Raw genomic sequence first — 72089 nt, forward strand, 5'->3', positions numbered from 1 at the left:
TAGCAGTGTTGATGTTCGCCTCCTTTAGCTCCTTATCGAGGACATACTCTTTGTCCTCTTAAGGAGTGACCATTCGGATGTTACAGATCCAATCATTGAAATTGGATCCGTCAAAGATCACTCTCCCACACAAGTTCATGAGTGAGAACGAGCCGGATGAGGTTGAGCCTGAAGCGTTGTTGTTGTTTGAGTTCGACATCTGAAGAATAAAAGAACATTGTTTGATTAGAAATGAATCCCTAATTAAACACCCAAATGAAAAATTAGGGTTAGGAACCAACAACATTATTTACAAATTAGAAGAGGATGCCATAATCTAACATGCAAATAATCTGACACACAAATTCCGTAATCTAACATGCAAATAATTTGAAGGTAAGTGAATGATGATTCACTAATTCTCCACCATGAAAAACAAAAGAGATTAAGTTTTAAATATATTGAAAACTCCTAGATTCCTTTGAGATTCATAGAACTTTTCAATGGTATGTTTCAATCTCGATGTACCCCTCTAGTTTGTGACTGGGATGCCGAGGATCACAAAGCGGGTGTGAATAACCATGCAAATATAAATGGTGCCTTCATTGTAACAGTCACCTATTCGATGTGCCGGTTAGCCACACACACTCCATCGAACTATGACAAACAATGAGTCACCTTTTCCCACCTATGCTTAGAATCCAATTAGTGTGCCGGTTAACCACACACACTCCACTAATGTCTTAGCAAGGCGCAAAGTGTAATTTCATGGAATTGCACCAATTCACTTTTCCTAAAGTAACTAAGATTGGGAATTGTTGTAAAAATATTTAGTTACTTTTATAATTCATTATACTTTTAATGCGGAAGGGTTTGCCCTATCTTACCCGTTCGGCTAACGACCCTCTACCAATCAAGGAAACAGTGAGTGAGAGTGGACACCCATTAAATGGTCGTTTTATATGCCATAACCTTATACACCCCTTATAGATCAGCTTCGTGAATGAGAGCTACTAACGGTAAGACTAGCATTATATATATATATATATATATATATATATATATATATATATATATATGTTAATCTTGTAATAATATACTAGTATAGGTTGTATTTTAAACATTTCAAAATACTAAGGTTTTAATTTCAAATTAAAAATTTCGAAATTTTAAATTTTTAAATATTAAAACTCTTGATTTAATAATTATCCTTAAATTAAACAAATAATCTTAATTATCAAATCTAGAAGGATTATCTTTTAAATTAAACAATTAATTTAATTTATCCTAATCCCTTAAATCCCCTAAAATTCGAAAACATGGGATGTGATAATTCAAAATCTTTAATTACCATATTTAAACCATTAAAAGATAATTACAAGATATGGGATTATCCAAATCCCTAAAGTTTAGGATCTTCTCTTGCGGAGGAGGCAAATTTTGAAAACCCTAGATTTCGAAATCTTGGGGGCTAGGGAAAGGGTTTGAAAAACCCTTATCAAATTTCGAAAATCAGGGTTCAAGAACCGTAATTTCGAAATCCTTGCCTCCTAGGGTTTGTTGGCGATAAACCCTAAAGTGTCAAATTCATACAATTGTATAATTCTATTTGAAAACAAAAACCATAAGCTCTGATACCACTGATGGGTTTTATACAAACAATCATATGTGTGCATGAAACCCTAGAATTGGATCTATGTTTTCACTATTAGATACACAACATTATAAACACATGAAGAACCCTATCATGCTCCTAGGTATTTCGAAATTTATATAGTAGAAGGGATTACATACCTCTTGTTGTTATATTGTAATAACAACTCAAATCTTCAATCTTCTTGTCTTTGAAAGCAAGTACCACAAGTGTAGTACCTTTAATGGCTCACAAACACCAAGAGCAAATGGAGAGGCAAGAAAGAGAGAGAGAGAGCGAGAGAGAGAGAGAGAGAGGAGGCTACAAAATTCGGCCCTAGGGTTCTCTTGGAAGCATGTGGATGAATTCTTTAGGCTAGGGTCCTTATTTATACTGTGGGCAACTAGGGTTTCCTCCAAAACCCTAATGGACAGCTTAGACATTAAGCAGCCCATGGAACCTTCTCGAATAAGGCCATGGACGAAAATATGATGGGCTCCCATCATAATTTCGTTCATCCCTTTGTCCCATTGGGTTTCCCAACCCAAAATCCAGCTATCACACATTTGACAATTTAAGTCCCTTTATTCAATTAATTTCTTTTAGTCACCAAATTAATTCTTAATTAATTTATGACTAATGTTAATTAAATAATATGATTTCTCTTTTAATATATTATTCTTATAATATCATAATAACATCTTTCTTTATTATTTCTCCAGTCAAGTTACTTTGGTGAAGGTAACCCAAAAGGACCATGCAAAAACCGAGTCAAGTACTTACCAAATATGGTTACAGGCTCAGACACTAATCCAACAATTTATTATTTGGATAGTTCGAGATTTTTGGTGAGGCAACGATTCGGGAGTTTGACTCTTCAATTCAGATCGGCATTGCGGGGTGAGTTATCCTCACTATACTCAAGGGTCTAAGGCACCAAGGTCGGCCCTTTGTTTTCTTATTGGGATTATTATTGTTGTGATATGTTATATAACACCCTAAATTTTTTGTAACATCCAGATTCTTGGGTATGCTATATTATTTATATATTTTGATTTAATCGAAGGGACTCGACGAGTTGGTGGATTAACTTGTCGAGTAGGGGCGCAATCAGGTGACCTGTTTAAATAAATGGACTCGACGAGTCGAGCATTGGACTCGCTAAGTCGGCGCTATGGAGGAAAACCCTAATTTTCCGAGTTTAGGACCTATTTAAAGAACCTTAGGGTCTTCATTTGTGGCTATCCTTACCCTGGAGAAACCCTAAATCATCCTTGAGAGCTTAGAGAGTAAAGAAGAGCCATCTTGAGCATTTTGGTGTGTCATTTCTAAAGAGAAGATGAGATTCTAGCAAGAGGGACCAGAGGAGGTTGATGTAATGAGGTTATGAAGCCTGGAGCTTCACTTTGAGGTAAAAAATTGGACCATTTATCCTGTTTGATGTTGATTTCATGAATCTAGGGTTTCTTAACCATTCTCTTTAGAGGTTTATGGAATGTTTGAGGTCCCAATGTGGAATAAGCCTTAGATCTAGACCATGGGGGTCCAGAGAGTCCCTTATGATCAGCTTTATACAGTTACATAGAGAGTTTGAGCCTAGGTTTCCATTTAGATGGTTATTTCTTCATTTATGGCTCTAATCATGATGCATGGACGTAAAGTTTGGACCTTTATGTGATTTGTGGGTTCTAGAAGGATATATTTACAAGTTGGTGAAGTAGATCTGACCTCAGAAGGTTGGATGATTTTGGTCATGGAGGAGACTCGCCGAGTCCATAGGAGGACTCGACGAGTCGGATCGAGTTTACCCGAGTTTCGTGATCAGTGGAGACCCGACGAGTTGGGTAGGTGACTCAGTGAGTTGAGTGAAACCTTGTGAGGAATCTGATTACGCGTATGGACTCGCCGAGTCGTTGCCTGACTCGACGAGTCTGGTCAAAGTTGGACCGTTGACTTCTGTTGACTTTTAGGGTTTAGTCAACCAGTGGATATTGGGCTAGGGGAGGGGTAGAATGGTCTTTTACCCTTCTGGGAAGCATAGTACGAGATTTGTCTAGCCTTTGAGAGCCACTACTGATTTAGAGTTATTTATTCATGTGATTAGGCGGCGGCTAGATCGGTATTTTGAGTTCGAGACTTTTCGAGAATTACCCGAGGTGAGTCTTCTCACTATAGATTACCTTGAATGGTAGTTATGTGTGAACGGAGGGTCTTATGTACTTACATTGAGTATTATGTTATATGTGATATGCTATGCATCATGTCTTTGTGATTTGTGCTATGCGGAGTTTATAGACCGGACTGGAGGGTCCAACGATATACACCGGACCGGAGGGTCCAACGATACAGAGCGGATTGGAGGGTCCAACGATACAGAGCGGACCCGAGGGTCCAACGATACAGAACTGGAGGGTTTCGCTAAGACATATTGACCGGAGGGTCATATTGTAGCCTTGAGTGGCGTATGTGTTGTATGTGGTATTTTGGGGAATTCACCAAGCTTCGTGCTTACCGTGTTATGTGTTATGTGTTATGTGTTTCAAGTTCTTCAGAATCGCGGGAAGGTGGCGGCTCGATTGTACACACATAAGAGAAAAGAGTGATGAATACAGATCCTGGAATTTCATAATGTTCTGAAAACTTGTTGATGATTTTTAAATAAAAAGTGTTTATATAGAATAATGTGCATTTTTATGAAACAAAAATGAATAAAATAAATTTAAAATTTTTCCGTGTTATAAGTTGGTATCAGAGCCTTGGTTTGAGGGATTCGGATACACCTTCGGGTTTGTCCGGACTCAACCTGAGGATTGAGAAAAAGGTTTTCAAAAGAAATGGGTTTTCTAAAAATGAGTAAGAGAATTTATAAGAGAAAGAGACAACGAGCAGTGTGTACAATCAGTCAGCACCAGAACGGTGATTTCCCAAAAATACCCTTACAGTGTGTGTTATGAGTAATATGTGAAATGTTATATATGCTAGAGAGTAGGCTAGGTATTTCATATTTTAGCGCTAGAGTGGCCTGATTTGTGATGCCTTAGCCTAGGAGTTACTGTTATTTGTGAATTGCTTTTGTGTATGTACGGATTATGAGTATCCAGCAGGAATCCTATTTATAAAAGGATTTGAGCATAGGAGTAACCTAGGAGAGATACCTAGATAATCATTTGAGGAGCCTTCTGAGAATGTAGTCAGATACCTGCGAGGGATGGAGTTGCTTGAGCTCGGTGACATCTTTGATTACGATTGTAGCAAGCGGAGTTGTAACCTAGAGTGGTGATACGTGTTGATAAGGGAATATTCAATGCCCAAATGCTGCTTGCTTCGTGCTTTGTGGAATTCTCGGTGATGGGAGTCGTCTATTAAGTGAATATGACGATATTCAGGAGGTAGACGGCTGGCATCTCTAGGAGTTCTTCAACAGTTGATGGCAGGAAGGTGTAGGAACCTAGGAAGAGCCTGGGAAGTGATCTTTGTTATATGAGTAGGTGGATAATGGAGAGTATTTGCAGTAAGAGCGGCCAGCAGGGTGAAATTTGTAAGTGAGGAGGTTGAGCAACTACTTAGGAGATCTGGGATGATTTATGTGGAATGTATGGGTAGATGTGGCAGGTAGTATGGGCCTGTACTACTGAAAGCAGGGGACCCATACTCGATACATGGAAAGTTCATGGGATTCTAAGTAGCAGATGAGAGGGATCGTATGGTTGGAGTACCATGATCAATAGAAGATGAGAGGGATCGTATGGTTTGAGTACCATGATTAGTGGCAGATGAGAAGGGATTGTATGATTTAGGTACCATGCTTGGAAGCAGGTTGGAAAGTGATGTCATGGTTCGAGTACCATGATTTGTAGCGGATTGGGAGAAGATATCATGGTTCGATAACCATGATTTATATCAGGCAGAGAGATAGCAACATGGTTCGAGTACCATGGTTGCGATGATTAGTGTGACTGGTCCTACTAGTTATGCCATTATGTTGATTATACCGAGATCAGGTATGAGAGAGTATGCGGCTTGAGGGCCAATTTGAATGAGTTCGAGGGAGTATGCTTAAAAGAGAAATGGGATTCATTTTAAGAAATTTTATTTGTGAGGTGCCAGTGGAAACTGCACGGCTTAAGGATAAGTGGGGTGATGTTGTTGAAGAAGCGGGGTTCAAGTCAAGCCGTCGACTGATGGATGAGCCATTACCTTCTATGGCGAGGGTTACGCGGTTTCCGTTCTTGAGAAGGGGAATGAGCTATCGAGTTTCTGGTTCCAAAAATTAGAGGCCGTGGAGTAGTACTGGTGGTGATCTTTTCAGGGTGTTCGAGCAGTTTGTCCGTGGTGAAATATTTCTTGTACCATAGAGCCAATGGTGTAAACGGAGCGTCTTGGGTGAATCGGGGCAGTTGGGATGTCCAGTTATGGGGCAGTATGAGTTCCTGAATGATTAAAGGAAGTCATGAGGAGAAGTTATGAGGGGTCGTCTGTGATGCAGAGTATTTGGTATTTCTAGGTTTCTAATCGAGGAGATCATCAAGCGTTGCGTAGCTCAATTAGAGAATAGATGCGATGTTATTAATGGAAGCAGTCTGTGGATGGATTGAAAGTGCGCCAATTGGTGATGGTTCGAACCCTAAGTGGGGGAGAACTAGGTAATTGCTGAAGGGATTTAAGAATTGTGCAGAGGCAGTTAGAGGACTGGTTATAGTTATTATGTGGCAGATTCATGGGTTCAGGGCTAAATTGGTGGATAGGGCGAGGTGCAAGTGGGATGATGCCTGTTGTGCATGATCAAGAAGGAATGAGTGATTCTATGGCAGGTGGCCGTTGGTCAGAGAGGTTGTTCGGGTCAGAATTTCAGTGTGTAAAACAAGACGAGACAGTTAAGTCCTTGAGTTCAGAGAGCAGCAACAAAGGTTGACAGGTATATGTTCAGAATGTGATCTCCTCACCAGGAAAAGAAACAATTGGTCTGTTAGTTAATTTCGTAGACGGTATGAGTAAGATGGTATGAGTAGCGATCGACAATGGGTGAATTTCCGGGTCCTTGTAGTCGAGTTACGGGTTAATGGCGATGTCCTGTGTTCAATTTGGAAAGGGAATACTTCGAGGTTGCAAGTGTTGCAAAATGAAGATCGATTTCGAGATTCTAATGAAGGGAGGCAGTATCCATGTATGATGTTGTGGGTGTGAGATTAGTGATTGAGATAAGGCATCGTGGGACGTTGTGATGGTGTCCTGAAGTATCGGAATATGCTGTCATTAAGTTTGGATTATTTTGGAATTGTGAGTCGAAGGCAGATAGTGGGTATCAAGTGAGTACGGTTATAGTGAGAACCCTATGGCCAAATGACATCAGATGAGATTATTCAGGAATGTGGTTTGCAATAGGGAAAGGTGTGTTTGGATGCTGTCAAAAATAACAGTGCATAGCTTGAGTAGGTGTGTACACCTACGCATGGCCGGTCCACAGGGCATGAGTTCATGATATCGGTGTGGTGTCTACGTGGAAATGAGATTATGAAGAGGTAAGGGCTGGTGCGGTAAGACTGCGGGGAGCCGCAGTTCAATGGCTTAGAGAAGATGTTGTGGTGATGGTACGGGGAGTCGTAGTACTCACAGATCTGAGAGAGGTTGTAGTGATGCTACGGGGAGCCGTGTTACTCACGGATCGGAGATAGGTTGTAGTGATGCTACGGGGAGCCGTAGTATTTACGGATCAGAGAGGTTAGGGTGATGCTACGGGGAGCCGTAGTATTAACGGATCAAAGAGGTTGGGGTGATGCTACGGGGAGCTGTAGTACTCACGGATCAGAGAGAGATTGTAGTGATGCCATGGGGAGCCATAGCATGCACTAATCAGGGAAGGGTTGAGATACTGCGAGGGTGGTAGTACTCTCTAGTCAGTAAGAGAATGTTGGGATAAACTATTCTATGATCAGAGCATAACGCGGAAAAGGTTGTTTGGCTTGGGTAGCCCAAATATATGAGATATGGGAGCCTGATGGTTAAATCAGGGACGAGATTGTGGTTATCTCATTTGTATGGAGTGGTTATATTGGATGGAACCATGGTTATTGTAGATGGGCGAGTTAAGTGTGGGTTGCGAGTCATCAGTCTCGAAATGAGTGGTTCTTGGGGCGAGTGATCCAACTCGGGGATTGATCAAACTCTTGAGATGAGTTTGATTTTAGTAGTGCGCCAGGAAGGCGATATGAGGTTTCAGATTCAGAGAATAAGTACTTTTTCTGAAAGGTTAGTTGTCATATGGAATTGAGACCAGAGGTTCAGTGTTTGGATGGGATAGTGCAGTGAGTTGCACGAAATTCTTGAGCCTTAGATGTCAAGTGTCAGGAGTGAGCTGTATTCGAGTGTGGATTTTAGTGTTCGCTGGGGATAGCGAGAATTGGTGACTAGTGTATCAACATGGGTTGAAACACTTGTTGTGAGAAGGAAGTGGTGGGTCATGCATGGATCTTCTTGGGAGGTTCAATAGTGAAAGTCGTGGGTAACCTGGTGCTCAGGGTTGGAAAGGGAGATCTGGCAGGAAGTTGAGGCTTGAGATTGCTATACGTCAGTAGATGATTCTGATTAAACATAAACGTTTCCCTGAGTTCGAAGCAAGATTTTTTAGAGTCTTTGTTCAGATGAGATTTCGAAGATAGTGCAGGGGATGGGTTCCCTGTGTAGCGTGATCCTTTCGCTCCATTGAGCGGGATGAGGAGCACGTGGTATGGATGATCGATAGCCGATCGATGGTGAAGAATCAGAGGAACAGTGAGTTTTCAGAGTTGATGATTCTGGTAGAAGGTGGCATGAGGATAATTCGTATGGGAGGTGTCCTCTTTAGTGATATTGGTGTGGTATAAGATCCTACAGTGGTATCATTCGGATTATCGGATGCTAATTATGTGGGGTCAAGGAGCAATTTTGAGGACGAAATCTAATTCAAGTGGGGGAGAATTGTAACATTCAGATTCTTGGGTATGCTATATTATTTATATATTTTGATTTAATTGAAGGGAATCGACGAGTTGGTAGATTAACTCGTCGAGTAAGCGCGCGATCAGGTGACGTGTTTAAATGAATGGACTCGACGAGTCGAGCATTGGACTCGCCGAGTCGGCGCTGTGGAGGAAAACCCTAATTGTCCGGGTTTGGGACCTATTTAAAGAGCCTTAGGGTCTTCATTTGCGGCTATCCATACCCTGGAGAAACCCTAAATCATCCTTGAGAGCTTAGAGAGTAAAGAAGAGCCATCTTGAGCATTTTGGTGTGTCATTTATAAAGAGAATATGAGATTCTAGAAAGAGGGACCATAGGGGGTTGATGTACTGAGGTTATGAAGCCTGGAGCTTCACTTTGAGGTAACAAATCGGACCATTTCTCCTGTTGATGTTGATTTCATGAATTTAGGGTTTCTTAACCATTCTCTTTAGAGGTTTATGGAATGTTTGAGGTCCCAATGTGGAATAAGCCTTAGATCTGGACCATGGGGGTCCAAAGAGTACCTTATGCTCAACTTTATACAGTCACATAGAGAGTTTGAGCCTTGGTTTCCGTTTAGATGGCTATTTCTTCATTTATGGCTCTGATCATGATGCATTGAGGTAAAGTTTGGACCTTTATGTGATTTGTGGGTGCTAGAAGGATATATTTACAAGTTGGTGAAGTTGATCTGACCTCAGAAGGTCGGATGAGTTTGGTCATGGAGGAGACTCGCCGAGTCCATAGGAGGACTCGACGAGTCGGATCGAGTTTACCCGAGTTTCGTGATCAGTGGAGACTCGACGAGTTGGGTGGGTGACTCAGTGAGTCGAGTGAAACCTTGTGAGGAATTTGATTACGTGTGTGGACTCGCCGAGTCGTTTCCTGACTCGACGAGTCTGGTCAAAGTTGGACCGTTGACTTCCGTTGACTTTTAGGGTTTAGTCAACCAGTGGACTATTGGGCCAGGGGAGAGGTAGAATGGTCTTTTACCCTTCTGGGAAGCATAGTATGATACTTGTCTAGCCTTTGAGAGCCACTACTGATTTAGAGTTATTTGTTCATGTGATTAGGCAGCGGCTAGATCGGTATTTTGAGTTCGAGACTTTTCGAGAATTACCCGAGGTGAGTCTTCTCACTATACGTTACCTTGAGTGGTAGTTATGTGTGACCGGAGGGTCTGATGTTCTTACATTGAGTATTATGTTATATGTGATATGCTATGCATCATGTCTTTGTGATTTATGCTATGCGGAGTTTATAGACCGGACCGGAGGGTCCAACGATATAGACCGGACCGGAGGGTCCAACGATATGGACCGGACCAGAGGGTCCAACGATACGGAACTGGATGGTTCCGCTGAGACACACCGACCGGAGGTTCATATTGTGGCCTTGAGGGCATATGTGTTGTATGTGGTATTTTGGTGAATTCACTAAGCTTCGTGCTTACCATGTTATGTGTTATGTGTTTCAGGTTCTTCAGAATCACGGGAAGGCGGCGACTTGATTGTACACACACAAGAGAAAAGAGTGATGAATACAGATCCTTGAATTTCATAATGTTCTGAAAACTTGTTGATGATTTTTAAATAAAAAGTGTTTATATAGAATAATGTGCATTTTTATGAAATAAAAATGAATAAAATAAATTTAAAATTTTTCGGTGTTACATTTTTCAAAACTTTAAAAACAAAAATTGCTGTGGTTATAAAAACATTTGGGTATTAACTCCCATTTAACATAAAACCGGTCCCATAAAAACAATTACAGTTAAAACCTTGGGTGTTACCATTAAGCATCATACAGCCATAGCCAACAAATACGAATTACATCAATAACAATATATAAAGAACTTAACAAGTTTCACTCCATTCTTTATCTCTTAATCTTCTAACTTCCATCTATCAATTTTCTCCTTAATTGCAACTTGGAATACATGGCATTAAAAGAGATACGTAAGACAAAAATGTCTTGTGAGCTACATGGGTTTGTGACCCAAAACATTTGTCACTTTTTCATTAAAAACGTTTCATCTTTGCAAACATAGTTTTAGACCCTAAATCAATTTCAAACATTTTCAAGGAAACTCGCTTCATACGCATCATAAATATCATTTCATTTCATTTCATTTCAAAAGACATGTTTCCATATTCCGTTTTATTTTATCATTAAGGGCTAATTCTGGTATTAGACCGTTTCTATTTTTATACTTAGGGTCTACGTCCAATAAAGGAACCACTTCCAAGTCTAGACCAAGGTGGAAAGAACAAATCAATCCACCAAGGCATCATTTTCATTAGGACATCTATCTCGCGAAGGGGAGGCACCACCCCGATAGATTCCTCTAGTGCCTCTTACGAGATATCATAGCCCGAGCAATTTTCATTTCATTACTTTCCAATTCCTTTCATTACTTTCCATTCATTTTCACTACTTTACATTTATTTTCATTACTGTCCATGCTTTACACATTTTATACATTAGTATCATAAAATAATTTCAAAAGTAAAGCTTCTATATTTCAAAACATTTCAATCATATTATCAAAACATTCGATCTTCCAAAACGTTCTTTTCTTTCAAAAACATTCTTGCCTTTAAGGCACTCTTTTAAAATACCCTTTCCAAAAACATTTGACGCTTTTGTTTCAAAACATTTCATACATCAAAGCATTGCATTTCATTATCATAAAATCATTTTGCCATGTACCCCAAAGTGGGAAAAATTCCAACACATACTTACCTCAATCACAAGAAGGCTAGCTAGTCATCTTCTACTTCCTTTCCTTAGAGCAACACTCTCAAATACCACCTATATAACATATAGACACAAGTCATTAAAATGACCAAAATACCCCTTAAATGTTCCATTACTAAATATTACTGCTTCATAGTATTACTCATTAAAAAATATGAATGTAGGCGAAAACCGCGTGCAAATCCAAGTCTGTAAGCAAAAGTTATGACTAAAATACTAAAATTCAGATTTTTGGTCGAGTTGGGAAAACTGTTGTATGTGCGCCGGTCACGTGCTTGGCCACGCGGGTCGCGTGCTGTAGCAGCCCAAACACCCCCAAAAACTCACTTTTTGAGTCCTAAACTTGCTTAGGTGGTTTTGGTATTTTAGGTAATCATTTGTAACACTTTTAAAGGTCTTCAAGCACTACTAGAGGATGTTTTATCATGTCAAGACATTCAACTTAATTCATTAAGTTCTCAATCAAAATGCTAAGTTCATAATGCTTACAAACACTCAAATGAAAGGTTTAAGAGCTCAATTTGCTCAAAAACACTCTTTAACCAATATGGCTTATTCCCAAATAGTTTAATACATCATTGGATGTTGTCAAGTACATAAAACTACAATTTATCTCATTGCAAGTACTTCATCCAACTATGGAATCCTCAATTCCATTCCATGTTCCCAAATTACCCTTGGGTCAAAATAATCATTATAGCTAGAACTTCACTATCCAACCTTCATGTTAATGTTCTAATAACATATCTAGAGTGTCAATTCATGTTCATGAATGTCATCCACTTCTTATATGTCAATCAACATAAAGTTATCCCCAGATTTCTCAAAATACCCTTGTTGCCAATTATTCCATAAATTCAACTATAGATCAATCAATCCTTCATGTTCTTGCATTCAAATCATGATGTTAGTATCAACTCATGATTACGAGTATCATATACTCATCAAGTGCTCATATTCAAAGGGTTACATTGTTTCATCATAATTTCCCCGAAATCATCTAAATTCCTTGATTATGCAAGATTCTCCCATCATAGATGTGTTTGAGCATTCCAATTGGATTTATTGCTTCTAAACATCATCTAGGTCATTGAACCCATTACAATCTAACATATAAACATGAAATACCCAATTTGAATTTCTAGGGTTCATGATAGTTTACACCCAAATCCTTAAATCCATCAATGGGATGTTTGGATTGAGATTAGGATCATCAAATCAACTCAAGGGAGGTTAGAAAACCAAACTCTAACCATTAAATGAGATGAAAATCGTATATAACATCCAATCCATAGATGAAACTCGAATCTCTAAATATTATTAAAAGAGAACCTTTAATTCACCAATGAAACAATCAGAGTCATTGATTGTGTTTTAATCCTATGTTTTTTCACTCTTAGATCAAATTCCTGACAATATCTTCTACAAATAAAATTCAAATACAAATACATTTAATTATAAAATCTATAATAATTATAGAATCTTTAAATTCAGTAATTATTTTATCAATTGAAACATATCATTCTATTTATATACATGATATTAGTTTCTCTAATTAATATTGTTCCTAATTTAACTCCCTTATTTATAGCTTTTGATTTTCAAATCCAAACCCGTTTACATTTTATTTTTTTATTTATTTATTTTTTAAAAATCTCATTAAACAAGCATATCAATAATTAAGTTATTAAGCTATAAAATCTAATTTAATCCCACTAAATCAACAAAATATTTAATAGTCAAAATTAAAGTCAATATCATTCGTAATTTATCTCCTAGTATATGTCACATAAAATGAATCAATTTGAGATAATTGTTTGAATTTAAAAACTGATTAAATAAGAAAGTCAATTAATTTGAAGTTTTGAATTAATATAGCCGATATCTTTTTTTTTTTTTTTTTTTTTTTTTTTTTTTCAGATGAATAGCCGAAAATCTCCAAAATGATATCTTAGGATCCCAAATTTTTTAGAAGATAATGATTTCCTTATTCAAAAACACCTTATATATACGATTACACTGAAGTGGTTATTCTTACGATTTTGGATTGAGTCCTATGATTTACAGTGTTCTTCTTAAGCAATCTTCTTCTCCAATTCTTTTTTCCAAGCTCTTACTTTACTCTCTTCTCCTTATTCTTCTTTAATTTCTTGCATTTACTATGTTCTTGTTATTTGTTATTACTGTGTTCTTGTTGAGAGATCATGAAAAAAAAATGAATCAATCTACTTTAAGCATATTAGTTTCATTCATTTAGTTACAGAAACAAAATTATACCCTTTATATCGACTTTTTAATGTGTTGACCTATGATTGTCAAGAAAAATCCATAAAAATCATTTTAATGCATGATGACAAAGCTAGTGGCACGGAACAAAAGCAAGATAAAGAAGTTTTTTATTGTTACATGAAGAAAGACGTATCTGTTGTTCCAAGGTTTTCAATAAGTTTTTTATACATATTATTATAATCTCTGATTAAAATTTTATAATTTTATATTATTGAATTTGTTTATATCAGTGGTTTTAGTTTCAAAATCACCATTATAGTACAAAACTTACCGGCGTGGTGTCACTTACGTTATTTGATCATGATGCAAAGAAACTTCTGGAAAAAAACACACAAGAGTTGCTTCAAAAGTTTAATGAGTTTATCGATATTAACTTCATTTACATAAAACTAATTATCTCAAATTCAAACAATTTGAGATAATTGTTTGAATTTTAAAACTGATTAAATAAGAAAGTTAATTAATTTGAAGTTTTGAATTAATATAGTTGATATCTTCTTTTTTTTTTTTTTTTTTTTTTTTTTTTTTTTTTTCAGATGAATAGCCGAAAATCTCCAAGATGATATCTTAGGATCCCAAATTTTTTAGAAGATAATGATTTCCTTATTCAAAAACACCTTATATATATACGATTACACTGAAGTGGTTATTCTTACGATTTTGAATTGAGTCCTATGATTTACAGTGTTCTTCTTGAGCAATCTTATTCTCCAATTCTTTTTTCCAAGCTCTTACTTTACTCTGTTCTCCTTATTTTTCTTCAATTTCTTGCATTTACTATGTTCTTCTATTTGTTATTACTGTGTTCTTGTTGAGAGATCATGAAAAAAATGAATCAATCTACTTTAAGCATATTAGTTTCATTCATTTAGTTACAGAAACAAAATTATACCCTTTATATCGACTTTTTAATGTGTTGACCTATGATTGTCAAGAAAAATCCATAAAAGTCGTTTTAATGTATGATGACAAAGCTAGTGGCACGGAACAAAAGCAAGATAAAGAAGTTTTTTATTGTTATACTTCAAATTGAATGAAGAAAGACGTATCTGTTGTTCCAAGGTTTTCAATAAGTTTTTTATACATATTATTATAATCTTTGATTAAAATTTTATAATTTTATATTATTGAATTTGTTTATATCAGTGGTTTTAGTTTCAAAATCACCATTATAGTACAAAACTTACCGGCGTGGTGTCACTTACGTTATTTGATCATGACGCAAAGAAACTTTTGGAAAAAAACACACAAGAGTTGCTTCAAAAGTTTAATGAATTTATCGATATCAACTTCATTTACATAAAACTAATTTTTACTTTTTGTTTGTCTATTTTCATAACCGTTAATTTTTTCATTTTTAGGAGGGTAACATGAAGATTTATCCGTTTGCTTTGAAATTATTTTTGGATAAAAAGTTGGCGTTTAAAATTCAAATTTCTCATTATAATTTGAAGAACAATGTTGATGGTTATGAATCTCAAACTTCAATGTTGATAATAAAGTTACTGTTGAATTGAAAAAAAAAATTAACATTGAACATGTAACATTTTTTTACGAAACATACTACAAAAACTACACTTATTAGATTCGTTTTTTATATTTTAGTTGATCAACTAACGTATTTTTATGTACTACAAATATAAGCGTCGTAATCTGATTCATTTAACGTTTTATCGGCGAAATTCAGATGTCAAGACACATTAAATTTAAAGGTTTTAAATAAAATATAACTAAATCTAATATTTTAAAAACTTTAAAATATTATTAACTTTTAGATTGACATATTAATTTATTTTTTATATTTAGGATGCAGTTTCGTTTACTAGTGAAAAGGTGACACCTGCTTCCAATCTTGATAAAAGTAATGCAACAAGTTCACTAACTAAGTGGACATCCTTTAAAAAAGTGTCTAGACATGAAGAATTAAAACACAACTTGATAAAGTATTGTTAGAACATGTAACAATTTATTGTTGCTTTTAGTTTTACAGGTTTAATATGAAAAGAGCCATATGAGCCTCCATGGGGGTTGGTACACTGAACAAAGTCAATTTATAAAGCTACTACACAACATGTTTTAATCAAGAAGCCGCATTATGTTGTGATAAAACAAAGATCACATAGATAATTTATGTTAAAAATTATTATATTAAAAAACCAAATTCCTCTAATATAAATATGAAATATATTTATCTAATAAGTTTGGTTAAAAAACTCTAAAAATGAATCTAACTAACATTTTTTTTATTAAAATTCAACCTAAGACAAAGCCATCTATTAATGTGATATGTATTTAATTTATGTTCCCCGCGTTTAACGTGGATCATTATGTAGTTATACACTAAGGGAGGAAGAAAATATACCTTAAATCACTTGATTTCTTCACAACTTGCACCAAATGAACCAACAAAGCTTGAGATTGAATCCTAGGGTTTTTCTTATGTTTGAATCGCCATTTCATAGTCTCCTTTCTTTTCTCTACGTTCTCCCTTGGTTTGAGAGAATTGGAGGAAAATTCGTGTGGATCCAGTATCAAACTAAGGAAAAAGATTTTTGAAATGATTTTTAAATGGTTTTGAAAATAAGTAAAAAAGGATGCAGAGTGTACGATCAGCCGGAGCCAGTAAGTAGAGCCCAAAATACCATACAGTTATTTGATATTGTGATATGTTAGAACAACATGTTAGTACTAGGCTAGGGATCTTCAGGAATTGCATGATAGAGTTTCCTGATTACATGATGCCTACTAGCCTAGGGTTTTCCTTATATGAGATTGACATCATTACTGTAGTCGCTTGTGTATGTATCACGACTGTACATAATTAAGATATTATAGCCTGAGAATGTTTGATATTGCCTTATGTTCTGTTCTAGTTGATTAGGGGGTTAGGGTAGTATCAGATATTCGAAAGTCTATAGGGTCCAGCGTTATGTATGGCTAGTATACCTTAGTGCTACAGGGTTGGTGGAAGTTTCATGGATGGGTGGGTTGTGTGAGGCCGGGAGGCCAATTATGAGATATTTAGCATTCCTCTAGGAGTGAGGATTGAGTGCTCGCTATGTTTATGCATATTTTTAGGGCGTTGTGATGATACTTGAGACAAATATGGGTAGGTGTGGAAGGTAGCATGGGCTCGTACTACTGAAAGCATAGGACCCATACGCGTAGCAAGGAAGTGACAACCCCTTGGGTTGGGTTGGGAGTTGGTCCCCTGTCATTATATGGATTATTAGAGATCTTTCTGGTGCCTTACCAGAATGGTGGTTACGAGACATCTTGAGACCGGATCTAGGTTACAATCGGGAGCTGGCGGCCAGGATAGGCCAACATTTTCAGAGGTTCTTGTCAATAAGATCATCTGGGAGGAGGTGATCAAGATTTTCCTGGGACAGTTGCCAGAGATGTTTGGGTCTATTAAGACTTCCATGGTTGAGTATTTCTACGAGTGTTATGCAGTCGCAGCAGCTGTAAAGACGGCATGGGGAGGAGGTGGTTGAGCTTTCCACTATCGGGACTTGTTTCTAGGATAGATTCTGATGAGTAGAGGATTGAAATTACTTGAGATCAGGGAGATATTCTGTACTTGTTGCATTCCACAGATTGAGCGGAAGGGGATGGCACATGAGTTTCTAAATTTGAGGCTCGGGAGTTTGCTCGAGGCTGGAATGTGAGTCGTTGGGACTTCGAAAAGGAGTGATGATTATATTCAACTGGGGTTTTAGAGTTGGAAGTGGAATGGTTAACTGATGGATTGGACTGTCATTTTATAGGGTAAGGATTGTGCCCTTTCGGTTTTCGAGCTTGAAGGAGTGAGCATGCTTGTGACCCAAGGATCAGGTTCTATTCCAGCTTGGGGTCAGTTGGTTGCAGGGATTGGCAACATTGTTTCAGCACTGGTGAACGCATTGTTGGATAAGGTGTCTAAGTCCATAACTATTTCTAGTATGTACTTGACCCGACCCGGCATGGTCCATTTGGGTTGCATGGCACCATGCAATTGGATAGACTAAATGAGAGAAATAACACTTGGAGATTATTAATATATTATAAGTTCTAATATATTAATAATATTATTTGATTAGTTTGATCAAGAATTAATTTAGAATTAATTAAGTGATCAAAAGATAACTAATTAAATATATGGGTTGATTATGTAAATCATCCATATCTTGTATAGTGGGCTAAAAGGCTGCATGGACTATCAAGTTGGGTTCCACCCATAGGATGCTCCATGGGAGTTACAAACCCATGGATCATGGAAATGAAGAGTCATGACACATTAGGGTTTAACCCTAGATGTGTCAACACTATATAAGTAACATGTTCTCCACCCAAAATCGGCTACACTAAGAAACAAGAGGGCTTGGCCGATTTTGAAGAAGTGTGTGTTCTCTCATAAGTTCTTCCAAGAGCATTTGGTGTTGTGTGAAGCATTTGAGGCATCACACTTTGGGTGCTAGGCTCACAAGGTTTCAAGGAACACAAACAACAACAAGGTAAGTTATTCTATCTATACTTTATGTTAAAATTGTTCCCCATGTATGCTAGATAGGAATATAACCTTGGAATTCAACTTTGCATGACAATTAGACAAACATAGATCCAAGGTTATTAGGGTTGCATGTACACTTAGGAAGTGTTAGAATACTCAAAACCCATCAGTGGTATCAGAGCCTAGGTTTGTTTGCTCTTATTTGTGCTTAAAAGTTGAAAACAGAATCGGAAATCTTGCTGTCTGCGAATGGACTCGTCGAGTCTATAGGGGGGACTCGTCGAGTTCATGAGTATCTTCAACCAACTCGGCGAGTCAGTTCATGCACTCGGCGAGTAGGGTCGACTGAGTGCAGAATTTCGATTTAGTTGCTGGAAATGAATTAGAAACATTACCCTAAACTGTTTTGGTAATTGAAAACTTGTTTTTGGTGGTGTAATGTCTTTGCTAATTCATTTACAACAACTAGTTATCAAAATTACAAAGTTTTAAATGTAATTTTTGATTGTGTTCATATCCATGTTCTTGTTCTTATGATGTTTTAGATGATCATAGGAATTATTTGTAACCTATGTGGTAGATTAATTCTTGATCATAAGTTGTTTTAATGGAGTCCATAACTTATCCTTAAGTTATGGAAAACCAAGAGTCACACTTGAGTTAAAACCATTAAAACAAATACAAGAGTTAGAAAAATGAAGAGTCTTCATTTTATTACTCTATTAAACTCATAAGTTACACGAAATGAAAAGTTTTGAAAGTTACAAAACTTGCCCTCAAGTTTTGGAACAAGTAAAGTTAAGTTAAAACTTTAAGTTCCAACCCCTAGAATTTTAAAAGTTAAAATTCAACCCTTATACTTATATTATGATGATTTAATAATTATATATATATGTATAAGAATAAAGTCGTCTTACCGCTAGTACGCCTCATTCACGAAGCCGGTCTATAAGGTGGGTATAAGGTTGTTGCCTATAAAATGGTGACTTAATGGGTGTATATTCTCACCCACCGCTTGCTTGACTGGTGGAGGGTCGTTAGCCGAACGGGTAAGACAAGGACTTATAAATTCTCATTCAAAGTATGATGAATATAATAAAGTAACTAAATGTTTATTAAATTCCCAATCTTAGTTACTTTAGGAAATGTGAATAAGGTGCTAATCCATGAAATTACACTTTACACTTTGTCTAAGTCGTTGGTGGAGCATGTGTGGTTAACCGGCACACTAACTTGGACTTAACAAGGTAGGTAAAGGGTGACTTAAGGTTTATTATAGTATCGGTGGAGCGTGTGTGGTTTACCGGCACATCGATTGAGTGATAAACTTCAAGGGTACCAAGTGATTTGCATGGTTACTTCACACCTCGTTTTGTGATCCTCGGCATCCCAGTCACAAAACATGGAGGGCACTCTCGAGATTGAAACATGCCTTTGAAAAGTTCATTGGATCTCAAAGAATCTAGGAATTTCTAAAACCAATAAAAACTAAATATCTAATATTTCGGTTTCCGTGGTGGAAATTGGTGAATCGTCATTCACCTACCTTTCAAATATGGTATAGCTTAGATTACGGCATACCTCTTCTAAGTTATATTATATTGTGATTGGATCCTAGCCTTAATATTACATTTGGGTGTTTTATTAAGGACTCCCTTAAATCTAAACTAAACTTGTTCTTCTCTTTCAGATGTCTTCAAATAATGCTTCTGGCTCGAATCCTAATGGCTCCTTTACTCTTATGAGTTTGTGTGGGAAAGTCACCTTTGATGGATCCAACTTCAATAAATGGATCAGAAACATCAGGATGATTACCCGCTACGAGGACAAAGAATATGTCCTTGACAAGGAGCTTAAGGAAATTGATGAGTCCACTGCAACTCCACAGGAGATCGCTGACTTTCATACTCATGAAAGAGATGCAACCAAGGTGGCTTGCATCATGTTGGCCACCATGACAGCTGAACTCCAAAAGTCTTATGAAGATTTCTACCCTTATGAAATGCACCAAGATTTGATGGAAAGATACCATCAAAGTGCACGTCAAGAGAGGTACGAAGTCATCTGCTCCATGATAACAACCATGATGAAGGACGGAGAGTCCGTCACGAGCCACATGCAGAAAATGCAAAGGTATGTGGATCGTTTGTTGAAGCTTAATGTGAAATTCCCTGAGGAGCTTGCAATAGATATCATTTTGCACTCCCTACCATCGTGCTATGATCAATTCCGCATGACATATCACATGAACAAGGAAGAGGTCACCCTCAGCAAACTTCAGGGACTTCTCAAGACCGCAGAAACAGGTCTTAAGGGGAAGTCGGTTGCTATCACTCCTACTCCAGACTCAACTCCGGTCTTGGCAATCGGGCAAAGTCGAGGGAGGAAGAGAAAGAGATCTTCGAAGGGTACAAAGGCTCGGACCCTTGATGGCTCTTCTTCAAGTGGAACCAAGAAAGGTTTCATTACTCCTTCTTCTGACCCAAAAGAGGCTGAATGCTTCTATTGCCATGAAAAAGCTCATTGGAAGCGAAACTGCCCAAAGTACCAGCAGGATGTGAAGGATGGGAAAGTCAAACCCAACCATGCAGGTATTTACACTATGATTTCTAATAACTCACCCCATTCGAAATCTTGGGTCCTTGATACCGGTTGCGGTATTCATATTTGTTGTGACTTGCAGGGACTAGGAAGAAGTGAGAATGTGGAGCAAGGAAGAATAAACTTAATCATGGGGAATAGGAAAATTACACCTGTCACCAAGATTGGAGTTTATACTTTATCGCTAAGTAGTGGGTTAAATTTAGATTTGAATAAATGTTGTTATTCGCCAGAAATGGCAAGAAATATTATTTCCTTTCATGCATTGTACAAACAAGGTTTCACCTTTTCGTTTGATAATGAAGTTGGTTCGATTAATGCTTTCTTTAATAATGTACTTTATTTTAAAGCATTACCTTGTGATGGTGTGTATGAAGCTGTATCTGTTGTAGATAACTTAGGAAATAATGTTTTGTGTATTGATTCTACTAATAATAATAACTTGGATAAAGCATCATTATGGCATTGTCGTCTTGGACATATAAGCAAGAAACGCATAGGCCAACTCCAAAAGGATGGAGTCTTGGAGTCGTTTGACCTAAAGTCAAATGATAGTTGGGAATCATGCTTACTTGGAAAAATGACAAAGTCACCCTTCACAGGCTCGTGTGAAAGGGGTGAAGGTTTGTTGGACCTTATACACACGGATGTGTGTGGACCATTCAAACATGCCACAAGGGATGCTAATCGTTATTATTTGACTTTTACTGATGATTACAGTAGATATGGATATGTCTACTTAATCAAGCATAAGTCAGAGACTTTCGAGAAGTTTAAGGAATTTAAACAGGAAGTCGAGAATCAATTGGGCAGGAACATTAAGATGCTTCGATCCGATCGGGGTGGTGAGTATCTTAGTTCAGAGTTCCTCGACTATCTAAGGGAATGTGGGATTGTCTCACAATTGACACCTCCCAGGACACCGCAGTTGAATGGTGTGGCTGAGAGGCGTAATCGAACCTTGTTGGACATGGTTCGTTCCATGATGAGTCGAGCTTCGCTACCAATCTCATTCTGGGGGTATGCCTTAGAGACTGCCGCCCATATCCTTAATCTAGTCCCTATAAAGAAAGTTGCCAAAACTCCTCACGAGATGTGGACTGGTAAAGTACCTAAACTAGACCACATCAAGATTTGGGGTTGCGAGGCTTTCGTGAGACGCGAGACTCATGATAAGCTCGAACCCCGAAGCGAGAGGTGTATTTTCATCGGCTACCCACAACAATCCTTTGGTTACCTCTTCTACAGACCTAGTGACAATGTGGTCTTTGTAGCAAGAAGAGGAGTCTTTCGAGAAAGAGAGTTTATAAGCCAAGGAGACAGTGGGAGGCAAGTTGATCTTGAAGAAATTCAAGAGTCAAGTGGTGAAGGAACTTCAAACTCTAGCCCTCAACCTGAGGAGGAAACTCCTGTTGAGCCAATTGACGAATCTGTACCTCTGAGGCGTTCCACGAGAGTTAGGAGTGCACCTGAGCATTACTATGGATTCCATATTACTGCAGAAGGTGAGACACTTATTAGTGATGAGACACTAGTAAGTCAAGATGACCCTAACAGCTACGAGGAAGCCATGGTAGGCCCCGAGTCTGCTAAATGGAAAGAGGCTATGGATAGCGAGATACAATCCATGTATGACAATCAAGTTTGGAACTTGGTTGAGAATGTACCAGGTCGAAAGACTGTAGGGTGCAAATGGGTCTTCAAGAAGAAGACCGACATGGATGGTAAAGTACACACTTATAAGGCTAGACTGGTTGCAAAGGGCTTCTCTCAAATTCCTGGAGTGGATTATGATGAGACATTTTCTCCGGTAGCCAAGGTTAAGTCTATTCGGGTTCTATTAGCCATAGCCGCATTTCATGACTATGAAATTTGGCAAATGGATGTCAAAACCGCTTTCCTTAATGGAAAGTTGGCTGAAGATGTTTACATGAGTCAGCCAGAGGGTTTTGTCAGCAACGAGTACCCTAATAGAGTGTGTAAGCTTGAGAAGTCCATTTATGGATTAAAGCAAGCACCTCGCAGATGGAATCTTTGCTTTGATGAAAAGGTCAAGGAATTTGGCTTTTCTAGGAGTGAAGATGAATCTTGTGTATATGTCAAGGCTAGTGGGAGTATAGTTAGCTTTTTGGTATTGTATGTGGATGACATACTACTCATAGGAAACGACATTCCAACTCTGCAGGAAGTAAAGTCCTGGCTTGGAAAGTGTTTCGCTATGAAGGACCTTGGTGAAGCTGCCTATATTTTGGGGATAAGGATTTTGAGAGATCGGAGTAAAAGACTAATTGGACTTAGTCAAAGTACCTACTTGGAGAAGGTTCTGAAGAGATTCAGAATGCAAGACTCCAAGAAAGGAGAGTTTCCCATCCAGAGTAGCGCCAAGTTGAGTAAGACACAAAGCCCTAGCACTGAGGCTGAGATAGCAGAAATGAGTCAAGTACCTTATGCTTCGGCTGTAGGTTCGATCATGTATGCTATGACGTGTACTCGACCTGATGTAGCCTTTGCTTTGAGCATGGTTAGCAGGTTTCAGGGGAGCCCTGGCAAGGCACACTGGACTGCGGTAAAGAATATTCTCAAGTACCTACGAAGGACTAAGGACTGGGTCCTTACCATCGGTGGGAGTGATGACTTGAGAGTTGTAGGGTATAGTGATGCTAGCTTCCAGACTGATAGGGATAACTTTCGCTCTCAGTCGGGCTGGATCTTTACCCTAAATGGAGGAGCAATTTCTTGGAAGAGTTCCAAGCAAGAGACAGTGGCAGATTCTACTTGTGAATCAGAGTATATTGCAGCTAGCGAGGCGGCAAAGGAGGCTTTATGGCTGAGGAACTTCATTGGAGACCTTGGAGTTATACCAGCTATTAAAGAGCCAATGGAAATTTTCTGTGATAGTGAAAGTGCTGTTGCCTTAGCCAAGGAACCAAGGGATCACGGGAGATCCAGACACATCGATAGAAAATACCATTTCATCAGACATCGGATCGAAGAAGGACTCCTCGTGGCAAAGAGGGTATCATCAGATGAGAATCCGGCAGATCCCCTCACGAAGGGACTGACTCGGGTTAAGCATCTCCAGCATGCTCGGAGCATAGGGCTGAAGGATGATATTAGATTTAGTAGTTAGATAACCTCGAAATTTGTAAAGTGTAATTGACATTTGATGATGAATAAAAGTGTTTTATTTATGAGTAAAGTGTTGCTATCTCTTGTCAATCGTTTACTATATTTCTTTTGCATGTTTTGACTTCTAGAATAATTTTGTTTGGTATAACATATTATTCAAACCTCCACAGTCGGTCATATGTCGGAAGTAGGTATGAATCAAGACTGTCATGTTTGGTTGTAGAGGTCTGGGACAAGGCTACAACAATCATGAGTGCTCATAAGTTCTGAGCATTGGACTCAACCCACGCTCACTGGAATCACTTCATGGAATTCTATCTCGAGTGATTGTGAGACGGTAATATCATATAAGTCTTTAAACCTAGAGATATGATTTGTTACTTACAAGTTGGTTATGCATTGATTGTACGAAAAACGCATTGGTAACTCGATGTTATAAAATCGCGCTCTTGTGTATAATTCAATGAGTAGTAGAACAAACATATGAGTCGAAGTTTATCTGTTCCTTCTTGGATTAGAAGCTGATATCTGGGCCCCTTGATGATTTTGTTTTGACCTATGTACCGGGCCCGGTCAGAACTAAATTGATGTGTTCAATGAAGTTCTTTGTCAAGCAAATCGGAAATCGGGAAACAAATTGTTGGACAATAAGTAAGACATTGTTCCATGTATTTGTCCGACTGATATCTAGAACAGAGGATTATATGATCACTTATCTTAAATGGCGTACCATCATCTTCTCAGTTTCGAGAAACCTTGAAAAGAGCTACGATTGCCGATCGGTTCCTGAAGTCATACTTGCAGTAATAGTTATTAGACTTATCCAAGTGGGAGACTGTTGGATAAGGTGTCTAAGTCCATAACTATTTCTGGTATGTACTTGACCCGACCCGGCATGGTCCATTTGGGTTGCATGGCACCATGCAATTGGATAGACTAAATGAGAGAAATAACACTTGGAGATTATTAATATATTATAAGTTCTAATATATTAATAATATTATTTGATTAGTTTGATCAAGAATTAATTTAGAATTAATTAAGTGATCAAAAGATAACTAATTAAATATATGGGTTGATTATGTAAATCATCCATATCTTGTATAGTGGGCTAAAAGGCTGCATGGACTATCAAGTTGGGTTCCACCCATAGGATGCTCCATGGATGCTCCATGGGAGTTACAAACCCATGGATCATGGAAATGAAGAGTCATGACACATTAGGGTTTAACCCTAGATGTGTCAACACTATATAAGTAACATGTTCTCCACCCAAAATCGGCTACACTAAGAAACAAGAGGGCTTGGCCGATTTTGAAGAAGTGTGTGTTCTCTCATAAGTTCTTCCAAGAGCATTTGGTGTTGTGTGAAGCATTTGAGGCATCACACTTGGGGTGCTAGGCTCACAAGGTTTCAAGGAACACAAACAACAACAAGGTAAGTTATTCTATCTATACTTTATGTTAAAATTGTTCCCCATGTATGCTAGATAGGAATATAACCTTGGAATTCAACTTTGCATGACAATTAGACAAACATAGATCCAAGGTTATTAGGGTTGCATGTACACTTAGGAAGTGTTAGAATGCTCAAAACCCATCACGCATGTGGGTCGATGTGGCATAAGTATTTTGTGCGGTTCAGTATGCCTTAGATAGCTTGTATCAGGATATACGGATTGATTGTGCAACCTATTTTCACTTTTGGGATTGTAGACTATCTTGGGAGTAGTTTGTAGCTCAGTTTAGGGCAGAGGTTGCTTCAGCTACTGCAGTTCAGCTGTGGAGGTTTAAGCGGGAGAGTGAGTTAGGGTGTGAACCCTGAATGAAATGATTTCTAGAGCCCGAGGCGGGAGACTTGTTTGGAGCACCTTTGGAAAAGGGGTATTATGTGGGAGGTCTGCAGATAGGGTTCCACGGGATGGTTATTCAGTATTGTCAGGAATCAGTGGTTTTAGTAACCATTATTGATTGGTGGATGAAGGCGCCAAAGGAAGTGGGTCGTTGCTGAGGTATTAGTTGGAGTATCTGTCTTTTGGTCCTCAAGATTTTAGTGTAGGATCATTCAAGAATTAGTGATTTTCGGGTTCACTGGGATTCAAGAAGTGTTCATCTGGTTCTTAGAAGTGTGTGATCTATTGGGATTGGCTAGTAATGGAGTGCTAGTTACAAAGAGTTGGTTGTCATCGGATTGATCGTTTGGAAGTGAGAAGGATTGGGAATCCTCCAATTTCCATGTATTGTGAAGGCATAGTCGAATCTAAGTAGGGGAGAGTTACCCCGAGATGCAGAAGTAGTAGAGGTTATGAAACGGGATAAGTTATACAACCCAATAGGGAGAACGGAGGCCCCATTGGCTGATTGGTTTGAGGGTTGTATTGGCGGGGGTTCGGTAAAACTCCCCAGCAGAAGAAAAACATCTTCTTGGTGCTTGATAGCAGAAGTTGGAGAACCAGGTTGGAGTTGTAGTCATGAATTGAGTTCAGTTCGAATATTCGGTCGAGGGTGTGCTCGACTCTGAGGCTTTTTGGATTGATAGATTAAGGGTTTTGTTAGCTGCCACGGCTCGACAGTACTTTCAGCACGGGTGTGTGGGTTATTTTGTGTATGTGGTAGATACGCGGGTCAGAGTACAGACCACATATTTTCGAGAGGGTGGACGATCGACATGAGGCCTAGGGTTAGGCCGGGGTTAGAGTCCACGGAATGGATCAGGAGTTCGGAACCCCAAGTGGGTTAGAACAGTCTGCATGGGAAAGATCACCAAGAGGGTTGGTCCAGGGAGATGCTCAACAATTTAGAACTGGATATGACTAATTTGTTTAAGCAATTGTCGAGGATAATCTAAGGTTTACCAAAAATTGGTTGCCCAGGGACAGTTGGAAGTATAATGTTAGATTTTGGAAGGACCATATGACATACTATGAAAAGAGGCAACTCTTGTTCAGGAGTGATAGTCAAAATGGGAATATGGAAATGTTTCCATAGGTGGAAGTTATTCATTAAATCTGTGTTATATTAGGAAACTTAATGCAAGGAGGACATTAAAAGCAATGTACTTTGAATATGAGACTCCGTTTCCATGGAGTTGATGTCCATTGGAATACTCTGTAATATTTGTTGACAAGTCTTGGTGACTATGTGTATAATCGTTACAAGAGGATCAATGCATATAAGTTTAGAATCTAATAGATTTAGGCAAATAGCAGGAATTTGGAATTCTTGCATTTGCGGTAAGGATTTGGGATTGTGAAATGAGAATCATTCGAATTATGTTCAATCGATCTATTTAACAAAGTAAAGATCATAGACAAACTTAGTGTGCATACTTGGTGTATGGCATAACTAATGTTTGGAAAAACATAGTATGCATACTTGGTGTATGGCATGACTAGTGTTTAGAAAACATAGTGTACATGCTCGGAGTATGGGACAACTATTGGTTTAATTCAAATATAAAGTTGATAGTTTGAAACTAGATGCAATGAATGATGGGTAATCAATATGGTGATAAATAAAAGGTGTTTTATTTATATTCATAAGTTATGAGACCATATTGGATTCTCTTATTCTTGTGTTTAACTTTGCATGTTTTAACTTCCAGAATAACTAGGTCGTTCTTCCCGAATGACTAAGTTATTCAAACCATCCACAGTCGGTCATATGTTGGAAGTAGATATGAATCAAGACTGTCATGAAGCTGGTTTGTAGATGTCCAAGGTAGTGGACATAGCAAGAGTTGCTGCAACATTCATGAGTGCTCATAAGTTCTGAGTATTGGATTAAACCCACGCTCATTTGAATCACTTCAAACCTAGAGATATGACTTGTTACCTATGAGTTGGTTATGCATTGATTGTATGAAAATGCATTGGTAACTCGATGTTATAAAACGTGACTTTGTGTATGATTCAACAAGTAGTAGAACAAGCATACGAGTCGAAGTTTATCCATTCCTTTTAACCATGAAGGGATAAAAGCGATATCTGTGGGCCACTCGATGATTTAGTGATGACACCCCGAAGTGCTTGGCCAAGCCAGGACTAATGTGATTTGTTCAATTAGTTGGTCGTCTTAAATCGGAAATCGGGAAACAACAAATGGATAGAGAAAATGATTTTAATCCATGTCTCAGTCTATATGATATCTAGAAAGGAGGAGTATATGATCCCTTATCTAATAGACGCGTCATTGATTTGTTCAGAGTTCGTAATCAGCTTTCAAGAGCTACGATTGCTAGTCGGGTTTCGAAGTCATATGCAATAATAGATTTAGACTTATCCACGTGGGAGACTGTTGGATTAGTGTCTAAGTCCATAACTATAATTGGTATGTACTTGACCCGATTCGCATGGTCCATTTGGGTTGCCTGGCATCGGAACAATTTGGATAGACTTTTGTGAGAAAAAGGATAATTATGATTTGTTAATATATTATAAGTTCTCATATATTAATATGAAATCATATTATTCAATTAGTATTTATCAAGAATTAATTTGGAATTAATTATGTAATCAAAAGGAGACTAATTAAATATATAGGGGATTGATTGTGTAAATCATTCATTCTTATATATGTGGGCTTATGATCCATAGTTCTTCATGTTGGGCTAAACCCATGGATACTCCATGGAGGTTTTAACCCATGGAGCATGAAGAATATGGAAAGACATGAGTTACATGGTGTAACCCTAATAGCCACCATATATAAGGACCCCATGGCCCAAGAAATTGGCACTAGTGTGTGTACACTTGAGGGCTAGCCAATTTAAGCATAGGAACCTTTTCTCTCAAGATATTCCAAGATGTTGGTGATGTTGTGTGAACCATTTGAGGTTTCACACTTAAGGCACTAGGCTCTTAAGCTCCATGGAATCAAGCTACAACAAAGAGGTATGTAATTCTACTAGAATTTATATTATATGTTCTTCATATTATTCTAGTTAGAACAATACCTTGGAAAAATTGATATTTGCATGTATAAAAGAGAAAACATAGATCCAAGGTATTTAGGGTTGTATGTGCACCATAAGATGTTGTATTATACCAAAAAACCAACAGATTAGGCCAGGAATGAGTGTTTGTGTAATCAGTGGATTGATTTTGTATGATATTTTGGGAGCTGAAGGACGCATTATCCTATCAGTACAAAGGGTTCGCTTCAGGAAGGGGGAAAGTTGGGTTTCCGATACTTTGGATCATCATGATTTTGTCTTGTTGGCAAAGTGGCATGTAGGATAGACCTTTTGAAAAGGTTCGGTTGGATTCACATCGCTTTTCACGTTTGGCAGCTGCAATGGTGCGTATTGGATGAGTAGACGGATGTTTTACTGGGTGATGTTCAGATCGGACAGCACTTGAACTGTGTAGGGAAACCAGTGGTATCATCGGAAAGGATCCGAGTAGACTTGGGAGCCAGAGTCCAAGAGGCGGGAGCATTATCGTGAACGGTTCGCTACAGCAGGCTTCAAGGACGAAGCCTAGTTTAAGTGGGGGAGAAATGTAACATCCCAAGATTTGTCATTTATAGTCCCCGGGGAGAGAAGGATGAAGCCATGAAATTCTAAGGGATAAATTGCAATTATTGGGATTAGGAGGAGTACGATGAGCGTAATCGGCGCGCCCTAGTACGTTGGGCGTACTCATGGCAGAAGGAAACCCTAATATTTAGGGTTTGAGGACTATATGAGCAACAATATGAGCACAAGACCCTCCCTTGCCCCAACCTCCACTGCTTAGAGTCGTTTTCCCCAAACCCTAGCCATTTCCTTCAGTGTTTGAGCTTTTTGAGTGTATCTCGAGTGATTTACGAAGAAGGTGTTGCATCAAGGAGTTGGAGAAGAAGATCAAGCTTGTAGATCTGAAATTGGTTTGTGCCCTAGAAGCTCCAGATGGTAAAAATCTTGGAACTTTATGTTTGTATGAGATATATCTAGTCATTTTAGCTTTATGGAAGCATTCTTGTCCCAAAAGTCCCAAAATAGTTCATGTTATGAGTTGAACGAAATGAGCTGTCCTTTCAGATCTTAGAGGAGGCCCTAAGTGATAAAAATGGTGTCCCAATAGCTAGATTTGTCTCATGCATGAAGTAGGAAGGTCTTGATGGATTATGTAACATGTTTTAGGATGTTGCTATGCTGTAGTTATCTGTTAAGATCTGCATATTTATCTATTTGCTGGTATATGTTTATCTGTTATGCATATTTCAACATAATATGGTTAGGTTAAGGTTGTACTACTTTTTGGGGTAGCTACAAACCCGGGAGCAAACCATACATAAGTTGTGGGCCTCGAGGGCCATACAAACTTATGTTGTGGGCTCGGGTGCAATCCAGATATGAGTTGTGGGCCCAATAGGCATGTCGGACTCGTACTGTGGGCTCAAGGGTAATCCATACTTTTAGTTGTGGACCCAATATATGTTGTTATATGTTGTGTGTGTTGGTACTTTGGGGGAACTCACTAAGCTTTGTGATTACAATTTTGTTTATAGTTTCAGGTACTTTAGATGATCGTGACAAGACGAAGGCGTGATCGTGCACATCCTTCGGATTTTATGTTATTGGATTATGGGATAATCTGATTTATGAATTATACTTTTGAAACTATTTTTTTTGTAAGCAATTATTGTCTTGGGTTGTTTTCGAAAAATGAAAATTTTACTCTGATTTTTGGGATGTTACACGTATTATCTTCAGCCTCCATCAACCTTTACCCTAAAATCTAAACCATAACCTTCATTTGAGCATTCTTGGGGATTTTGAGTGATTTTGAGTGTTTTGGTGCACATTGAAGAGGAAGGAGCTCATTGGAGAGTGTTGGTTAGCTCAAAACTTGTGGATCTAGAATTTGCGCATCTTGATCTATCTTCTAGAGGTATAAAGTCTTAATCTTGATGACTTCTCTTATAGATCTAGTTTGGGTGGTATTATTATGTTTTGGTTCCAAGATTGTGGTTCTTGTGAGTAGAAGTTACTCTAGAAACTTTAAGCCTCATATTTGGTCCTTATTGAGGTCATTAAGTCATAAAAATTGGATCTTGAGGAGCATTATCCTCTCATGCAAGAATTCGTGACCTTTTTATGAAGGTAGGAAGCTTGAATTGTGGTTTGGACCCCATTTAGCCATGCAAAGTCATAAGGTCAAGAACTTTATGACTTATGAAACCCCTTAAGGGTTAGATCTGTGTTTAGACGTTTTGGTCTTAACCGTTAAGAGCTTAATATGAGTTTTGGCGCTCTGATGAGTACGGTGGGCGTACGCTCAGTGTAATGCATGAATTCCTCGAGTTATGCTTCGGTAACTTGTACGTTGTGCAGAGGCTGGCAATACACATGGCATAGGCTTCTGGTATGCGGGATGTACACCTGAGAAGTTCATTTTGGGCCTTTCGGAGGTTGGGTCATGGATTACTGGACCAATTATGGGAAGGGTAAAATGGTCTTTTACCCATTAAAAAAATAAAATATAGATTGGACTTTGGATTTTGGGAGTTGTCTTAATTATAAATTAAGGATAATTGGTTATGTTCAGTGTGAGGCTTCCGATAGCAGCAGAGCACATATCTCGATTATCTCGGATAGAGATGAGTCTTCTCACTGTATCCATGGGTCAAGGGCACCAATGTCGGCCCATTATTGTATTACGTAGGATGATAACTGCTATGTGGTGTATATGTGATTGTATGCTGGGTTAAAATACACCCCAAGGCGGGGTCCACTATCTTATGTTTGGATTGAAATAGACCCTAGGGTGGGGCCCACTATTGTATGATTGGGTTGAAAGATATCCCAAGGTGGGGACCATATGTGTTAATCGGGTTGAAATACATCTTAGGGAAGGCCCCAAGGCGAGGCCCATATGTGCTTATTGGGTTGGATTATACCCTAGGGTTAAGCCCAGTTGTACGATTGGTATGTGGTACTTTGGGGAAACTCAGTAAGGTTTGTGCTTACAATTTTTATGGTTATGGTTTCAGGTACTTCCGGTTCGAAAGGGAATGGCACAACTTGATCGTAATGCATCCACCCATGTTTCCACAAGTTAATGATTTTGGGATTGTACTCTGATGACTGTTTTATTATGATATACTTTTGAATGTTTGAAAACAAAAAAGATAATTGGTGTTTCTGACTAAACTAAAAATGAAAATTTACCTTACAATATTTTGGATGTTACATTGCAAGTTTTATTTAGTAAGTTCATGTTGTATATAAGTGTGACAACTGTAACATTTGAGTGAACAATAGTTAATTTAGTCAACGAAAGTTAAATAATTAAGTCAAAACAATTTTTACACTTTGTTTCAAATTTCAGAATTTTCGGTTTTGGGACCCAAAAGCCTTGAGATTTCGATTATGATGGACCGAAATCACCAAGACCGAAATCACTTCTCGGAAGAAAGCAACTAGGTGGAAATCCCAACTTTGGCCAAGAAAATCCTAGACTGAAATCTATTTGGATCGAAGACACACTAGACCGAAGACTTGGAGTTCTCAGTTTCAGTTGGACCGAAATCACAAATCTTATCCGGTGGCACTTTTTCCAATGAGATAAATTACATTTACCAATGCAAACATCACATCACTTTTACCGTTACACACACACACACACACACACATATATATATATATATATTCCTCCCATTTATCATTTACACTTCAAAACTCTCCCAAATTTTAACATCTTCAAATCTTCAAACTTTCCCAAGTACATCAACAAGATATTCCTAGGAACATCATTAAACTTTCCTAGAAATCTATTTTATATAGTTTAATTCTTAGGAAAACATTGTAAGTTTTCTTGTTTAATCTAGTGTTTTGTTAACACTTTCATGTTAATTCAACTAATTTACACACAATATCGTGTGTCAAAAACTCGTAGGCTACGAAAACTTTCACGTAATCTAACTTGAAGATCATCGTTTTTTCCTCGTTATCCAACCAAGAACACACTCGAGGTGAGTTCATACCCATACAGTTTTCAAGATTTTTCTATGTTTTAGGGGGGGGGGGGGTACAAGTAAAACACAAGAAAAGTTGTGTTAATATACAAATCATTACATATGTTATTCTTACAATATATATATATATGATTACAGTAATAAACATCATAAATATAGTTTATAAGATTTTAACCTTTTTGTAATATGTTGAGCAAATGGTATAATTATATAAAAACACATATATAATTATTTCATTCCATTTTATTATCATAGTTGTTGGGATTAAAACCCTAATTGTGATTTGATGAACAAGATGCGGAAAATAAGAACAACACAAATATGAAGATTAGGTCGAATGATCACTCGATTTATTGAATTGTGAGGAACAAATTACACTTAAGAAATAAGAATCTAACTCTACAGGAAACCTCACAACGTGGCGGCTACATTTTGCCTAACTCTTAACCCTAATAATGAATAATACATGACTATTTATAGGGAAAAGACAAGTCTTAGGCTTTTAACCTAGAATTCATCAAAGGGGCCCATTGCCATCATCCATGGAGTGCTTTGAAACCCTACAATCTCCCCCTCAAAGTATGGAATGGATGACAATGCTTTAACTTCCAAAACAAGCATCTAGCAAATAAAAAGATCTACAACGAGGAATATATGAAGCAATCCACGAATCTTGATTATTCAATAATCTTCAAACACGGGCTCTAGGATATATAAATCAAGCACTGAAGTAATGTCTTTAAACTTCATTTTCGAATGTAATCCCAAAGAATCTTCATGAAAACCAAACTCGCCATAAAAACCCATTTCAGAACAAAGAAACCGAATCACTTCTAGTCTTTGAAGAGCTCCCCCTCCAAGTCACAATGATCTTCAAATAAGCTAATGATATAAGCCATCAAAAAATCTCATGTAACAACCCAAACTTTATGATTCGTAACGCCACTTGATCGAGAAAATACAAGAAGTCGGAGATATAACAAGTCCTTAGCAGAGCTCGATAAAGAACTTCCGCTGTAAAGGATAATTCTATGTAAAAGCTTTAGCAGAGCTCGATGAAGAACTTCCGCTATAAAAGCTACCTTCATAATTCTACCACAAGCTTTATCAAAAATCTTCAAATTTGAAAAGTTAAAAATCCAATTTCAAATGACCATACCAAATTCTTCCCCGATTTATAATCAAAAACATGATTACCAAGCCTTCAAATGGTCATGAGAATGATCTTGAATGGATAACAAATTTACTAAGCTCCCCCGCGACAAAATGATATACACAATGAAGTATAAGACCCGAAAAAGTCATGAAAAATTTGTCGTTATCACGAAAGATGACTTTCCGAACCGCCAAGAATTGATGGAATACTTAATTTTCTGTTCACGAAAAAATATGTGCGATAAAAAATCCAAAACTGTTCACCAGCCCTTAAATTTGCAATCTTTTCGAAAAAATGAGCTGAAACTATCACACTGCTGAAAGTCAGGGACTAAAAATGTAACTCTGCATCAATTTCTCTTTGATTTGTAATGGTTTATGGAAATGGACCAAAACTGCCAAGCTGTAAAAACAACATGGACCAAAAGAGTCAAATCGTTGAATTTGCAGGGTCCAAAAATGAAACTTTAATATCTTCTTCCCAATTTATCGTTGATTGAACGAACACGGTTCTTTTACCAAAAACGTCGAATCCAATAGATTTGTAATAATGGTACAAATTATGAAACCTTCGCAGAAAAAAAAATTGTTCCAATCGTTTTCGTTCCGAACCCTTCGTAATTCTAAGCATCAGTTCATTCCAAATCAATCCATCCATTTACACTTCCGATTGCGAGCCATATTACGATTGTGAATTCAATGATGCCAAACACCGAATCAATCATTCGTTCCGAGCACACCGGTACAAACACGAATCCAGGTTCGATCCGAGCATCACATTAGCGACTGCGAGTCGGGTTCAATTTTTCATTCCGAATCCGCTGATTTTACACCCGAAGCGAATCACAGTCAATTTTGATTTTTCAATTGACGCGCAAGAACATCTGCTCATTCCGAATCCAGGTCCAGATTTCCTGTGCGATCCCAAATCATCGTTGGTGAGATTGTTCGTACCATGAGATACACCATTTTAATTTTGACTTTTCATGGTTTGACCCTCCAAATCGAATACAATCTAGCTCAATTGAGCACCATTCCGACTGAGTTTTCACCCAGATAGCGAAATCCTTCAACAATTATAGATTATAATTGATGCTATTACACACTACAACCCTTAATCAATGATACCCCATATCATCTTTAATCTTAACAAAGCGATATAATCAGGAATCCAAATTGATATCCGATGAATGAATATACCGACATAGATCGAACACAAAACCAGATAAATTCAAAATCGATCTTGATAAAGGGCTTGATTATGGGAATCGAATCAAGAACAGAAGAAAAAGGATTTTCAGGAACGAAAATCACAAAATCAATATTAGACGATAGCAGTGAGCAGATTCAAGACCGGGATATATGGGCTTAAACCACTAGTTGAACAGTGCACAAAAACTTTAACTGGCCCAAGTTTCACAAACAAGATTGGATTGGAATCAATAGTAATAAAACGAAATAAGATTTGATTATATGGCCTCAAACGAGATCTATTGATCTCAAGACAAATTAATTAGATCGAAAGAACAGAAAAATACCACCATGAATAGTAGAATACACCATAAATCTTCATGAACAGTAGCTTGAACATAATTTTGATTCCAAAACTCCAAAACACCAATAATTTTCAATAACTTGTGTAGAAAATCATCAAACCAAGAACCGATACTTCAAAAATCAATAGATCTTCAAAGACCCGCTCTGATACCACTTGTTGGGATTAAAACCCTAATTGTGATTTGATGAACAAGATGCGGAAAGTAAGAACAACACAAATATGAAGATTAGGTCGAATGATCACTCGATTTATTGAATTGTGAGGAACAAATTACACTTAAGAAATAAGAATCTAACTCTACAAGAAACCTCACAACGTGGCGGCTACATTTTGCCTAACTCTTAACCCTAATAATGAATAATACATGACTATTTATAGGGAAAATACAAGTTTTGGGCTTTTAACCTAGAATTCATCAAAGAGTTATTCTCAAGTCGGAGCGTAAAGGCGAAATGTTTCCTTTAAATCTCAAACCCATCAAAGGAAACCCAGCCATCTGCTTGTTATCCAAAGCACAATCTGACGAAAGCTGACTATGGCACCGAAGACTCTCTCATCTCAACTTCAAAGATATGAACAAACTTGTTACTGGAGGTCACGTTAGAGGTCTTCCATTGCTCAAGTATGAAAAAGATCATCTGTGTGCTGCATGTGAAATGGGGAAGCAGAGTCGTCAAAGTCATCCATCTATAATAAACACTAAAGTTGTTGAACCACTAGAATTACTTCATATTGATTTATGTGGTCCATCTTCTATCGAAAGCATTGGTGGTAGCAAGTATATTCTTGTTATTGTTGATGACTTTTCACGTTTTACATGGGTGTTCTTTCTGAAGCTTAAATCTGAAGCGACTCACAAGCTAAAAGTGTTCATCAAGCAGATTGAGGTACAACTGAAGAAGGTTGTTCGCAACATCAGAAGCGACAATGGGTTGGAGTTCAAAAATAAAGAATTTGAAGAATTCCTGGAAGAAAAGGGAATCAGTCACAACTTCTCAGCTCCCTACACACCTCAACAGAACGGAATTGTCGAAAGACGAAACCGATCCCTATGTGAAGCTGCCCGAACCATGCTAAGTTTTGCTTCCTTACCTTTATATTTTTGGGCTGATGCTATTTCTGCTGCTTGTTTTACACAGAACAGATCGTATCTTAACAAACGCTTCACTCTCACTCCTTATGAGATCATCAACAACAGGAAGCCAAATGTGAAGTTTTTCCATGTGTTTGGTTCCAGGTGTTTCATTTTCAATTCTAAAGAACACCGCAACAAGTTTGATGTCAAAGCTGACGAAGGGATATTTCTGGGCTATTCTCTTACTTCCAAAGCATACAGGGTGTTAAACAAGCGTTCAAGGAAAATAGAAGAAACTTACTACGTGACTTTTGATGATAGCTATGTCAAAAAGCTAAAGGCCAACGAAGACACAGCTAGAGAAATCTTTCTTCAAACTGGCCAAGTCACAACCTCAATCGCTAATCTATTCGAGAACTTCATGGAGCTTTTTGATGAACTAGAGAAGGCCACTCTTTCTGAAGCCAGTGCAGCAGACAACAGGGTAGATCACTTGAAGCAACTTGTTGACGATGCTGCAAGAAGAATGAATGAAGAAGAATCAGGTTCAAAAGACCCTCCCTAACACAATGCGTCCGTCGAGGGGGAGTATCCACCATTAGTCGAGGGGGAGGATCCACCATCATCATCCCAACCGAGCTCACAAGTTGAGGGGGAGCTAAGGTCTCAAACTTCAACCGAAAGCACATTGACAACCGACAGCACCTCGCCAACCGAAAGTGCCTCACCAACCGAAAGTGCCTCACCAACCAAAGGTGCATCAACGTCCGAAAGCTCAGCACCATAAGAAACCACTGTAGCTCAAGATTCTCAAGACATTCCTGTAAGATCATTTGTCAAGAGGGAGCATGCTGATATGTCATCCGACTTCGACAGTCTGTCCGAACCAGAAGAAATGATAAATGCTAAATTAGATCCATCTTTTGATCCAAACTACCCTCCTCTCACTAAATGGACTAGAGATCATCCTGTCTCTCAAGTTGTTGGTAATGTATCAGATACTGTTCTGACTCGATCACAACTCAAGGCAAAACAAACTTCCTTGTTCTCTAAAGTCGAATTCTGCATGTTTAACTCATTCGTATCAAAAGTTGAACCAAAGACAGTTAACACTGCTCTTGATCATTCCGATTGGGTTCAAGCTATGCAAGACGAAATGAATGAATTTGAAAGGAACAAAGTTTGGTGTCTTATTCCATCTCCTCCAGATGCCTCGATTGTTGGCCTCAAATGGGTCTTTAGGTACAAACTTGACAAGGAAGGGAACGTTATCAGAAACAAAGCACGTCTGGTCGTAAAAGGATACTGTCAGGAGGAAGGCATTGACTATGAAGAGACTTTCGCTCCTGTAGCTAGGCTAGAATCAGTGAGAATATTTCTTGCCTATGCTGCTCACAAAAACTATGAGGTCTTTCAAATGGATGTCAAGTGTGCATTTCTCAATGGCGAACTCGAAGAAACTGTGTATGTGGAGCAACCTCCTGGATTCGTGAATGAAAAGTATCCCAATCATTGTTACATTTTGGATAAAGCCGTGTATGGTCTGAAACAAGCACAAAGAGCCTGGTATGAAACGCTGACTAAATTTTTAAAGATGTCCAAATCCAAACAAGGTTCGGTTGACCCAACCTTCTTTCGCAAAAAGGAAGGTAACCACCTCATGATCGTTCAAATTTATGTCGATGATATCATCTTTGGCTCAACGAATCCTAGCCTAACAGCTGAATTCAGAAAGCTGATGGAGACTAAATTTGAAATGAGCTCGATGGGTCCCATTAACTTTTTCCTTGGTTTAAATATTAGACAGGGACCTGAAGGCATCTTTATCAACCAGGATGCTTACACAAAGACTCTCTTAGCAAAATTTGGCATGATGGGAGATTCAAAGGTCAAAGTCCCAATGGCGTTCGACACTAAGCTCACTCCATCCCTGGATAAACCGACTGTTGATCTTACGCTTTATCGTCAAATGATAGGCTCGCTAATGTATCTTACTGCTAGCAGGCCTGACATAATGTTTTCTGTTTGTTACTGTGCTCGGTTTTAGGAAAATCCACGGGAGCCTCACATGCTTGCAGTGAAGAACATATTACGTTATCTCAAGAGAACTACCTCTTTAGGTTTGTGGTACCCTTCTAACTCAGGCTTCTTCGTTCAAGCCTACTCAGATGCAGACCTTGGTGGTTGTGGTCTCGACAGGAAAAGCACCACTGGCGGCTGCCAATTCCTCGATGGGAAGTTGGTTAGCTGGCAGTCAAAGAAACAAACGTGCGTGTCTTTGTCTACTGCTGAAGCAGAATACATTGCCGCTGCTTCCTGTACCTCTCAAGTGATTTGGATCCAGAGTCAACTCCGAGACTATGGACTCAATATGAAAAAGATCCCACTATATTGTGACTCTGAAAGTGCAATTAGGATTTGTCATAACCCAGTGCAACACTCCAAGACCAAGCACATAGCATTGAGGTATCACTTCATCAAAGATCACGTGGAAGATGGAAACGTTGAAGTACACTTTGTTTGAACCACTGATCAGTTGGCCGATATCTTTACCAAAGCACTTCCTGAAGCGACTTTCAACAAAATTCTACAAGGCTTAGGTATGATGGTAGGAGAGTCGGTCCTGAATCCTCAAATCTCTAACTAAGAATCAGGAACCGAAGCAGGCAGACCGCTCGGTCTCTCTCTGCTCTGGAGATTTAATGGAACCGAAATAGACAGACCGCTCAGTTCCTCTCTGTTTAGGAATTTTAATGACACCGAAATAGACAGACCGCTCGGTTCCTCTCTGTTCTGAAATTTTAATGTCACAGAAATACACAGATCGCTCGGTCTATCTCTGCTTCATCATTTTTTTTTCTGTTGTACATTTTATCTTTCTGTTTTTATTTCTTTTTCAGAAAAATTTCAAAATCACAAAAACATTTTATCTTTCTGTTTTTATTTCTTTTTCAGAAAAATTTCAAAATCACAAAAACATTTTATCTTTCTGTTTTTATTTCTTTTTCAGAAAAATTTCAAAATCACAAAAACATTTTATCTTTCTGTTTTTATTTCCTTTTCAGAAATATTTCAAAATCACAAAAACCTTTTATCTTTCTCTTTTAGAAAAATCTTAAAATACAAAAATATTTTCATTTTTGTTTTTATTCAGTTTCTTACTTATTTCAACTACTCGCTAGTTCTGGTTGGTGTAAGCTTTGCACAGGTAAATACAAGTATCATCTTCGATAGTGTTCAACCAGGTATGTTTCATTTTTTCTCTCAGACTAGTTAGAAGTCCCTAGAAGCATGCTGCTGTATGTTGTCACAAGCCTCTATGATCTTGAGTAAGCCTTAATGATTCGATCAATACCTATCGTTTCTTCCCAATCAGGCTATTTTCCAACACTCGCTCTAGAGCTACCTTACTCTTCTCATTTGAGACATGAGTTGCTCTGCTTTGTCACACTTCTGTAGCAGAAGGTACATTCGGTTTCTTAACCACCTCCTAAAATTCTACATTTATCTTCGATTCCCTAAAGTAACCCTTGATGCTTTCGGTCTCTACCACTGAAGTTTATGGTTACACAACATCTGTGTTTATGATCTTGGATTCGATTACCACGTTCTAAGTGAAACCCAAAATCACAAAAACATTTTATCTTTCTGTTTTTATTTCTTTTTCAGAAAAATTTCAAAATCACAAAAACATTTTATCTTTCTGTTTTTATTTCTTTTTTAGAAAAATTTCAAAATCACAAAAACATTTTATCTTTCTGTTTTTATTTCCTTTTCAGAAATATTTCAAAATCACAAAAACCTTTTATCTTTCTCTTTTAGAAAAATCTTAAAATACAAAAATATTTTCATTTTTGTTTTTATTCAGTTTCTTACTTATTTCAACTACTTGCTAGTTCTGGTTGGTGTAAGCTTTGCACAGGTAAATACAAGTATCATCTTCGATAGTGTTCAACCAGGTATGTTTCATTTTTTCTCTCAGACTAGTTAGAAGTCCCTAGAAGCATGCTGCTGTATGTTGTCACAAGCCTCTATGATCTTGGAAATCTCATTTTGTTTTTGCGTGATCTTTTATGAAATCGTCTATACCTCAGACATTTCTTCCCCAAGAGGTCCAGTTTATTTTTTTTTGAGATTTCTGTTTCTCCCATGCTTGTCACAAAATAATTCCCACCTACCTGTTCAACAGATCATCTCGGTCTCACGGGTACCTCTGCCAATACTCAGTTTTTACGTTGAGACTTGATGTTCGGTTAGAGGACAGCCACCCAACAGCCTATGATCAAAAGATGCCTTTCATTGTTTATTGACAGACAATTGATCGTATTTCTCGGGAAACCACACAAGCACTTCAAGTCTCTCTTGGCTTTGAAGGAAGTGATTCTTGCCCGGAATCCTCCGCCTCATGTCTTCTTCATAGACATCACTCACATCTCACACACCTTTGATTTATTTCTTTATCTTTCACACTCTTATGCACGAAAATTAATTTTTCCAACATTCTTATTGCTGTTTGGTATGTGGTTTTAAGTTTCAGATGTAACCAAACAAGGGCACAAGGAATTTCAAACGGTACAAAAATATGATTTGGGCGCGTGCAGTTGATTCGTTTCACACCCACGTGTGCTGACGTTTTCCTGGGATACACCATAACATCCAATTGCGCTTTTTCAGGCGACATTTTCATTCCATAATCATCACGTTTTTCTCTCTCTAGTGAACGGTATAAATAGGGGTGATCGTGTTCCTTTTCATTTACCACACACGTATCTTCTCTCTTTGAAAAAGTTTCCACTGTTCATCTTCTTCTTCGATTCAACAATGGCGACTTCTTCTTCTGCGCACGATCAAACTGCATCTTCATCTTTGCTTTCCATCAAGCCTAATCAGAATATGATTATCGAGATGACTCCTTTTTTGTATGATACGTACATGCTCCATGTGGTGGAATGTCTGAAATGTTCCCCATTACTGTTGGCTCTCACGCAGGTGGAAGCGGTTCCGATGTCCCTGCTTTCTCAAGTTTATACATCAGCAAGCTATGATAAACACAAAGATCGTATCTACTTCACCATCCATGACAAGAAAACCTCCATCTCCAAAACCAAGTTTTGTTCTCTTTTAGGGCTTGCTGCCGATTCATCCGTCATCTCACCTGATTTTGTCTCGACTGCCCAGCTTTTCTTGATGATGTACGAGATGGGTTATACTGATGTACTTACGACGATCGCAAAGGTCAAGAAGTCCTATCTCCCCTCGCAGTGGAATGGTTTGCTTACCCTGTTAATCAAGGGTTTAGCGGAACGTTGTGGTGGTTCTGATACCACGAGCAAAGGATTTCTCACCATTCTCTATGGTCTTTACAACGACATCAACTTAGATTATGGCTCCATAATCTGGTCTCAAGTCGTTCAGAGCCTTAACACCACAACCCGGTACTCTGAGATCTCCTGCGGACGTTTCTGGACGCTTATCACAAAGAAAGCCATGGATTCTCTGGAAATCCCCGTGATGAAGGATGCTCTTCTGGCTTCAATAGCTTCTTTCCATACTAAGAAGATTATTGTCTCCGACCCGAGTAAGTTTCTACATTATGGATTAATTCATGAATCCATGTACAGGTGTGTCACGCCTCATAGCAAGGTCATGGACGATTACAGCACCAGAACTCCTTTGCCTCCAATGGTTCTGACTGACGAACAGAAGGCTGCCTTGGAAGCCCTAGATCAACCCGCAAACCGTGGCAAGCGGGCTGCTAAAAAGGAAAAAGAGGAGAAGAAGGAAACAGAACCGAAAAAGGAGAGAAAGCCGAGATCCTCTAAGAGAAAACCTGATGCAGAAGAACCCTCTCAGTCCAAATCCAAGAAGATTAAGAAGATGGCTAAACGGGCCAAAGGATCCTCTTCTCCTGGATCTGCTCCAAATGAAACATCAGATGCAGAGGCTGCCGCTCCTCATGCTTCACCAAAAGAGCCAACTCCTGCTCAGTCTCCTCAAAAATCATCCTCTCCTACAGATACTAATATTCCCTCTCCACTAGTATCTCCCAAAGTTACAAAACTACCCACTCCTCCACCTTCTCCTAAAATTCCTACCCCACCCCCATCACCGAAACAGCAGGTTTCACTTTCTGTTCCTATCATCATCACTCCCACTACAACAGAACCAACCTCTTTACCCACCTCAACCATTCCTTCCTCTGTCACTATCCCTACATCTTTGATCCCCACTCCCATCATCACCGAATCCGTTACTACCACCTCTTCCCAACCACCAGTAACAGTCAATGTATCTGATACAGGGGCTACTACTGTGGTTGAAACACCTGTCATTCACATCCCACCATCACCTTCTCCATCCTCAACCTCTGGTGCTACTTTGGGTGGTGACGATGAAGAGTTTGATTCTCTTTATTATAGCCCATACCGGATTCCCACTGATACTGATGCAGATACCCCCATTACCAGTCAGGAGCTTCAAGAAATTCATGAAAAACTCGATAGTTTGTTGGCTGATAATAAAGCCTTGGGGGGTGTGGTGCTGAAAGCCTTTATCGAGTCTGCAATCAAGACGTATACTGATGCTCTGGATCGCTCCACTGATGCTATTGACAAATCAGCCGCTTCGTGCTCCAAAGCCACAAAGGAAGTCTCTGAGGTTGTACACACAACTCAGATTTTTCTCGATTCTCTCAAAGCACATGTTGATGCTAATGCGGCCAAGTATCAAACGTCTGTGGACTCCTTTTCGGCTACCCTTCAGGGTGAAACCTCCAAGTTTGAGGCTCTGCGTGCTGACCTCAAAACTGAATCCACCTCTTTTCTTCAATCTTTGGATTCACGTTTTGCTTCTCTAGCAGCAGAGAGTACTTTAAAAGAGGATCTTGTCAAGCATCAGGCAACTATTGAACTTCAGAAGATACAACTGGCCCAAGCACAACAAGAAATCTCTCTACTGAAATCTCAGCGGGCTGTTCTTCAAGGTTGTGCTGGTGATGTCAAGAACATGTTGACTAATGTCCTCGAAACTCATGATCCCTTTCTTACCCTTACCATCCGACAGCATCTCCAGGCCAAACTCCTTCCTGCGATTACTATTCTGAGCGAGATGAAGGGTGTCTCGGAGAAGCTTGTTCTTCCGAGACAAGGGGGAGAGGAGATTATAACAAAGACAGACCCGAAGGTTAATTTAGCTTCGGGTTCTGGAAAGCAATTACTTGTTGAGAGCGAGTAAGATACTGATGAAACTATTGCTGAAGCTCTTCAACGAAAGAAAAGAGATAAAGAGCTGGATGAGACTCTGAAAATCGCTCGAGAGGCAGAGGCCAAAGAAAGAAGAATCAAGGAGGATGAGGATGCTTTAAAAGCTAAGAAGACTCTGTTCCCAGAATGGGACAGAGACACACTCATTAATCAAGCGATTGAGTTTCCCTCCATGTATTGGTTAGAACCGATTGCATCTTTTGAGTGTGAGAATACCAAAGACTCGCAGTTTGACATGCCGATCACACGAAAGGCTTTTACATTTCATTGCTTCGATGTCACTGCTGATGTCCCTCATCCAAACTTGAAGGTTGACAAAGAATTGATAGATTTTTATTTGAAGTATGGTCAACCATAGTACTTGACATGGAGTGCACAGAAGATTGTAAAGGTCAAGGTACTGAAACCAACACAGGCTGGGAAATTTGTGAACGTTAACTTCAAAGTCAACAGAGGAACGGCCAACACAGAACATTTTATTTCTCTGGCAGATCTTCCCAGTCTGAATCCTCATGATTGGATTCTGCTATACAACATTCTTCTCTCAAATCAAAGAGAGTATGAACCGATTCTAAAACATCTCAAAATAATGTTGGCTTCCTATATCCATGAGCTTACCACTATGGATCAGGAAATAGCAAAAATAATGAACAAGAAACCGACCGTCAAGCCTACTTCCAAGACAGGAGATGTGCACAAAATGAAGTTAGGGCAAATTGACTCTTCAAATCTGACGGTCATGTTCACAAGGGGCGATAAGCACAAGTTTCTGTTTGCTTTGGTAGACAAGCATCTGTTTTCAACAGATTGCCTGGAGCATATCATAAACATCATTCACCGATGCAACCAGAACTCTACATCAGACAAGAAGAATTTTACAGATATGCTTCGGTGGTATATCACTTTCAGGCATCACATTCTGGCCATTATACCGAGGATATTTGAAACGGTGAAGAAACCATCTGCTGTTAAAAGGGAATGAAGCCTCTGTGCCAAAGACGCAAAGGGGGAGATTGTTGAAGATTAATGTGTTGCGTCTTGGGCCCTTTTGTTTTACAACCGGATTGGGCTTGTCAATCTATGTTTATCTAGATTAGCCCTTTTTCTTTGATAAACGGTTAGGGTTTTATTATAAATATATGCATGCATGTATGCGTATGTAGAAGAGTTGTCGTCATTCTCATTGATTATTGTAAACCCTAAAATCCTCTACAGTTGATGTTCTTTATCGAGCTCTTCTGAGGATTGTTTATTAATCTTTCGACACCTTTTGATCCATTTGCTTGTTCTTATTGTTTATCTGGTTATTTCTCTACCTGTTTCATAGATCTAATCGATCTTCAAGTTTATTTTTAAACTTATCAATTATTATCATAGTAAAAATGATAATGTACATACAAATGATTTTTCAATACAACGAAACATTTTTATAAACTATAATAAGTATAGTTTATGGGACATACACTCTATTTTACCATTTCGGGATATAATAGTAAAATAACTATTTAAAGGCATAGTTATTTTATACCACGTAACTACTATGGAAGGATAATACTTCCACATTACAAATGGCTTTTCATTATACTACACGTAAACCGTCAATACGACTTTGTGAAACATACCTTCACCGTACTTACCAAAGTACATACTAAAGTTCTTATATTATAACCAAAATTTCCCATAAGAGAGTGTGCCACTTGTGTATAGATCTATACAGGAATGACAAATCCTGCACCTAAACTGTTAGCTACAGTAGGACCCGCAGGTCTGGGGTGACAAATGCCGTACCATTCCGACGTATGAAGAACGTCGTACATGCCAACTAGGTCATTAACAATATAATAACTCACAAGGGGTATTAACGATACGTTTGGTTTAGAATACATACATACCTTCAAATGGTTTTATTTAGATAAAACTACATTGCACTACTTTCCAGTATAATATAGTTTACATTTCTGGAAACATGCATTCAAATGGTTTTATAAAGATATAAAACTACATTATACTACTTCAAAGTACAACAATACTTATACATTTTCAGTCTTGGGTTCCTAAGACTACAATTCACTTTAAAAGAAAATATTGGAATTTCTAGAAGAACACTATCATTTTCAAGGAACAATGACATATCTTTATCAAATAAAATGTTTATGAACTCACCAACTTTCCCAGGTTTTGTGAAGATGTAGCATAGCGGTCTCAAGTATTATATTTTTGTTGTATGTTTTTGGAGTCAAACAAACAATGAATCGAACTCAATCTAAATATTAAATTATCAATACGAGGGTTGTAATGTTTTGTTCTCTATTATTCAATTATTATGATATTGTACCTGATGTTATCCGCCCCCGACGTTTCTACCGTTCCGGTTCGGGGGTGTGACAATAAGCAAGGTAGGATAAATTACTTTTGATAGGTAAATGTATTATATTTTTGTTTTGGAATATATAAATGTATTGGATTTGAATTATTATATTCGTATTATTATAAATGTTTCGGATTTTTTTGTGCAGAAAATAGATTGAATTTTTTTAATTATTTGTTGTTGTTTTTTAAATGAAAAACAATTTTACAATTTTCTTTAAAAAATAAATTCAAATTACTGATGGATTTGTAACCATAAAAGGAATTGAGTTTATAGATTTAGAAAACACGTATAAACAAAGTTAAAAGAGATTTAGAAAACAAATATAAATAAAGTTAAAAAACTCGATTGCACATATAACAAACAGCCATGTAATAAAGAAAATTGAGTATATTAGAACCCGGTTGTGTAGAGGACAACCAGACTATATAGTACATCGTCCCTGTTCTAAATTGGAAGGAAAATTCTTGAAAGGACCCGGTTTTAATCATAAGAACCGGGATATATTATATTAATATGCCCAGGTTGTTAAACCGGGTTTTATCACTTTTTTTACAAAGGACTTGCCCTACAAAAAATCCAGTTGAAAAACGGATCCTTTTAAGCTTTTAACCGGGTTTTTTTTTTTAAACTATTTAGTAGTAGTGTGACATGGTTCATTATGTCTTTATATATGTTGGAGTCTCCCTACTCTACATGATGGATATTTTAAAAACTTAATATGGAACTCCACAAGTATAATTGCCGCTTTAAACTATACAAGTTTTTTCTTCGAAATCAACGATGTGGTTCTTATCGACATCTAAATCTCTTTTGAAAGTTGTATCTAAATTATTTGATGAAAATAAAATCACAAGTATCCTATCGATTACGAATTTGAACATTACTCTATACCTTTTCATCACCAATTTGTAATGTTATCATGAAGCCATACATAACTCTATCGATTCTCGTTTAAGTTATTTGAGTATGCTACTAAAATAAAATGAAACTCCATAAACATTTGTTTGTTACATATTTATTATAAAGTCGAAACGCTATCCACGACCAGATACATGCATTGTTGATTCTTGTTTCGTATAATTATTTTGAAATGAAAGTAGATGTTTGAATGCGTGTAGGATGATTTTTCTTATCGTTGTCATTGTTTCTTTATTGCATGTGTGGGTCAAAAGATTAAGATAAAAAGTGAAAAAAGAAAAAAGGTTGGCATCCTTTAATAAAGTGATTTTGTGGATAAACTTATTTAACAACTTCAAAACTTCAAATTAATATATATATATATATATATATATATATATATATATATATATATATATATATATATATATATATATATATATATATATATTATGTTGAAATTCTGAAAAAATAAAGATCTTGAGATTCAACCTCAACCATATATTTTATATTTGCTACTCTAACGTTTAAACTTATCGATACGGAGGGAGAATTATAATCATAAATGATTATATAGTGTCACAATTTTCTTTTACCCCAGCCACCTTTTCCATCACCACAATCGTCACCGCAACCATCATCACCACCTCTACCACCGACCAACCCTACCACTACATCATCCTTCACCTCTGCTACAAGCACCTTTTTTGCTACCAACTACCATAATCATATATGATTGATCATTTTGTAATCAGACATATATGTGTAATCATTTATGATTATCCATATATGTATAAATAAGTATAAACATATATGATAATACTATTTTGTCATATAATCATTTATGATTAGACGTTATCCCATCATGTCAGTACACTGCATCGTTAAAGCGACAAGCACCTTCTTTGCTACCAACTACCATAACCATTTTCTTTTACCCCCGCCACCTTTGCCACAAGCACCTTCTTTGCTACCAACTACCACAATCATATATGATTGATCATTTTGTGATCAGACATATATGTGTAATCATTTATGATTATGCATATATGTATAAATAAGTATAAACATATATGATTATACTATTCTGTCATATAATCATTTATGATTGGACATTATCCCATCATGTTGGTACACTGCATCGTTAAAGCGATAAATAAAAAATATGTGACTGTAGTTTAATTTCAAGATCTCCCATTTTTTAAGAATCTCAATGGGGGGAGGGGAGAGAGAGAGAGAGAGAGAGAAAGCTAGGTTCAAATATTTGTAGCAACTATTATGTGCATGAATGCACCAATAGGAATTTTAAAAAAAATAATTAAATAAATAATAATAAATAGTAAAAGGGTATGATAGTAATCTATCACTATTTAATTATAGTAGGCATTAAACATTTAAAATCTCCTAAAAATAGGGAAATCAGTATTAAAATCCTTTTACACGTCTTTTTCATCTCAGTAACCCTACACCACCGGTTTTTCCTTAGTCGTACATCACCAACACCTTCGGCCACATGCTCTTTCAATCGTTGTCCAAAGAAACTCGGTGACCCTCTTCACCGCCAGTGCTACACCACCTGCTGCCATTCCCCTGTTATTACGACGTCGATCTTGTTTAAAAATTAATCATCTTATTTCTACTGGTGCGATTAACTTTCGATCTTCATTTTTTGATTTTATAAAATCTAGTTTTGGACGATTAGCTGCCACCAGTACCATTGAGGGTTTATCGATCAATACAATAGCTTTCACGGTTTTTCACTTTCATCTTTTTTTTTTTTTTTGGTTCTGCTTCCCTTTTTCGATCTGGAATTGTTCACCTTGGTGGTAGGGGGCATCGTATCCCTCAATCAGGTAATCTTCTCATTTCTTTTAATTTTTAAATATCCTTCAGTTGTACCCCATTCATACTTCTCCTTTAATTTGGGATTCCTTTGTTTTTAGGTGGGCCAATTGGAATTATACAACAGATGAATGAGGCTACATGGGATTCTATGTTTCATTTAATCCATTTTTGTAAGTATTTCTTGATATGTGAATTGGAACTTGAATATCTTGGAACATACTCGACATATATAACATATTGTTCAACATTCTTTAAGAATTTGGTTATATTGTTCAAAAAATAACGTGTCATTTGCACTGTTTAAGAATTATTCTAAGTGTAGTGGTACATGTCATTGGTCTTTGATGAAAAGGGTTAAGCTGACATTCTATCAGAATTTGCATGAAAATGGTTAAGTTGGAGATTTTTTTTCATATTAGAATGCAAACACATGGACTACTTTCTGTTGCTATAATTTACACAAGTTATAGGTGCAAACAAAGGTGGTTTTTTACACCTGGTGGGATAAATACTATCTATTTGGACCTTTTTACCCTTAGAGGGTCTTCTTCCTACTTATTGTCCCCTTACTGTGTTCCATGTGGTTTGGATATTTGGTTTCTTTTTTTTTCTTGTAAGAGGATTTTTTTATACGTAAAGAGAAACTGAATAGGAATATAATGCATTTGGAATACATACACGGAGTCTTCATCTTGATGCTTTCATAGATCATCATTTTTCACAACAAAAAACTTGTGAGCCGAAGATGGTTTATATATTCTAATTGTTTTTTTTTCTTAGTCACCTTTTCTGTTAACATGGTATTTACATGCATTTATATTTCACATGGTTTTGTTCGTTTGGTCTATTCTTGAAAATACAATTTTTTTTAAGAATATTCAAATCCATTATGCAAGAATAGTTTATTATGTAAGAATATTATTGTTGTATTCTGATAGAATAGTAGTTAATTATTTATATTTTTAATGTGCAGTTGTTACAAGTGTATCACTACAAAATATTTGGCAATGAATTTGTGATAGAAATGGCTTGAGGACCTGATTTGTAACGCTTGTAGATACGGGCTAGTCAATTTAGAGACGATAGGCGTCAAAAATGAATTTTTGATGAAAGATTATTTAGAATGAATAATCTTAACTAAGTTATAGTATATGTTACAAGGTTTCTGTGCATATAAAGAACGCCGAAATCCGAGTTATAACGAAGAAGTTATGACCTGTCGAAGTTTCGCGACAGAACCGACACGACACAGACTAACGTAAAAAGTGAATTTACGTTAGAGTGATATTTAGCCTTAGCAATCTAAACGAAATTCGTAGAGTCGTTAAACCATGAGCGATCATAAAAAGAACGTCAAAATCTGACTTCGTATGAGGAAGGTATGATTTTTCTAAGTTTCGACTTAGCGGTATGCAACCAGAATACTCGATTTGAGATCGAGCGGTTTTTAGCCGAAACAATCTAAATGAGAATTTAAGATCTCATCAATAATAGTCCAACGATAAAAAGACAGACGAAAACGGAGTTCAGATGAAGGAGTTATGAATTTCGAACGGAGTTTTTCTAGTCCCGGCCTACTAAAAATAATATATTAATAATATATTTAAATTAAAGTCAAAATTAGCCAACGGAGTCTAAACGAGAGTTTTAGAGAATAATCTCACCTACGCGTGGATATAAAGAACATCGAAAACGGAGTTCGTATGCGAAAGTTATGAATTTCTGAAGTTCGGGGCGCGAAACCCCAAAACTGTCAGAGTTCACGACGTGAATACAGTGTTCACGATGTGAACTCAATATTTATGACTTCTGGAGCCTGACAGACGCAAGTGGCGATGACGCACCTGATGACTATTGAATTCACGACGTGAGAACTTAAAATTCAAGACGTGTGAGCTGAAAAATGACCCTATAAATAGAAATCGAGGGTCAGCCGATTTTGGTTGCTCTATCTCTTCTCTCCCACTCCCGATACACCCTTTAAGCCCTATTTTAACCCCCCCGAAGCCCCGACATCAACCCCGAGACCCGAAGCAAGTCCCGAAGCCCGAAGATCCCGAGAAGAAAAGGGTTTCCGAGCCGAAGCTCTACCTGCTAGAAACCCGGTGTGTGAAGTGATCCCGGTTTCACCGAAGAATATCTACTTGAAGAGCCGTAGTGCTGTCTGATTATCTTCTAATCAAGTGAGTGTGTAGTTACCTTCTTCTAACACATAAATATTAAGTATTTGCTATGAAATACGTGCTATGTGTTTATACATTATTTGATTATTTGAGATGAGTGTGGAATGGATGTTTTATATAGTTTTTAAATGAGTTAAACTGTATATGTATTTTATATCTACAAATATGTTGGGTAGAACATGTGTAGATGAGATAGTTGGTATGTGATAAAATGATGAGGTATGAAAGATGATTAAGAATGATATTAGCAGATGCGCTTAAGAATAATATCGGTAGATGCACCAAGTAGCGAATGTCGTAATCTTGGCAGATGCGCTTATAGGATAATGTTGGCAGATGCGCCAAATAGAGAATGTCATAATACTAGCAGATGCACTTATAGGATAATCCTGGCAGATGCGCTTATAGGATAAGGTCGGCAGATACGCCTAATAATGAATGTCGTAATCTTGGCAGAGGCGCTTAAATGATAAAGTTGGTAGATGCGCCTTAAATAACAGTAGAATTTGTGTCTATTCCTTAAAGTCAAATTTTAGAAATGAATGAATAAAGGATAGGTGATTCTTAGGGTAAAACCTTAAGAAATAAAGAAGATAACGGGGATGGGTAATTTGGTTGATTGTTTGATGATTAAATATAATAATTATATTATTGTGGGTTGAAAACCCTATATGCTCACCAGACTCCTAAGCCTGACCTACTCAGTTTAATTGTATCACAGGTATCGATACGAAGCTGCTTTGCACTGAGAGATTAAAGGAGATGTAAATCACTAGAGTAAATGAATGTATGTTCTGTCTATGCTTATGTGTCTGTATCGGAACATGACATCCCGAGGTTTTATTATTTAATGAAAATACATTCTCTTTGAAAAATGTTTTGATAAGTTTTTATCATATCTTGTTTTGGGAACAAATTCCGCAATCGTTTTCTTTAAACGATTACTCTGATTTATAAAACAAAGCATAAACAAATCGGTCTTTTCTGGCCGAGAAATTGGGGATGTCACATGATTGGAAAGACTTGAAGAATGAATCAAAGAATGATCACACTTACTGTTTAATAATGTTGTTACTTTTTAAAAATTACACTTGTTATTCTTTCAGAATATTGTTATTATTCAATGAATCACAATCATACAATGTAATTATTTGGTATAGTATTAGTTTAAGAATCGATTTTGTGTATTCTTTCAGAATATATTTACTAGTTTATGGTTGGCATTCTGCCATCCACCAGAATAAAATCGAAAATATATTTACTAGTTTATGACTGGCATTCAGTCATTCTGACAAAATAAATCAAAAATTTAAATTTGAGTTAATTTAAAATATTCAGATTTTTAAAAATAAAGGAATTAATTATCCCTAAAAATCCGAAAATTTCTTTTTTTTTTAATATATGTTAATTGACTAAACTGTCCTTATGTTAAAATTTGGGTGATTATATGGTACATGCTATCGTATTCTAATATCATAGACCCTCAGATCATGACCTTTGATTCTATTCCATCTGGTGGTCCATATCTGTGCATTGTGGAACACAATAGTGTTCTAGAATGCACACACACACACACACACACACACATATATATATATATATATATATATATATATATATATATATATATATATATATATATATATATATATGGAAAAGCAAGCATGTGACTATTAGATATTTAATATTTGGTGTGGAACACAACAAAATAACTAGTTTCGTTAAAAATTTAATTATTGGCCTCATCGTATACCCAATATTTCATTACATCCTTCCACACCATAATGTCTTCCATCGTTGTCACATGTTATATATATATATATATATATATATATATATATATATATATATATATATATATATATATATGCTTAGATTATTCTATTATAACTAATTATTGTGCGGATGTATGGACAATGCTATTCTTTGAGAATGATAAAGAAAATATGTTGTTTGATAATATAAATACGTTCAATCTTACATAACTATTGTCATTAACACACATTCTCACTAATTAAATCGTCTATAAGGTTATTATACACTTAGTATTATTATTCTAATTTCTGTCAGAATGTTGTCAGAACGTTTATTGAGTCGTATTCTGTCAGAATGAAAATGAGTGAAAAACGATGTGTGAGAACACAAATAAATAATAATTAGTGAAAATGCATGAAAATGACGATATTTTTGTAAGGTTGAACATATTCGCATTGCTAAATAACTTATTCTCTTAGTAATTCTTATAGAATAACATTGTCCACACATTCACACAATAATTAGTTAGAATACTTGTACGTACCGCTCTCTCTCTCTCTCTCTCTCTATGCACAGATCTGGACCATCGGATGGAATAGAATCAAAGGTCATGATCTGAGGGTCTATGATAGTACAATAGGGTAGCATGTACCATATAATCACACAAATTTCAGTATAAGGGCATTTTAGTCAATTGAGACAAAATTGAAAAAGAAAAAATCGAGATTCATGGGCTAATTAAAGATTTTGATTTTTTTTCAAATTAATTCAATTTCAAACGTAATTTGTAAACATAAACCGATTTTATTCTATCAGAATGTTATTTTCTTATAATGATATTCTGTAATTCTTTTAGAATGGTATACAAGTATGAACATAATATTATAAACACATATTATCATGACCAATAATTTTTAATGAATACAACTTTTATATAAGACAAATTTTAATAGTTTGGAATAAATAATTACATTAATTCTTAAAGAACATAACTATGAACATAAACTACATTCATTCTTGAAATCGCTTGCAAAAAAATATATTGACATTCTTGAAAGAATCCTCATTCAATTTCTTGTTTCGTTTTTAGATGTCTTGCGTATGTTTAACCTCTAAGGCACTTCAAAATATGCTAGCATTCTATGGGATTAACATTTTGTGACATTGACATTCTGTCAAAATTGTATTGCATGATAATGATTTTATACAAGGATTCTTTCCCATCAGGTCTTCAAGCCATTATTCAAGCCATTTCTATCTCATATTCGTTGCCAAATATTTTGTAGTGATACACTTGTAACAATCTCACATTAAACATATAACTAATTAACTAAAATTCTATCAGAGTACAACAATAATATTCTTACAGAATAAACTGTTCTTGTAGAATGGTTTTGAATATTCTTAAAGAATTTGAACTTAATAGCAGCTTACAGTATAATGAAATAAACAAAAATGTTACAAAAAGGGAAAGAAGGTCTCAGGAAGAGAGCCTATTAAACAAGATGCATACCAAACTTCTAACCATCGATGTTTAATAAGATTGAATCATAAACATCATAAGTATAGATTGAATCATCAATACTTCCAGCTACAAGTTCTCTGCCATCAAACAATGGTGTCTCGAATTTATGAAAAAATTAAAAATTTACAAAAATCCAATTCATCACCAAATTGATGTACATAAATATGCATTTGATCATAAAAACCATTCTTTCATTCTTTCATTTTCCTGTCAAGAAGAAGTAGCCTCATCACATTTCGTTTTCCCTTGTTCATTTCCTGTCAAAAATCAAACCTAAAACCCACCAAACTTCATTGATTTCAGTAAAAAAAAAATGTAAACATAAGTAACAGGGAGGCTACCGGAGCAGCCCCCATTCCACTTACCTGTTGGCCACCTTGAACACCTCCTCCACCGTCACCGGTCGCTGCTATTTTTGACCCTTCGTTTTCCCACTGCCAACAACTAGAAACTCAAGATGGTTCACAGGAGATAGGCTACTCCATTTACCACTGTTAAACACCAAAGCCCAAACAACCACTTAGGTATATTGTTTTTGTCAAGAATCAGAAAAAAATGATGGAAGAAGGTTACCTGTTGCTGATCCCGTTCATATTTTATGCAGAAAAGGAGCCACCCAAACGACTGCCATGGTCGATGACTGTCCTGCTGTCTTCGTTCTTTCTACTTTGGCTTGGATATCCTCCCTCTTCAATCAATCAAGAACCTGGGATAACCTTCCTTTCTCCCATTCGATCTAGCAATGAAAACGCCCCGTGTGAGCTGCTATTGCCGTCAGTTCCTTCCACTGAACCACCACTTTCCTATTCCCTGTTTGCAATGGGCATCCATCATCGATCCACCCCTATTATTGCATTTTTGTTCGTTTTTACCTTATTTTGATCAAGTTCTTTTTCGTTTTCTTTTCTTCCAGTCGAAATCAATAAACAAAACACTAACCTTAAGTCGCTAATGTCCTCCGATTCACACCTCACGGCTGGAGTAGAAGAGGAACAAATTTCGCATATCCCTTCCGAGGAAGAAGAAGCGTAGAGATGCCTGAGCAGCCGTGTTGCCTTCATTCATATTCTCCTTCTCGATCAAACGAGGATCAACGTCCTTTTCCCCCAATTCACATCGTCGACAACGTCAATAAGAAAATGAGAGGAGGCAGAAATAGAATATGTATATATGAGAGGCTAGGGTTAAATAATTGGTCAAACAGATTTTTATGGTAATTTCTATGAATTAAGGGATTTTATTTTAATTATCATGCTAAAGTTACATAATTACCATTTACCCTTATTAAAATTTTTAATTATTTAATTATTCCTAATTTTCTATTGGTGCATCCATGCACACAATAATTACTAGAAACATTTGAACTTATTTCTCTCTCTCTCTCTCTCTCTCTCTCTCTCTCTCTCTTTCTCTCTCTCTCTCTCTCTCTATATATATATATATATATATATATATATATATATATATATATATATATATATATATATAGGTAAAAGATCAAATAAGAACAAAAAAAAGTTAAGAACCATTTAAAAACCACTTTTATTCAGCTATATTTATCATTTCTACAATAAATGTTTTCAGAACTTATAAAAATGACATTTTGGTCAATCAATTATTAAAAAGGGAAAGACTTGATTATAAATAACAATAAATCTTAGACTAGTTTCAGAAACAATAATCAAATTTATTAAAAAAAACAGATCTAAAAATAGATCTAATTCATTCTCACATAATTTTCAAAAACATAAACCTCTCCCTTCCTTCCTTCTACCACCGACAGTCTCCTGCCATCATTACCGCCGGTAATGTCGCTTCCAGCACTGGCTCGTCAGAATCTAAGTCGGTAGTGGTTCTGCCATCCAGATATGTTATTTCTATTCCACATGCATCAAATACACCACTAGCTTCATCCTCCTACATCTTGAGGTCAGTGGATTTATGCCGATAATTACATCCAGATATGTTATTACTATTTTGGTATGTACTTGACCCGATTATGAGCATGGTCTTTTTGGGTTGCCTTCACTCATGCAACTTGATTGGATGACAAGAGGAGAAATAGTAGAATTTGTTATATGAATAATAAATTGGTACTTGAAAATGGTTTTATTAATTTATTACAAGTTTAATATATTATTTGGAAATCATATTATTTAATTAGTATTGATCAGAATTTAATTTGATATTAATTTGTTGATCAAAAGAGACTGATTAAATAAAGGGACTGATATTGCAATTAACTGTTAGTTACTAGTTGGGCTGATGGACTCTATAGAGTGGAGTGGAAGAAATTAATGGGGAAGCCCATAAGATTTCGTCCAAAGATCTCTAAGGAAGGAATCCATGGGTTGCTTAGGCCTTAAGCAGGAATTAGGGTTTCCTTCAGAAACCCTAGCAACCCACACAACTATATATGGAACCCTTTCTATAGGATTTTCGCCCCCTATGAGTTCTATGAGAAACCCTAGCCGAAATACTTCTCTCTCCAAGTCATCTTGTTGCATTGAGTGTTTGTGATTTTGTGACAACCCAAAATTTCTATATGGTAAAGCCAATCAATCCAATCAAATGTTAGACTTGTTTCTGCTATCTTTTACCATTGTTAAGGTTCTATTTGAGTGTTCTAAGCCTAGTACACTTAAGGATTGTGTGTAGGGATGTGTTAGCTAATGTTAATTGAGTTGAAATCGAGTCGGAAACTCCATCTAAAGGAGTTTATGGCCGCACACTAGAGTTTACGACCGTAAACTCTTGGCAGCCATGAACCACTCCCCTTTACGAATCAAATTCCTTCATTTCTTCATCATTCTTCACATCTTCAAGGCTGAAACTTATTTCTCTCTCAAGTATCATCAAGAACACTTCCATTTCTCTTCAGTATTTTAAGTGATTCTTCCATTGTTTCTTGATATACTTCATGATCTTGTGAAACCCTTTGATTTCATCCACGAATTCAGCTCTTTTGGGTTAGATCTTCAAATCATTATCCTTTTCACCAAGAACACCAAGACCACTTACTTGTTTCTTGGGCTGCAAACACCCTAAAGACCTTAAAAGTGTGAGTATCTCTTTTATCATCTAGTTATCCATAAGAAACACTTGATTCCTAGCCACGAAACAAACAATAAGTGCATGATCTTCAAGAGTTTACGAACGTAAACTCTTCCTTTAGCCGTAAACCCTTCATAAGATCATGATTTTGGGCCATAAACCTTCTTAAGACCAAGAATAGAACCGCAACCACTTCATAGAATCAAGTTTGGGTTGTGAACACAACATGTGCTCTTGGCCGTAAACTTTAGTGTGGTCGTGAACTGTCGGATTAGTGTCTAAGTCCATAATTATTTTGGTATATACTTGACCCGATTGTGAGCATGGTCCTTTTGGGTTGCCTTCAGCAAAGCAATTTGATAGGATGATTTGTGGAGAAAGAGATTAATTATAATTTATTAATATATGAATAATATATTGAAAGAGAAATCATATTGTTTAATTAATATTAGTTACGAATTAATAAGAACTAATTTTGTGGCTAAAAGAGAAATCACTTGTGTGATAGTTGGATATTGGACTAATGGACTCCATAGAGGTTGGAGTGGATGAAATCTATGGGGAAACCCATGAGAATTCATCCAAGGCCTCTAAGGAGGGAGTTCATGGGCTACTTAGAGCCTAAGCAGTCAGATTAGGGTTTCCTAGTTCAAAACCCTAATAGCCTCACTATATAAGGAACCCTTAAGGCCACAAAAACGCAATGAATGAATCCCTAAGGGTTCTTGGACGTTTTTGGTTCCTCCTTCTCCTCTCCTAAGTCATCCTCTTACTGTTGGTGTTTGTCAGCCATTAGAGGTGTGACACTTGTGGCACTATGTTTTTAGAAGCCAATTACAAGAAGGAATAGATTGTTATTGCTACATAACAATCAAAGGTAAGATCTAAACCCTATATTATGATAATATTGATTATTGTATGCTACATCTAGGGTTTATGGCTTTAGATAATTATTGCTTGTTCATTAGATAAACTAGATCCAAAGCTTTAGGGTTTGCATGTACACCATAGGAATGATGTAGTGCTCCAAACCCATCAATGGTATCAGATCCTAGGCTGTTTATATGATGTATTTGATGCTTGTTTAATCATTCATTGCCTGAAAATCGAAGTTTTTGGTCCTCTGCCTGATTGACTCGGCGAGTCAATTAATGAACTCGGTGAGTCCAGTTCCTGACTCGGCGAGTACCGGGGTCAGACAGAGGATATTTCGGGATTTTGACCTATTTTGCTGTGGGATAATTACCAAAAATGTTTTTCATTAATAAAATCCGAATTTTATCAATATTTGGTGATTATCCTTACCAAAATAGAACATAATTGTCAAAATTTAGATAATTACTTGTTTTATAAGATAAATATTAATTATTTGTAATTTTGTTTTGAATTATATAGCACAGAATTGAATTAGATCAAATTTAGATAGTTACCAATTATTTGATTAATTTTAATTATTTGTAATTTGATCTAGATAGTTTTGAAAAGTTTCAAAACTTGCCCTCAAGATTTGGAATTTAAATTTTTGATTAAAAGTTTAATTTTGAAATAGTTAAATACTAAACCCTAATGTTTTGAAATGTTTCAAAACTTGCCCTCAAGTTTTGGAATTAATATTTTTTGATTAAAAGTTTTATTTTTTGAAATTTTAAATTCTAACACCCTAGTTTTGAAAAGTTCAAATTACACCCTTATGGTTTTAATTAAGTTAATTAAGACTATAATTAAAAGAAACTTAATAAATCCATAATGATATGATTTACATTTAATTTAATTAAAAGTGTAATTTATAAAATTAAACCACCTAGTATTTTAAAAGTGTAAAATACACCCTTATACTATATGTATAACATTAAAAGTCTAATATTATATATGTATAACTTAAACTGCTAGTCTTACCGTTAGTAGGCCTTATTCATGTAGCCGGTCTATAAGGGGGTATAAGGTTATGGCCTATAAAATGGCCGTTTAATGGGTGTACACTCTCACCCACTGCTTCCTTGATTGGTGGAGGGTCGTTAGCCGAACGGGTAGGATAGGGAAAACCCTTTCCTCATTAAAAGTAAAATGAATGTTAAAGTAACTAAATATTTTACAAAAAATACCTAACCTTAGTTACTTTAGACAAAAGTGAATTGATGCAATTCCATGAAATTACACTTTATACCCTTGCTAAGATGTTAGTGGAGCGTGTGTGGTTTACCGACACACTAATTGGGTTCTATGCAAAGGTGGTGAAGGGTGACTCGATGTTTGTCATAGTTCGGTGGAGCGTGTGTGGTTAACCGGCACATCGAATGGGTGACTGTAACATTGAGGGCACCATGTATATTTGCATGGTTATTCACACCCTATTTTGTGATCCTCGACATCACAGTCACAAATCGAGGGGCATATCGAGATTTAAACATGTCATTGAAAAGTTGAATGAATCTCAAAAGATCTAGGAGTTTCAAATACACTTAAAACTTAACCTTATTTTTCATTTTTCATGGTGGAAATTGGTAAATCGTCATTTACCTACCTTCAAATATTCTGCACATTGGATTATGGCATCCCTTTTCCAATTTGTAGAATATTGTGTTGGGTCCTAGCCTTAATATCTCATTTGGGTGATTTATTAGGGAATCAATCAACTAACTTGAATTTTATCCCATTTTATAAATGTCAAAGTCTGACAACTATGGTCTTCCTGAATCCGTTGGAAAAAGTTTTCCATGTGAAGATGATGTTCCACGATTGGATTGTGGAAATGGATATCATGCTTCACTTCCTCCACCTTCTCCTTAATTCTCCCTAACCCACATGTTCGAAGAATTGAAAAGTTCAAAGTCACTCAAACCCTAGTGGCAATAAGACACAAAGATGGAATGTTTGTATGTGCACACGTTTTGAAGATGAAGTCACACGTTGGCAGGTTAAGGATGTTGGGAGTCGATGTCTCAAGGAAGTTAGTTGCTGACTTGGTTCTTCAATCCCTTACTTAATCATATGGTAAGTGATGTGTATATTTAATGCACAAGTTTTTTATTAATAATTCATAATTTATCGCATCTAAACCACACCTTACAGGCAGTGAACCCGATCGAGTATAGTATAGCGTTGATAAGCAAGGGTGTCGATCACAGGGAACGGTGGATTAATTTAATATATTTGATTATAGGTTACAGGTCACACGAAAAGAATAAAAGAAATAGTTTAATAAATCTCAAACTAATAATTAATTAACAACTCTCGATAAACTAACAGGAAAGCAAATCTCTTCAGGTACTTTGGTTTAGACAAGTTACACCTTAAAAACATAGACAATTGCATACACAAAGTCATTTATTCATGTTCACCGATTCCTAAAATGATTAGATTTGCGTTCACTATAACTAATCCTTTAGCAAACAAGTCAATTCAAACAGTGATCAATTGGTTAAACTAACATGCTTCCTAGTGTTCAGGTCGTATCAAGCAAGACTTGCAAATATAGTTAATCAAATTAGGCATTCAATTAACCTCTTGTTGATGGTCAAGGCTCACACATTAACTTACTTATTCCCAAGTTAATCCTAGTTTCACATTCGTTATTCCTAGACTTATAATCTTGATGGTCACCAAAATCATAAGAGACAAGCAATCAAGCATATGTTCATACAACTCAATTCACTTAACAAATAACAACAAATAATTATCATTAATACGTAAGGATCTTTTAACAAGCTTGGCAAGATAAATTAAACACAAACAAACCCTTTAATTAAGTGAGTGGAGACATGTCTGCCCCTCTCGCTATCGGTGGATAAAACTGACGGTCTGATCTCTATTCAATATAGCAATTAGTCTAATAATCAAAGCTTCATTCAATCATAAACACAAAGTAAAAGGTTTTTACACCCAAGTCAGAAACTAAATACATAATAGTAACACAATGGAATGCTAAACATGGTCACGTTAACAGCCCATATGATTACCGACACGTATCCGCTCTCCAACCCTTCCGATCTCTGCTCCCGTTAGCTTAACGGCCTTCCGGACACCTCCTAGACCCTCAAAACGGCAACTATGAAGTTTTCTTGTTGCACAAGTCGAAGTGGAATATCATAGATTATTAAAATGGTGGAATTATATGGGGTATTTATAGTTGATGGAGATGGAATTATATGGAATATTAGAGTTGGATTGGAATAAGGAAACTAATGTGGCTTAGGGATTAAGCAAATAAAGATAAGGAAAGTGGTGCTTGGGGAATAAGTAACTTGGAGGGAATTTCCGTCCAGCTTTTATGCTTCATCTTCAAGGCCGATTTTGGATAAGATAAGTGTCGAATTAGCCAAAAGCCCCTCTCACATAAGTCGTAGAAAATTTCGTCTAGTTTTCAGAACATTTTGAATCTCATCAATTGGACTTGTGAGTCATCAGATATATCCAAAACACTGAAGAGGGGTCAATCTACCAGTAATATCCTTTTTGCATCTTTTCAGCTCCATTCTCTTTCTTTTGCATTCCATCTCCCATTTTAACTGTAATTAAATATTTCAAAGCATATTAAGTTTATTTTAGTTCTAAATAATAATAATAAATGCTAAAATATTAAGATATGTTATACATAAATATAGATAAAAATACACATATCAAAATACCCCACACTTAGCCTTTGCTTGCCCCCAAGCAAATTTACTTTTATTTTACCAATATTGCACTAAACAATCCATTTAAAACTCAACCATTATGCCAAGACCTCAACGCATGCATTTGTGTTTAAAATTTTCCTAAAGTACCCCCCATACTTTAAATACTCACAATCTTCATAAACACTTGCCAACTTTTTCCGAACAATGCTCATTTTATGCAACCCTCCGAATCCATCCGCAGAAAATCTCCTAACCTCAAGGTATTTTTAGTTGAGCAACCTAAGCATACATAATCTAGAATTACAATTTATGATACCAGTATGGAGCTTTTTAGGAATTCTTCACTTTCTTAACAATTTGATCTTTGATTTCTTTGAATTCACCACCTTATTTGATTTGATTTCTTGGTATCTTCAACTTTTTGAATTTCTTGGAATTTTGATCTTTTGATCTTCACTTTATTTGCTCCAAAATTCTTCAAACTTTTTCGTAATTCTCTCTCTCTCTCTCTCTCTCTCTCTCTTTTACATGTACCTCTCTTTTTTCACTCAAAACCTACATGCTTAAGCGGAGGCGCTCAACCTCAACCTTTATTGGTTAATGATAATAATTTTCCTGGATACATTTCAGGTTTAGGCTGCTAAACATATTGCATCCTTCAAACCGAGCGGGGTTATGTTTTTGTTCTATGATTTCACTAAAATAAGGGAAGCCACAAATGCACTATAACGTATATTGGCTCAACTAAACATTTGAGTTCTCATCGGATCATCTCATACAATATTAGCAAAATTTTAAATTATCACTATATTTTTCTAAATTAAACTATTATTTCAAGTTTTCTTTTAAATTTTTAAATTTCCCTAAATCTAGCAATTTCCAACTATTATTTCATTTTTATAATTTACTTTTACCGACCCCATACCCCACACTTATTTCATACAATGCCCTCATTGTATGCTAAACAAATTAAGAACATAAAAAGGGAGAAAAAGGAACAGAGTCCCCTGGGTAGTTGTGGCGAGATCGAATGGGGCTGCTACAAGTTGCTTCAAATATTGCTGAAAAACTGAAAACTGGAACTACTGCTTCTGAGTGTGCTGGAAAATACAAAAGAACATCGACTTATGAAATATGGTGCGAACGATTGCAAACTAAAGCAATGTATAGTGACCATGACGTGGGAAAGTGTCAACCACGTCGTGTTGTCGAGTGAGGAAAAATCCGTATCGCGAATAATAGCATGGCCATGACATGGTAAGTGGTGGTCACGTTGTGGTATGTAGAATAGCAGCCTCCTCTCGCGATGAAAAACTCCCCCATGACATAGGAAAGTGTCAACCATGTCATGGCAGCCGGGATGATACTTCTACATCGCGTCAAAATAAAACTCCATGGTGTGGGAACAGCTCATCCATGCCATGGGAATCAATGTATAGTTAGAAACACCACTCTTCGAAATAATAATCCCTCCAAATATCGACGCGCACCCCACACTTATTGAAAGTCATGGCTCTCAAGTGTCAACTTCAAACCCCCACACATTTTTTTCTCTCGTGACAAATCAACATTCGACCCTAATTATTGAAATTTCTGAAAGCATCTGAAGGGTAAAAGTTTTGCAAAGATCTGAAACATAAAGAGCATCAACATGGAAATTTTTTTTTAAACAAACTAAAAATAAAAATAAAAACTCACTAAAATAACTAAAAAACCAAAATAACTAAAAAGGATATCACGATCACATGTCTTCGTCAAAATTAAACTACAATTGTTGATTAAATCCCTTGCATGCAAGAGGTGGTTTGTGAAAACAAAAACTTTCGGGACCTGTCAGACTATTTCCTTTGTTTTCTTTGCACCATTAACTAATAAGTAGAACAAGAGTTGACCCAACTAGTCAAGAGTAGCAAGAGTTCAGTCTTCCACTTAACCACCTCGACACGCCTTGCTATACTACGCCTCGTGGATTGAGTTGGACAAATCACCAAAGTAGTAGACTAAACAAGTCAAGAATTCCCTAATCGCTTGCAATCTCGAAGCCCATGCAAAAGGTAAAGCCAATCGATGTGTATGATCACAAATTCCTGCAAATAACAACAAGAACCTTCCCAACAAGCGAAATGATATCAACGAAAATAAAACTAAAACATAAAATAAAAAAACTAACTAAAAATAAATAACGAATAATCAAATAAACTAAATTAATTGAGAGCCGTTCCCCGGCAACAGCGCCAAAAACTTGATGTGTATATTTAATGCACAAGTTTTTTTATTAATAATTCATAATTTATCGCATCTAAACCACACCTTACAGGCAGTGAACCCGATCGAGTATAGTATAGCGTTGATAAGCAAGGGTGTCGATCACAGGGAACGGTGGATTAATTTAATATATTTGATTATAGGTTACAGGTCACACGAAAAGAATAAAAGAAATAGTTTAATAAATCTCAAACTAATAATTAATTAACAACTCTCGATAAACTAACAGGAAAACAAATCTCTTCAGGTACTTTGGTTTAGACAAGTTTTACCTTAAAAACATAGACAATTGCATACACAAAGTCATTTATTCATGTTCACCGATTCCTAAAATGATTAGATTTGCTTTCACTATAACTAATCCTTTAGCAAACAAGTCAATTCAAACAGTGATCAATTGGTTAAACTAACATGCTTCCTAGTGTTCAGTTCGTATCAAGCAAGACTTGCAAATATAGTTAATCAAATTAGGCATTCAATTAACCTCTTGTTGATGGTCAAGGCTCACACATTAACTTACTTATTCCCAAGTTAATCCTAGTTTCACATTCGTTATTCCTAGACTTATAATCTCGATGGTCACCAAAATCATAAGAGACAAGCAATCAAGCATATGTTCATACAACTCAATTCACTTAACAATTAACAGCAAATAATTATCATTAATACGTAAGGATCTTTTAACAAGCTTGGCAAGATAAATTAAACACAAACAAACTATTCAATATATCAATTAGTCTAATAATCAAAGCTTCATTCAATCATAAACACAAAGTAAAAGGTTTTTACACCTAAGTCAGAAACTAAATACAGAATAGTAACACAATGGAATGCTAAACATGGTCACGTTAACAGCCCATATGATTACCGACACGTATCTGCTCTCCAACCCTTCCGATCTCTGCTCCCGTTAGCTTAACGGCCTTCCGGACACCTCCTAGACCCTCAAAACGGCAACTATGAAGTTTTCTTGTTGCACAAGTCGAAGTGGAATATCATAGATTATTAAAATGGTGGAATTATATGGGGTATTTATAGTTGATGGAGATGGAATTATATGGAATATTAGAGTTGGATTGGAATAAGGAAACTAATGTGGCTTAGGGATTAAGCAAATAAAGATAAGGAAAGTGGTGCTTGGGGAATAAGTAACTTGGAGGGAATTTCCGTCCAGCTTTTATGCTTCATCTTCAAGGCCGATTTTGGATAAGATAAGTGTCGAATTAGCCAAAAGCCCCTCTCACATAAGTCGTAGAAAATTTCGTCTAGTTTTCAGAACATTTTGAATCTCATCAATTGGACTTGTGAGTCATCAGATATATCCAAAACACTGAAGAGGGGTCAATCTACCAGTAATATCCTTTTTGCATCTTTTCAGCTCCATTCTCTTTCTTTTGCATTCCATCTCCCATTTTAACTGTAATTAAATATTTCAAAGCATATTAAGTTTATTTTAGTTCTAAATAATAATAATAAATGCTAAAATATTAAGATATGTTATACATAAATATAGATAAAAATACACATATCAGTAAGTTCGTTAGAGAGTACTACATGATGGACCATGACATGAATATAATTGATTTGAATTATTTATTTATTACTGCTGAATTTGAAATGATTTGGTGCACTAGTCGAGCAAATTGGTCTAATAAATCAATATCCCAACCTTCTATGAGCAATGGCAACATTGGAAGTCCAGAAAAGTTTTCTCTAAGTAAGAGAAAGGTTGAGTCTGAGATAGTCCCGTGTACCATTCCAGAATAGTCCATATGTGTCTACTGCCTAATGAAGGGGAATTGGTTATGAAGATGCCCTGACTACCTGAGAGATCTAAGAGATGGGAGAGTTAAGATGTATGCCTCTGCTTCAGGTAAAATCCACCATCTAACTCCATTAATGTCACACCCCAAAATTGGAACGGCGGAAACGTTCGGGGGTGGAGGACGTCATGTACAGTATCACAACAAAGCATAGTAGTAAACAAGCAACAACATCATCCATTGCATTAATAATATAATTTAATACAAGCGTGTTCTGTGAAGTTTATAAGACACCAAAAATGTAAATCAAAATAAGAGATGAGTCTTGAACGAGCTCCATCTTCTGAAAGCCTAGCATCAATACCTGTCTATTGATGACCTGAGAATACAAGTTATTTTAAAAGAGTTTATCAATTTTAAAGCTAATGAGTTCATAAGCATTTTAGTGTCATTGTTTGTATGAAAAATGTTTGCAAGTGTTTGATGTATAAGTTTGTAAATGTTTGATGTATAAGTTTGTATCTCCTAGAAAATCCTATATTTTCTACTAAACGTAGCCTTCTACCAAGGCATCAAATGTTATGTATGTTTGTTTCTTGTAAGAGTGTGTATTTTCCCAAGTGTGACTATCACTAACCAAAAATATAGTTTTTACATTACCCTTTATGTGAGAAGATCACAATGTGAATGCAATGGGGAAATAATAAAATGTTGTAGTGTTGTATTATAGTAACTACTGTTGTACTAACTACCTTAAACCAATTGTTATTTAAGGTATAATGTGATATGATTGCAGCATACTATTGACTAATAACAAGACGATGAAAGACATCGGAAGAAATGACATTTGGCACCCGTAGACTTGCAAGTCCCACTGTAGCGAACAACAAGGTGTAGGATAGTCAGTCCAGTATAAATATATACACAAATTCACATTCTCCCTCCAGGAGACTATGGATACAAATTGATCCATGACAGGTGATGCCATGCCCCGAAACAGTGGTTCACATTTATGTCATAGTATACTTTTATATGTATTGTATGCACTAGAGTGTTGTATGTACTAGAGTCTTGTATGTTCTCTCTGTCTAGTATGTAGTATGTTCTCTTTGTTTCTCATATAGTATATTTTGTTTCTCATATAGTATGTTCTGTTTCTCATATAGTATGTTTTGTTTCTCATATAGTAAGTATTGACTCATGTATGAACTGACTCTTTGTATGTTTCATTGTACTAGAAGTAATTAGTTGTATCTTCCTAAACTATACCTATTATAGTTTACTAGTAGAATTGTTTGTATAACTGAATGTATTGAAATGAGATAAAAGCTTTTATGTCTTATACGTATATACATAATATATAACTAAGGATCAAATGACACTCGTACAAACAACAAGGTACTCTAAGTCCACAACCAAACGAGGAACATGAAATAAAGTGAGTTATCAGTCCTAAGTCCTTCAAACCCTACCCATATAACTATCTATGCATTAGTCATGGTTTTGACAATATATATAAGTTTAAAAATAAGTTTTTGTAAAACCTTTTTAAGAGTTTAAATAAATATTGATGACTTGATCTCATTTTATAAAACGATTTAAAAGCAATTTGTGTGACATCCCCAAAATCTCAGCCAGAAAAGTCCGATTTCATTTATGCTTTTTAAAATAATTTTCATAGTAAATCCTTTTAATTTTAAAAGAGATGCGGAATTTGTTCCCAAAAACAAAACATGATAAAATAGATATTTATCAAAACATTTCATAAAGAAATATGATTTCTTTTCATAATCAAAAGTCGGGATGTCATGTTCCGATACAGGTCATAAAGCATAAACGATAACATTACAAGTCGTTCAACAAATATATACATATACAGACTTGTAAACAAAAACAACTTGATGTTCGCCCATCTTAAGCTCTTGCGCCACTTCCTATAAAATAAATCAACTGAGTGGGTCAGGCTTGGGAGCCTGGTGAGCATATAGGGTTTTCAACCCACAATAATTATATTTAATTTCAACAATCAACAATAAACCCGATTACCCATTCCCGTTATCCTCACCTTACGTTCCTAAAAATAACGTCTATTATAAGGAACCTATTTCAGGATTTTTCATCGGGATGGACATTACTGCAGAGGGGCTTCCTCAACAATAAGTATCCTATAGGCAACCATGTGGGGGATAGAGTACACCGGTGAACACGTCGTTCACAACACCTACAGGTAATGAGCCTGCTAGTGTTCCACAGGACAGTCTAGAATAGTCCGTGGTCGTCATCCATACTCTGCTGAATGACTAGAATAACACCAATAACACCGAGGCCTCTCATCTGTTTATTACACACCAATTATCTACCCATGTTCTACCCAACATATTAGTAGATAAAAATATACGTTTTTATACATAGTTTAAAAAACCTGTATAACATGCTTTAAGCAATACATATTCCACATAACAGATGAGGCATACACACATAACACGTATTGCATAGAGAATACATCAGATCTGTAAGATAAAAAAGAGTGAATATACACTCACACGTATAACAACCAAATATATACACATAACACGTATTTTATAGAAAATACTTCATAATATTGCGTTGGAATGAAAATAACTACACACTCACTTGATCAGAAGATGATCGGGCAGCACTACGGCTTGCAGAAGAGGTGTTTCTCCATAGATCTGGAAGATCTTCACAAAACCGGGCTCCTCGCGGGCAGTGTTTCGGCTCGAGAATAACGCTCTTCGGGATCCTCGGGGCTTCAGATCTTACTTCGGGGCTCGGGAATATTACCGGGGCTTTAGGGTATAAACGGCACACAAATCGAGGCAAAACTTAGAGAGAGGGAAGAGTTTGAACAAGAGAAAATGGCTGAATTCGAGTTCTATTTATAGGCTGCTGGGTCTGGGATTACGCGGGGCGTACTCAGTACGCGGGGCGTACTCGGGTTACGCGGGGCGTACTTTGACGTCACTGCGTGCGTCGACTGGTGGCACTCGAGTATTGGTCAGACAAGTTGCATCCGACTGAGTACGCGGGGCGTACACAAATTACGCGGGGCGTAATTGACTTGTCAAACTTCTAAATTGCGTAACTTTCGCATAGGAGCTCCGTTTTCGACGTTCTTTATATCCACGCGAAGGTCAGACCATACTCTACAACTTTCATTTAGACTCCGTCGGCTAATTTTGAATTTTATTTTTATTATTTATTTTTAGAAGGCCGGGACAGAAAAACTTCGTTATAAATTCATAACTTCTTCGTCTGACGTCCGTTCTCACCTAACTATTCATCGTTTCGCTACTAACAACAAGATCTTCGATTCTCATTTAGATTGTTTCGGCTAAAAACCGCTCGATCTCAAATCGAGTATTCGGGCTGTATACTGCTAAGTCGAAACTTCATAAAATCATAACTTCCTCATACGAAGTCAGATTTGGGCGTTCCTTTTATGCACGCTCTCGGTTTAACGAAATCTACGACTTTCGTTTAGATCGCTAAGGCTAAATATCGCTCTATCTTAAATTCATATTTTACGTCACTCGGCGTTATGTCGGTTCTGTCGCGAAACTTCGACAGGTCATAACTTCTTCGTTATAACTCGGATTTTGGCATTCCTTATATCTCCGGAATCCTTGTTTCGACCACTACAACTTTATGCAAAGATGTCGGGCTTATCTTACACTTAAATTTTGACGCTTATTTTATTCTTAATTTATTAAATTATAAAATTAAGAAAATACACACATAAATCACATAATTCAAATAATTCACAAATAATACATTCTTATTATTTCAAGTTGAGTTACAAGGTTAACCTAGACTATTACATTGCTAAAAATGGCAAGCCTAGAAACACGGGCGTTACAATTCTCTCCACCTTAGAATGATTCCGTCCCCGGAATCACACACCAGCAAACAAATGTGGATAGCGACTCATCATGTCACTCTCCGTCTCCCAGGTGAGATTTGGCCCATTCGTGTGTTTCCATCGGACAAGCACTAACTCCACCATCTTACGTCGCAATTTCTTAGTCTTTCGGTCAACAATTGCCTCCGGTTCCTCAATCAACCTTTTGTTCTCATCGATCCTCAACTCTGAAAGTGGAATTATGTCGGGAACTTCTCCCGTGAACTTCCTCAAATAACAGACATGGAAAGTGTTATGAATTCCATTCAGTTCTTCTGGTAGTTCGAGCTTGTAAGCTTGGTTCCCAATCCTCTGAAGAACTTTAAACGGTCCAATAAACCTTGGACTTAACTTTCCCCTTTTTCCAAATCTTATAAGTCCCTTCCACGGCGAGACTTTAAGCAAAACCGAATCTCCAACTTCAAAAGTCATCGGTCTTCGCTTTTTGTCAGCATAACTCTTTTGACGATCCTGAGCTACTAACATTCTCTCCCTAATTATTTTCAACTTTTCAGCAGTTTGATGGACTATCTCCGGCCCCATAAACTGCTTTTCCCCAGCCTCAAGCCAACAAGACGGCGTACGACACTTCTGTCCATACAGGGCTTGATAAGGTGCCATCTTTATGCTCGAGTGAAAACTATTATTATAGGAAAATTCTACCAAAGGTAAATGTTCATCCCAATTACCTAGGAATTCCAAGGTACACGCTCTCAACATATCTTCAAGTGTTTGTATCGTCCGTTCGCTCTGACCATCAGTCTGTGGATGGTAAGCTGTACTTAAACACAACTTGGTACCCAATTCCTCTTGTAGACTTTTCCAAAATCGTGAGGTGAAACGGCTATCACGATCCGACACAATCGTTATCGGAACTTCGTGAAGCCTCACAATCTCCTTCACGTAAGAATTCGCAAGCTTTTCCATAGACCATTTCTTGTTGGCTGCTATGAAATGCGCACTCTTAGTGAATCGATCAACGACCACCCAAATCATGTCGTGACCATTCTTTGTTCTGGGCAGTTTAGTGACAAAATCCATAGTAATGTCTTCCCACTTACCCATAGGCACAGGCAATGGTTCTAAACTCCCGTACGGTTTCTGATGTTGTGCCTTGACTCTTGCACAAGTCACACACTCGGCCACATACTTCGCAATGTCGAGCTTCATCGTCGGCCACCAATAATAGGGTTTCAGGTCCCTATACATTTTAGTGCTACCGGGATGAATTGAGTACATGGTCTTGTGAGCTTCTTCCATCAGAAGATCTCTGACTCCTCCTGTCTTAGGTATCCAAATCCGATCTTGGAACACCTTCAGTCCGTGACTGTTTACACCGAACATCAACGTTTTGCCCAAACGTTCCTCCTTCCGGTCATTCTTCTCCGAAGCTTCCTCTTGAGCTTTCTTTATACTTTCTAAAATGGTTGAGACAACTTCAATTCTCAACGCTCTTGGCCTTCGCTTTTCAAGATTGACTTTCCGACTGAGAGCATCAGCAACAACATTGGCCTTACCGGGGTGGTAAAGTATCTCGCAGTCGTAGTCTTTAAGTAGTTCCAGCCAGCGTCGTTGCCTCATATTCAATTCTTTCTGACTAAAGAGATATTGGAGACTCTTATGATCAGTGAAAAGTTTGCACTTCGTGCCATAGAGGTAATGCCTCCATATTTTCAGAGCGAAAACTACCGCTGCCAACTCCAAATCATGAGTCGGGTAGTTCTTTTCATGCTCTTTCAGCTGTCGAGATGCATACGCGATCACCTTATCTCTTTGGGTCAAAACACAACCCAATCCAACACCAGATGCATCGCTATAAACAGCGAAGTCTTCAACTCCATCGGGTAGAGAAAGTATCGGTGCCTCGCATAGTTTCTTCTTTAGCTTCTCGAATGCTTCTTTATGCTTATCACTCCAAGCATAAGTAGCTCCTTTGTGGGTCAAAGCTGTTAATGGACTAGAAATCGAAGAAAAGCCTTGGATAAACCTTCGGTAATATCCGGCTAATCCTAAAAAGCTTCG

Source organism: Lactuca saligna, chromosome 4 (assembly GCF_052625555.1).
Source record: "Lactuca saligna cultivar CGN05327 chromosome 4, ASM5262555v1, whole genome shotgun sequence".
Classification (NCBI taxonomy): domain Eukaryota; kingdom Viridiplantae; phylum Streptophyta; class Magnoliopsida; order Asterales; family Asteraceae; genus Lactuca; species Lactuca saligna.